The 71,588-nt window shown below is 42.7% G+C and overlaps 4 protein-coding genes across 4 annotated transcripts; 1 reads left to right on the forward strand and 3 right to left on the reverse strand.

The window, feature by feature from the left end:
* Positions 1–451: 451 nt before the first annotated feature.
* LOC120058780 (pepsin A-like) lies at positions 452–5,248 on the reverse strand. The gene is made up of 9 exons (XM_039007520.1): positions 5,190–5,248; positions 4,911–5,052; positions 4,395–4,512; positions 3,916–4,034; positions 3,376–3,572; positions 3,052–3,168; positions 1,292–1,436; positions 914–1,012; positions 452–643 (listed from the first exon to the last, which is right to left on the reverse strand). Exons 1-9 carry the CDS (start codon positions 5,246–5,248, stop codon positions 506–508), a joined length of 1,134 nt encoding a protein of 377 aa, XP_038863448.1. The 3' UTR covers positions 452–505.
* Positions 5,249–16,702: 11,454 nt separating this feature from the next.
* LOC120058781 (pepsin A-like) lies at positions 16,703–21,506 on the reverse strand. Its single transcript, XM_039007521.1, has 9 exons — positions 21,448–21,506; positions 21,169–21,310; positions 20,653–20,770; positions 20,174–20,292; positions 19,634–19,830; positions 19,310–19,426; positions 17,551–17,695; positions 17,165–17,263; positions 16,703–16,894 (listed from the first exon to the last, which is right to left on the reverse strand). The coding sequence occupies exons 1-9, from the start codon at positions 21,504–21,506 to the stop codon at positions 16,757–16,759; spliced, it is 1,134 nt and encodes a 377-aa protein (XP_038863449.1). The 3' UTR covers positions 16,703–16,756.
* A 6,367-nt stretch (positions 21,507–27,873) lies between these two features.
* On the reverse strand, positions 27,874–31,649 carry prok1 (prokineticin 1). The gene is made up of 3 exons (XM_039007522.1): positions 31,575–31,649; positions 28,497–28,622; positions 27,874–27,993 (listed from the first exon to the last, which is right to left on the reverse strand). The coding sequence occupies exons 1-3, from the start codon at positions 31,647–31,649 to the stop codon at positions 27,874–27,876; spliced, it is 321 nt and encodes a 106-aa protein (XP_038863450.1).
* A 17,046-nt stretch (positions 31,650–48,695) lies between these two features.
* lamtor5 (late endosomal/lysosomal adaptor, MAPK and MTOR activator 5) lies at positions 48,696–54,242 on the forward strand. The gene is made up of 4 exons (XM_039007814.1): positions 48,696–48,840; positions 48,928–48,989; positions 52,286–52,403; positions 53,189–54,242. The coding sequence occupies exons 1-4, from the start codon at positions 48,806–48,808 to the stop codon at positions 53,247–53,249; spliced, it is 276 nt and encodes a 91-aa protein (XP_038863742.1). The 5' UTR covers positions 48,696–48,805; the 3' UTR covers positions 53,250–54,242.
* The last annotated feature ends 17,346 nt before the right edge of the window (positions 54,243–71,588 follow it).

A 71,588-nucleotide genomic window follows, 5' to 3' on the forward strand; every position in this document is an offset into this window, starting at 1 on the left:
AGGATTTACTTTTGAGTTTGATATCAGACTGTCTTTCAACAAGCTGGTTATATTGACAGGCTGAGATAGATACAGTATCTATCGGGACATCAGGTTATCTGGCATCCAATCACCATGTCCTTATCAGTTTCCTCTGGAGAAAACCCTTACAGCCAGAGCGTTCTCGTACCCCGAGTCCTATAACAGATGGTTATCTATGGTTCTGGGCCTACCTGCCTTCACCATGTCCAGATCTATATTCTATAGTATTCTATTATTTCTCTTACATTAAGAGGTTCCACAAGAGGATAGTTTCACTTCAGGGAGAAAGAGCTACAGACAACCAAACACACATTTTAGCATTGGGAATATAGTGTATTTTATTCTTTGGCAACTGTGCACATTTCACAATCTACAACATTTCCCCAACTATGCCAATTCTAGTGCTACAATCACATATATAACATATTACTATTCATAACTGGAAGACTTCCATTCAATCCAGACTTCTTTCACAGTAGATATCTTACGCGATCTGGGCCAGACCGACATTGTTGTTCTGCCTGTCAAAGATGGCATAGTACTGCCTGATGAAGACATCTCCAAGGATCCAGAGCTGCTGAGTTCCACCGTTACCAAAACCAGTCCTACAGCCGTAGGAGCTCTACAGAGAGAGAGAGAGAGGAGGAAAATCAGGCATGTGAGGCCCTTTGCTTCTAGGATCTAAAAGAAAGGTTACGTCTCAGATGTACCTGTGTTCTGATGAAGGAGCTACGAAACACATCAGCATTAAAGATCAGATGGGTCATATAGGTTGTATGTAACATGTCTTTCAGTAGACTACCTGGGAGGTGATAGGTTGTATGTAACATGTCTTTCAGTAGACTACCTGGGAGGTGATAGGTTGTATGTAACATGTGTTTCAGTAGACTACCTGGGAGGTGTAGGCGGAGGCAGGGATGGTGAAGGCGTTTCCGTTGAGGGTAAAGGTCACCGCGGGCATGTTGGCGATGTTGTTGCAGTTCACGGTGGCCTATGAGAGGAGTAATAACATGTTGTAATTTATTCTGTGGTTAATCAAAGGGGAGGCGGTGATTGAGGGGAAAAACATCAAGAACAGATGTACACCCTTTTCACACTACCACGCCGGTCCCAACCCAAATATTTGTAGCATGGTTGTTCCAACAATACGGTCGTTCCAACAACTAACAAGACCAGGCAGCTTAGTGCAGCTTGGGTTGGCTTGGTTCCGCTCAGTAGTGTGAAAAGCCTTATAGTTGGACACGTGTGTGTGCGTGTGCATGTAACTCACATCTCCATACTGGTCAGTGGTGGCTCCGACCCAGCTGTTCATGTTGTTGATGTCAGTGGTTGGTCCAACGATCTGGGAGGTGCCAGTATCTATGATAGCCTGACATCCACCATTGCAAGCCACTGTGTTGCCATTGATGGTAACGCTGGAAGGACAAATACTAGCTGAGTACCTGTTCTTCCTCTATTTGGTTGTATGTATATATTTCTTGCCATTTTTAGGTGTTTGTTGTGAGAAAATTAACTTCAACATGCTAAGTGCACAGCAACATTTAGTCATAGGCTCCAGACAGGAAGTAGGTATGTTCATTTCATGTACTTGTCCAATATCAAACCTGTTGACTTTTTCCACACTTTTTTTTTTACATTACAGCCTTATTCTAAAATGGATTAAATATAACATCTTCCTCGTCAATCTACACACACAATACCCCATAATGACATCGCAATACCCCATAATGACATCACAATACCCCATAATGACAAAGCGAGAAAAAAAACATGACAGCAGGTTTTTTGACATTTTAGCAAATGTATAAAACATTTAAAACAGATACCATATTTACATAAGTATTCAGATCCTTTGCTATGAGACTCGAAATTGATTTCAGATGCATCCTGTTTCCATTGATCATCCTTGAGATGTTTCTACAACTTTATTGGAGTCCATCTGTGGTAAATTCAATTGATTGGACATGATTTGAAAAGGCACACACCTGTCTATATAAGGTCCCGCATTTGACAATGCATGTCAGAGCAAAAACCAAGCCTGAGGTCAAAGGAATTGTCCGTAGAGCTCCAAGACAGGATTGTGTCAAGGCACAGAACTGGGTAAGGGTACCACAACATTTCTGCAGTTTTGAAGGTCCCCAAGAACCCAGTGGCCTCCATCATTCTTAAATGGAAGAAGTTTGGAACCACTCTTCTTAAAGCTGGCTGCCTGTCAGAATTGAGCAATTGGGGAAGAAGGGTCTTGGTCAAGGAGGTAACCAAGAGCCCGATGGTCACTCTGACAGAGCTCCAGAGTTCATCTGTGGAGATGGGAGAACCTTCCAGAAAGACAACCATCTCTGCAGCACTCCACCAATCAGGCCTTTATGGTAGAGTGGCCAGATGGAAGCCACTCCTCAGTAAAAGGCACATGACAGCCCACTTGGAGTTTGCCAAAAGGCACCTAAAGACTCTCAGACCATGAGAAACAAGATTCTCTGATCTGATGAAACCAAGATTGAACTCTTTGGCCTGAATGCCAAGCGTCACGTCTGGAGGAAACCTGGCACCATCCCTACGGTGAAGCATGTGGTGGCAGCATCATGCTGTGGGAATGTTTTTCAGCAGCAGGGACTGGGAGACTAATCGGGATCGAGTGAAAGATGAACGACACAAAGTACAGAGAAACTCCCCAAATACAGTTGTGCCAAGCTTGTTGCGTCATACCCAAGAAGACTTGAGGCTGTAATCGCTGCAAAAGGTGCTCCAACAAAGTACTGAGTTAAAGGGTCTGAAACCTTATGTAAATTTCTAATATATATACACACACACATCAGGTTTCCAAAAACCTGTTTTTGCTTTGTCATTATGGAGCATTGTGTGTAGATGGATAAGGGGGGGAAACTATGCAATCGATTTTAGAATAAGGCTGTAACTTAATGTGTAGAAAAAGTCAAGGGGTCTGAATACTTTCCGAAGGCACTGTATAGACATGAATCTTTGTATGGATATGGACCAGGATATAGGCTCTGTGTGGACTAGTGTACCTACCTGTCCATGTTGATCTGCCAGTAGGTCTCGGAGGACAGGGGGATCCAGGTGATCTGTCCGGTGTAGTAGTTAGACTCAATGTCTCCGAAAGACACCACACTACCCTCTGCTGAGTTTCTATTGGAGGAGGAGAAAGGTCAACAAGGTTGCTTAATCATCAACACATGTTGAAATGGATGTCACCTTTCCTTCAAAGACATTTAAAGCAGTTGTATAATTGTATTTAATATTAATTCGCTGGTACGTTCTTGCTGTATTAATATCACAGCTCAGAGAGAAAAGGCCACCTCCCATCCAGGTGTATTTGTACAGTTACTATGTTACCCGCTCAGGTAGACAGAGAAGAGGCTCTGGGACACCAGGCCCTGGGTCATCATGTTGTCAAAGACGGGTGTGGCCCCAGAGGCCGCCAGGTTGGGGAAAGCCAGGCCCAGGATACCGTCGGCAACCATGTGGGCCATGAAGGGAGCCTCGGTCTGACTGGCACCAAAGATCTGCTTAGTTACAGAGATACCGCCCACCTGGAAAAACAGAGCAGCAAGCGTCAGTCACTGGGCACCATAGAAATTGAATTACTAGAATACGATTTCCCCATTCAAGTCAATTGTTTGGTGACGTGTGGACCGGCGGCCATATTGAGTGTACCCAAAATAGTAGTTATATTTCTTTGCTGATTGTACTGGAGTCAGTTACTAATATACTTTTTAGCATGTGATGATATAAAACAGGACCGCTTTGGGATGGCGGGTGCTGAGTGGAAGATTATTTGAGGGGTTGCATTGTATGTAATGTACAGTATGTTGTAATTGAAAGTGTCAATTAAACATGTATCACAATAATGTGTAGCTAGCTACATTTACATACCGAAACAGTGTCGTATGCCAGCTGTCCAGTCATGCTGCCAGTTCCGTACTGAATGGAAACAGGCTTGTTGGCCCACGTGAAGGTGCTGGACTGTGCAGGATTGTATTTGGCATGATTCTCTATTTAAAAACATGAACATGTTCATTACAGACCAAGTACATACTGTGCCATTGCAAAACTGAACATTCATTTATTCATTGGTATTGATCTATTCGCTACCATCCACGCTCTTAAGGGGACAATAGAAAAAATGCATTAATCCTATTCTATTGTTTAATTGTGTTGAGCCAACCCTCTTATGCTGTAAACCCTCAGCCCCTAACCTCAACCGACAACCAAGTCTCCCATTCTCTGGCTAAGTACTCAATATAAAACTGTATTTTGCAACTTTTGTCACAAGAGACTACTCGTAAACTACTTTGAAATATAGCTATTCTCCAACGCCAGCAGTGTTCTACAGACCCCTAAGATATACTCACGGCAGGCCTGGCTGGAGCAGTAGACAGAGGGAACCCACAGGTTGGAGGAGCCAGTGTCAAAGATGACGTTGAAGGACTGGGGAGGGGTTCCAATGGTTATCACTCCGTAGTAGGACATCTGCAGGGAGACGGTGACAGGGTCACACAAGTGAACATTTCACAGTCCTATGAAGAAACAGACATTTGTCTAACAACGTAGCTAGTCACATGCCAAGAAGCATGGCTGGCTATATGCTCCTCTGTAAGCTCATAATTAATCTGATCATGCCAGTGTACATTTAACTTAAGCAAGACATGAACACAAACTGTAGAGCCAATGGGGTTCAAACTATGCAGTCACAATATCCAACATGTAATGACATATTTGAAACAATAAACATACAGCCTATAGACTAGCCTGGTCCCAGGTCTGTTTGTGCTGTATAGACAACTCCCGTGGCCATTAGCTATAGAGCAAAAACAGTTGTGGGACCAGTGACCAGGCATTTCACCATACTGCTTCTGTCTGTGCCTTACATCAGCGTCGTTGGTCATAGCCTCATCACCGGTCTGGTAGAACTTGGCCATAGGGTTGTAGGGGAACTTCAGCCTGGTCTCCTCCCATATACCCTTCTCCATCAGGGTCTCTCTGGCAGTCTTCCCCTTGATCAGAGAGATCCTGAAAACACAATAACAGTCACAATCTAAATCCCCTTTATTCGCCGCAATTACCATGTACCAGGAATTGGACCTGGGGTCAGGTGCTGACAACAATAAACAGAATATGCAGACTGAGAAGAGAAGAACAAAACTTACTTCACATTACACTCGGACAGGGCCACTAGGGCACACAGGAGGACAGCCCAGTTCATCATGGTTGCTTCTGGTTCTTCTTGGACAGAGGGAGTGAAGTTAGGAGGAGGAGAACTCAGGCCTTATATACAGTCGTCCTGGACACCAGGACCCAATCCCACAGCCAATCGACCATGTTAATGCCCTCCTTCAGCACACAATGTCAAAGCTATGGGTATGTCCCAAAATGGCATGCTATCCCCTATATAGTGCACTACTTTTGAACAGGGCCCATATGCCTCTGGTCAGAAGTAGTGCCCTATGTAGGGAACAGAGTGCCATTTGGAACACTAGTGATAACACAACTTCAGATAAGAAAAGTGTGAAGTGGTTACAAATATAAAACGCCTATGTAGCAAAAGTAAATATAATTCAGGAACAATGTTAATGAACAGTCATCTAATCTGGGAAAGCAAAATATATCTGGATACTAGTCTGTGTAACAGTGGGGTCAGTTTAGATAAACCTAGAGTATGGGGGGTCAGTTCAGATAAACCTGGAGTATAGGGGGTCAGTTTAGATAAACCTGGAGTATGGGGGGTCAGTTCAGATAAACCTAGAGTATGGGGGGTCAGTTCAGATAAACCTAGGATATGGGGGGTCCGTTCAGATAAACCTAGAGTATGGGGGGTCAGTTCAGATAAACCTAGAGTATGGGGAGTCAGTTCAGATAAACCTGGAGTATGGGGGGTCAGTTCAGATAAACCTAGAGTATGGGGGGTCAGTTCAGATAAACCTAGGATATGGGGGGTCAGTTCAGAAAAACAGGATATGGGGGGTCAGTTCAGATAAACAGGATATGGGGGGTCAGTTCAGATAAACCTGGAGTATGGGGGGTCAGTTCAGATAAACCTAGGATATGGGGGGGTCAGTTCAGATAAACCTAGGATATGGGGGGGTCAGTTCAGATAAACCTAGGATATGGGGGGGTCAGTTCAGATAAACCTAGGATATGGGGGGTCAGTTCAGATAAACCTAGAGTATGGGGGGGTCAGTTCAGATAAACCTAGAGTATGGGGGGTCAGTTCAGATAAACCTGGAGTATGGGGGGTCAGTTCAGATAAACCTAGGATATGGGGGGTCAGTTCAGATAAACCTAGAGTATGGGGGGTCAGTTCAGATAAACCTAGAGTATGGTGGGGTCAGTTCAGATAAACCTAGAGTATGGGGGGTCAGTTCAGATAAACCTAGAGTATAGGGGGTCAGTTCAGATAAACCTAGAGTATGGGGGGTCAGTGCAGATAAACCTAGGGTATGGGGGGTCAGTTCAGATAAACCTAGAGTATAGGGGGTCAGTTCAGATAAACCTAGAGTATGGGGGGTCAGTGCAGATAAACCTAGGGTATGGGGGGTCAGTTCAGATAAACCTAGAGTATAGGGGGTCAGTTCAGATAAACCTAGAGTATGGGGGGTCAGTGCAGATAAACCTAGGGTATGGGGGGTCAGTTCAGATAAACCTAGAGTATGGGGGGTCAGTTCAGATAAACCTAGGATATGGGGGGGTCAGTTCAGATAAACCTAGAGTATAGGGGGTCAGTTCAGATAAACCTAGAGTATGGGGGGTCAGTGCAGATAAACCTAGGGTATGGGGGGTCAGTTCAGATAAACCTAGAGTATGGGGGGTCAGTTCAGATAAACCTAGGATATTGGGGGTCAGTTCAGATAAACCTAGAGTATGGGGGGTCAGTGCAGATAAACCTAGGGTATGGGGGGTCAGTTCAGATAAACCTAGAGTATGGGGGGTCAGTTCAGATAAACCTGGGATATTGGGGTTCAGTTCAGATAAACCTAGGATATGGGGGGGTCAGTTCAGATAAACCTGGGATATTGGGGTTCAGTTCAGATAAACCTAGGATATGGGGGGGTCAGTTCAGATAAACCTAGGATATTGGGGTTCAGTTCAGATAAACCTAGGATATGGGGGGTCAGTTCAGATAAACCTGGGATATTGGGGTTCAGTTCAGATAAACCTAGGATATGGGGGGGTCAGTTCAGATAAACCTAGAGTATGGGGGGTCAGTTCAGATAAACCTGGGATATTGGGGTTCAGTTCAGATAAACCTAGGATATGGGGGGTCAGTTCAGATAAACCTGGGATATGGGGGTTCAGTTCAGATAAACCTAGGATATGGGGGGGTCAGTTCAGATAAACCTAGAGTATGGGGGGTCAGTTCAGATAAACCTAGAGTATGGGGGGGTCAGTTCAGATAAACCTAGAGTATGGGGGGGTCAGTTCAGATAAACCTAGAGAATGGGGGGTCAGTTCAGATAAACCTGGAGTATGGGGGTTCAGTTCAGATAAACCTAGAGTATGGGGGGTCAGTTCAGATAAACCTGGAGTATGGGGGGTCAGTTCAGATAAACCTAGAGTATGGGGGGGTCAGTTCAGATAAACCTGGGATATTGGGGGTCAGTTCAGATAAACCTAGAGTATGGGGGGTCAGTTCAGATAAACCTAGAGTATGGGGGGGTCAGTTCAGATAAACCTAGAGTATGGGGGGTCAGTTCAGATAAACCTAGGGTATGGGGGGTCAGTTCAGATAAACCTGGGATATGGGGGGTCAGTTCAGAAAAACAGGATATGGGGGGTCAGTTCAGATAAACCTAGAGTATGGGGGGTCAGTTCAGATAAACCTAGGATATGGGGGGTCCGTTCAGATAAACCTAGAGTATGGGGGGTCAGTTCAGATAAACCTAGGGTATGGGGGGTCAGTTCAGATAAACCTAGAGTATGGGGTGGTCAGTTCAGATAAACCTAGGATATGGGGGGGTCAGTTCAGATAAACCTAGAGTATGGGGGGTCAGTTCAGATAAACCTAGAGTATGGGGGGTCAGTTCAGATAAACCTAGAGTATGGGGGGTCAGTTCAGATAAACCTGGAGTATGGGGGGTCAGTTCAGATAAACCTAGAGTATGGGGGGTCAGTTCAGATAAACCTAGGATATGGGGGGTCAGTTCAGATAAACCTAGAGTATGGGGGGTCAGTTCAGATAAACCTAGGAAATGGGGGGTCAGTTCAGATAAACCTAGAGTATGGGGGGTCAGTTCAGATAAACCTAGAGTATGGGGGGGTCAGTTCAGATAAACCTAGAGTATGGGGGGTCAGTTCAGATAAACCTGGAGTATGGGGGGTCAGTTCAGAAAAACAGGATATGGGGGGTCAGTTCAGATAAACAGGATATGGGGGGTCAGTTCAGATAAACCTGGAGTATGGGGGGTCAGTTCAGATAAACCTAGGATATGGGGGGGTCAGTTCAGATAAACCTAGGATATGGGGGGGTCAGTTCAGATAAACCTAGAGTATGGGGGGTCAGTTCAGATAAACCTAGAGTATGGGGGGTCAGTTCAGATAAACCTAGAGTATGGGGGGTCAGTTCAGATAAACCTAGAGTATGGGGGGTCAGTTCAGATAAACCTAGGATATGGGGGTCAGTTCAGATAAACAGGATATGGGGGGTCAGTTCAGATAAACCTAGAGTATGGGGGATCAGTTCAGATAAACCTAGAGTATGGGGGGTCAGTTCAGATAAACCTAGAGTATGGGGGGTCAGTTCAGATAAACCTAGAGTATGGGGGGTCAGTTCAGATAAACCTGGAGTATGGGGGGGTCAGTTCAGATAAACCTAGAGTATGGGGGGTCAGTTCAGATAAACCTAGAGTATGGGGGGTCAGTTCAGATAAACCTAGGATATGGGGGGTCAGTTCAGATAAACCTAGAGTATGGGGGGTCAGTTCAGATAAACCTAGAGTATGGGGGGTCAGTTCAGATAAACCTAGAGTATGGGGGGTCAGTTCAGATAAACCTAGAGTATGGGGGGTCAGTGCAGATAAACCTAGAGTATGGGGGGTCAGTTCAGATAAACCTAGAGTATGGGGGGTCAGTTCAGATAAACCTAGAGTATGGGGGGTCAGTTCAGATAAACCTAGAGTATGGGGGGTCAGTTCAGATAAACCTGGGATATTGGGGGTCAGTTCAGATAAACCTAGGGTATGGGGGGTCAGTTCAGATAAACCTAGAGTATGGGGGGTCAGTTCAGATAAACCTGGGGTATGGGGGGTCAGTTCAGATAAACCTAGAGTATGGGGGGTCAGTTCAGATAAACCTAGGGTATGGGGGGTCAGTTCAGATAAACCTGGGATATTGGGGGTCAGTTCAGATAAACCTAGGGTATGGGGGGTCAGTGCAGATAAACCTAGGGTATGGGGGGTCAGTTCAGATAAACCTAGAGTATGGGGGGTCAGTTCAGATAAACCTGGGATATTGGGGGTCAGTTCAGATAAACCTAGGATATGGGGGGTCAGTTCAGATAAACCTAGAGTATGGGGGGTCAGTTCAGATAAACCTAGAGTATGGGGGATCAGTTCAGATAAACCTAGAGTATAGGGAGTCAGTTCAGATAAACAGGATATGGGGGGTCAGTTCAGATAAACAGGATATGGGGGGTCAGTTCAGATAAACCTACGGTATGGGGGGTTAGCTCAGATAAACCTGGAGTATAGTGGGGTCAGTTCAGTTAAACCTAGGGTATGGGGGGTCAGTTTAGATAAACAGAATATGGCAAAGTGAATTGCACACATACACAATCCATGTCTGATTTGTCTCAAGGCTTGCAAATCATTCTTTAACACGTCTCCTCGCCTTCATCTACACTGATTGAAGTGGATATAAGAAGTGACATCAATAAGGGATCATATCTTTCACCTGGATTCACCTGGTCAGTCTATGTCATGGAAAGAGCAGGTGTTCCTAATGTTTTGTGATGTGGTGTATAATGTCGACCATTACTCAACCTCATCGTATATTGTCTCATTTACTTGTGGAACGGCATATTCAGTGCAACGTGAAATAGACGCATAATACACATGATCAAATAACAACAAGGCCGACTTCAAATGCCGACATGCGTAGGCGGCACGTGAGTTTAAAGTTTAGGGAAGCTCTTTTTTTTCACCATAAAATGTAACCTTTATATTAAAGGATTGCGTGCATCTATTATAGCAAAAACTTATGTAAAATAGGCTACCATTCTTTACGTGATGAATAGATTGCATAGTCATAATTTAGGCTAATAACATAACTCAATCACTGTTTTGTGAAACGTGAGCCGACAAGGAACAGGAGAAAAATCTGTCGTTAACCCTAATTTGCTCTTGGGAGCGCCGTACCTCTATGACTGACCCTCTAAAAGAACATATTTCACTGCACATATCTGGGACTAAGTAATGCTGAATGTACCTTTTCATAATCTTATCAAAATGTCCCATGTTTCCATTTGGAAAGTAGATTAGCTTAACATTGCCAAAGTTATTTGATAACAGCGTTTAACAACAACACAGCAATATATGAAGAAAAAGGTTCATGTCCCAGACGATACACAGAATATTGACAGAACAACACCAGTTTATTTACATCATTAATGAACAATTGGTCTGTAATCAGGCGTTGGTGATCAGTACATTCAACAGAATGTCTGAAGGTATAGTAGAGGTAGTCTCTGACAAAACATTTTAACGATCAACTTTTAACCAGTTTAAAGATGAAAATGCCGATTTATTTTTCTAATTTAAAACAATAACCTAAAGATGACGTGCAGGACACAATTCGAACTCTCGAAAGGATATATACTGTGGATATGTTGTGGATCTTAATGTTTTTCCTCATAATCCTGGACTATTGGACCACCATTTTATTACGTTTGTAATCGCAACAAATAATCTGCTCAGACCCCAACCAAGGAGCATCAAAAGTCGTGCTATAAATTCTCAGTCAACCCAAAGATTCCTAGATGCCTTTCCAGACTCCCTCTGCCTACCCAAGGACGTCAGAGAACAAAAATCGGTTAACCACCTAACTGAGGAACTCAATTTAACCTTGCGCAATACCCTAGATGCAGTCGCACCCCTAAAAACTAAAAACATTTGTCATAAGAAACTAGCTCCCTGGTATACAGAAAATACCCGAGCACTGAAGCAAGCTTCCAAAAAATTGGAACGGAAATGGCGCCACACCAAACTGGAAGTCTTCCGGCTAGCTTGGAAAGACAGTACCTTGCAGTATCGAAGAGCCCTCACTGCTGCTCGATCATCCTATTTTTCCAACTTAATTGAGGAAAATAAGAACAATCCGAAATTTATTTTTGATACTGTCATAAACCTAACTAAAAAGCAGCATTCCCCAAGAGAGGATGGCTTTCACCTCAGCAGTAATAAATTCATGAACTTCTTTGAGGAAAAGATCATGATCATTAGAAAGCAAATTACAGACTCCTCTTTAAATCTGCCTATTCCTCCAAAGCTCAGTTGTCCTGAGTCTGCACAACTCTGCCAGGACCTAGGATCAAGAGAGACACTCAAGTGTTTTAGTACTATATCTCTTGACACAATTATGAAAATAATCATGGCCTCTAAACCTTCAAGCTGCATACTGGACCCTATTCCAACTAAACTACTGAAAGAGCTGCTTCCTGTGCTTGGCCCTCCTATGTTGAACATAATAAACGTCTCTCTATCCACCGGATGTGTACCAAACTCACTAAAAGTGGCAATAATAAAGCCTCTCTTGAAAAAGCCAAACCTTGACCCAGAAAATATAAAAGACTATCGGCCTATATCAAATCTTCCATTCCTCTCAAACATTTTAGAAAAAGCTGTTGCGCAGCAACTCACTGCCTTCCTGAAGACAAACAATGTATACGAAATGCTTCAGTCTGGTTTTAGACCCCATCATAGCACTGAGACTGCACTTGTGAAGGTGGTAAATTACCTTTTAATGGCGTCAGACTGAGGCTCTGCATCTGTCCTCGTGCTCCTAGACCTTAGTGCTGCTTTTGATACCATCGATCACCACATTCTTTTGGAGAGATTGGAAACCCAAATTGGTCTACATGGACAAGTTCTGGCCTGGTTTAGATCTTATCTGTCGGAAAGATATCAGTTTGTCTCTGTGAATGGTTTGTCCTCTGACAAATCAACTGTACATTTCGGTGTTCCTCAAGGTTCCGTTTTAGGATCACTATTGTATTCACTATATATTTTACCTCTTGGGGATGTCATTCGAAAACATAATGTTAATTTTCACTGCTATGCGGATGACACACTGCTTTACATTTCAATGAAACATGGTGAAGCGCCAAAATTGCCCTCGCTAGAAGCCTGTGTTTCAGACATAAGGAAGTGGATGGCTGCAAACTTTCTACTTTTAAACTCGGATAAAACAGAGATGCTTGTTCTAGGTCCCAAGAAACAAAGAGATCTTCTGTTGGATCTGACAATTAATCTTGATGGTTGTACAGTCGTCTCAAATAAAACTGTGAAGGACCTCGGCATTACTCTGGACCCTGATCTCTCTTTTGACGAACATATCAAGACTGTTTCAAGGACAGCTTTTTTCCATCTACGTAACATTGCAAAAATCAGAAACTTTCTGTCCAAAAATGATGCAGAAAAATGTATCCATGCTTTTGTTACTTCTAGGTTAGACTACCGCAATGCTCTACTTTCCAGCTACCCGGATAAAGCACTAAATAAACTTCAGTTAGTGCTAAATACGGCTGCTAGAATCCTGACTAGAACCAAAAAAATTAATCATATTACTCCAGTGCTAGCCTCCCTACACTGGCTTCCTGTAAAGGCAAGGGCTGATTTCAATGTTTTACTGCTAACCTACAAAGCATTACATGGGCTTGCTCCTACCTATCTTTCCGATTTGGTCCTGCCGTACATACCTACACGTACGCTACCTACACGTAAGACACAGGCCTCCTAATTATCCCTAAAATTTCCAAGCAAACAGCTGGAGGCAGGGCTTTCTCCTATAGAGCTCCATTTTTCTGGAATGGTCTGCCTACCCATGTGAGAGACGCAAACTCGGTCTCAACCTTTAAGTCTTTACTGAAGACTCATCTCTTTAGTAGGTCATATGATTGAGTGTAGTCTGGCCCAGGAGTGTAAAAAAGTAAACATTACAATGACTGTTGCCTTGAGTGCAATTGAATCAGTATTTATAGAATATATAAAAATCACTACAGATCACTTATCTAATCACCTGTCTTTTTACAGTTTAACTATTTTTTTTTTCTCAAAGCAAAAACAAATCTAATATCTTAAAACATGAGGGCAACATTACTGCCTATTTTGGAAAGGTTTGAGTCAAACTTGCTAAGTCCATTTTTTTAAACCATTAAAGATTTTGCATTTATTTTATATATTACTAGCTTACTGTTTAAAGATTACTAATTTTTATTTTTATTTAAAACCTCCGAAAGCGATTGATTCAAATGTATACTTTATTGCTTTATTTTTTGAATCATTGTCATCCAACAATGATCGAACTAATATAAAAAATATATACAATTTATTTTTATTTTTTACAAACCATAATTCTAGGAGTGCTGTCTCTGCATGGCTGATTCCTCTACACTGGGATTCTCTGCCTCTATCCCTATTACAGGGGCTGAGTCACTGGCTTACTGGTGCTCTTCCATGCCATCCCTAGGAGGGGTGCGTCACTTGAGTGGGTTGAGTCACTGACGTGATCTTCCTGTCTGGGTTGGCGTCCCCCCCTTGGGTTGTGCCGTGGCGGAGATCTTTGTGGGCTATACTCGGCCTTGTCTCAGGATGGTAAGTTGGTGGTTGAAGATATCCCTCTAGTGGTGTGGGGGCTGTGCTTTGGCAAAGTGGGTGGGGTTATATCCTGCCTGTTTGGCCCTGGCCGGGGGTATCATCGGATGGGGCCACAGTGTCTCCTGACCCCTCCTCTCTCATCCTCCAGTATTTATGCTGCAGTAGTTTATGTGTCGGGGGCCTAGGGTCAGTTTGTTATATCTGGAGTACTTCTCCTGTCTTATCCGGTGTCCTGTGTGAATTTAAGTATGCTCTCTCTAATTCTCTCTTTCTTTCTCTCTGTCTTTCTTTCTCTCTCTCGGAGGACCTGAGCCCTGGGACCATGTCTCAGGACTACCTGGCATGATGACTACTTGCTGTCCCCAGTCCGCCTGGCCGTGCTGCTGCTCCAGTTTCAACTGTTCTGCCTGCGGCTATGGAACCCTGACCTGTTCACCGGACGTGCTACCTGTCCCAGACCTGCTGTTTTCAACTCTCTAGAGACAGCAGGAGCGGTAGAGATACTCTTAATGATCGGCTATGAAAAGCCAACTGACATTTACTCCTGATTTGCTGACTTGTTGCACCCTCGACAACTACTGTGATTATTATTATTTGACCATGCTGGTCATTTATGAACATTTGAACATCTTGGCCATGTTCTGTTATAATCTCCACCCGACACAGCCAGAAGAGGACTGGCCACCCCTCATAGCATGGTTCCTCTCTAGGTTTCTTCCTAGGTTTTGGCCTTTCTAGGGAGTTTTTCCTAGCCACCGTGCTTCTACACCTGCATTGCTTGCTGTTTGAGGTTTTAGGCTGGGTTTCTGGACAGCACTTTGAGATATCAGCTGATGTAAGAAGGGCTATATAAATACATTTGATTTGATTTGATTTGATGCACAGTACCTGTGCAAATGGCAGGGGGGGGGTCGCAATCTTTTAAAACTTAAAGACAAGCTATTAAGTGTCTATAATCAGCACAAGTGCTTTCATTGCGTATTATTAATATTATTGAAATTACATAGTTATGTTTACAGTGATATATTGGGGGGGACAAATCATATTTTTCCCAGGATGGGGGGTTGTGTCCCCCCCGTCCCCCTTGGGATTTCCGCCTATGGTTGGGTCTAATTGTGTTGCTCTCCTGGGGCTCTGTGGAGTCTGTTTGTGAACAGAACCCCAGGACCAGCAATCTTAGCGGGCTCTTCTCCAGGTTTATTTCTCTGTAGGTGATGGCTTTGTTATGGAAGGTTTGAGAATTGGTTGTAGAATTTAACGTCTCTTTTCTGGAATTTGATAATTAGCGGGTATCGTCCTAATTCTGATCTGCATGCATTATTTGGTGAACACAGAGGATATTTTATATTTTTATTTTTGCAGAATTCTACATGCTGTCTCAATTTGGTGTTTACTCTCTATGTCTCTCTCTACCTTCCAACTGTCACTTCTAATGACCCCTACTCTCTCTGTATCTGTCTCTCTCTACCTTCTAATGACCCCTACTCTCTCTATATCTGTCTCTCTCTACCTTCTAATGACCCCTACTCTCTCTGTATCTGTCTCTCTACCTTCTAATGACCCCTACTATCTCTGTATCTGTCACGACATCCACCGAAGTCGTTGCCTCTCCTTGTTCGGGCGGTGTTTTGTTACGTTTTGGATTGAGTAAATCAGTGATTGTTACTCTTACCTGTGTCCTGCGCCTGACTCCTTCTAAGAGGTGCGTGATTGTGTCAGAGTCTATCTAAAAGATAGCGAAGGAGTCAGGCGCAGGACACAGGTAAGAGTAAGGTATGACAAAACATTTATTTTTACTGCTCTAATTACGTTGGTAACCAGTTTATAATAGCAATAAGGCACCTTGGGGGTTTGTGATTATATGGCCAATATACCACGGCTAAGGGCTGTATCCAGGCACTCCGCATTGTGTCTTGCTTAGAACAGCCCTTAGCCGTGGTATATTGGCCATATACCACACCTCGCCGGGCCTTATTGCTTAAATAGCCTACATATTCTTGCTTTGAACTTCTAACAGGAGTGGGAGCGAGTGGGACGGGTGAGATCATTGTCACGCAGGCACAAGAGCAGCTGCTCACCGATTTGACCTCTCCAACGCAGTTCCACCTCCGACACCGCCAAAACATCAGCTGTGCGGGTGTCGGCTATCGCCAGTTAACACTTGATTTGATTGAATCTAAGTTTTATGCCATCATGTTGATATCATGGATGGTCAGTCGTTGCATCCACAGCTCTGTCTATTCATTTGAGAGTGGTTTCATTTCTCCAGGCCCATCCCTCAGCTTTTTACCAAAACAGGTGGGGTGACCACTTTGTTTCAGATACAGATTCTAGCTTTAAGGTGATTGATTTATATCTATTTTGACTCATAAACCATACAAATAAAGGATCAATCCGCTGCACCAGGATTTACTTTTGAGTTTGATATCAGACTGTCTTTCAACAAGCTGGTTCTATTGACAGGCTGAGATAGATACAGTATCTATCGGGACATCAGGTTATCTGGCATCCAATCACCATGTCCTTATCAGTTTCCTCTGGAGAAAACCCTTACAGCCAGAGCGTTCTCGTACCCCGAGTCCTATAACAGATGGTTATCTATGGTTCTGGGCCTACCTGCCTTCACCATGTCCAGATCTATATTCTATAGTATTCTATTATTTCTCTTACATTAAGAGGTTCCACAAGAGGATAGTTTCACTTCAGGGAGAAAGAGCTACAGACAACCAAACACACATTTTAGCATTGGGAATATAGTGTATTTTATTCTTTGGCAACTGTGCACATTTCACAATCTACAACATTTCCCCAACTATGCCAATTCTAGTGCTACAATCACATATATAACATATTACTATTCATAACTGGAAGACTTCCATTCAATCCAGACTTCTTTCACAGTAGATATCTTACGCGATCTGGGCCAGACCGACATTGTTGTTCTGCCTGTCAAAGATGGCATAGTACTGCCTGATGAAGACATCTCCAAGGATCCAGAGCTGCTGAGTTCCACCGTTACCAAAACCAGTCCTACAGCCGTAGGAGCTCTACAGAGAGAGAGAGAAAGGAGGAAAATCAGGCATGTGAGGCCCTTTGCTTCTAGGATCTAAAAGAAAGGTTACGTCTCAGATGTACCTGTGTTCTGATGAAGGAGCTACGAAACACATCAGCATTAAAGATCAGATGGGTCATATAGGTTGTATGTAACATGTCTTTCAGTAGACTACCTGGGAGGTGATAGGTTGTATGTAACATGTCTTTCAGTAGACTACCTGGGAGGTGATAGGTTGTATGTAACATGTGTTTCAGTAGACTACCTGGGAGGTGTAGGCGGAGGCAGGGATGGTGAAGGCGTTTCCGTTGAGGGTAAAGGTCACCGCGGGCATGTTGGCGATGTTGTTGCAGTTCACGGTGGCCTATGAGAGGAGTAATAACATGTTGTAATTTATTCTGTGGTTAATCAAAGGGGAGGCGGTGATTGAGGGGAAAAACATCAAGAACAGATGTACACCCTTTTCACACTACCACGCCGGTCCCAACCCAAATATTTGTAGCATGGTTGTTCCAACAATACGGTCGTTCCAACAACTAACAAGACCAGGCAGCTTAGTGCAGCTTGGGTTGGCTTGGTTCCGCTCAGTAGTGTGAAAAGCCTTGTAGTTGGACACGTGTGTGTGTGTGTGTGTGCGTGCGTGTAACTCACATCTCCATACTGGTCAGTGGTGGCTCCGACCCAGCTGTTCATGTTGTTGATGTCAGTGGTTGGTCCAACGATCTGGGAGGTGCCAGTATCTATGATAGCCTGACATCCACCATTGCAAGCCACTGTGTTGCCATTGATGGTAACGCTGGAAGGACAAATACTAGCTGAGTACCTGTTCTTCCTCTATTTGGTTGTATGTATATATTTCTTGCCATTTTTAGGTGTTTGTTGTGAGAAAATTAACTTCAACATGCTAAGTGCACAGCAACATTTAGTCATAGGCTCCAGACAGGAAGTAGGTATGTTCATTTCATGTACTTGTCCAATATCAAACCTGTTGACTTTTTCCACACTTTTTTTTTTACATTACAGCCTTATTCTAAAATGGATTAAATATAACATCTTCCTCGTCAATCTACACACACAATACCCCATAATGACATCGCAATACCCCATAATGACATCACAATACCCCATAATGACAAAGCGAGAAAAAAAACATGACAGCAGGTTTTTTGACATTTTAGCAAATGTATAAAACATTTAAAACAGATACCATATTTACATAAGTATTCAGATCCTTTGCTATGAGACTCGAAATTGATTTCAGATGCATCCTGTTTCCATTGATCATCCTTGAGATGTTTCTACAACTTGATTGGAGTCCATCTGTGGTAAATTCAATTGATTGGACATGATTTGAAAAGGCACACACCTGTCTATATAAGGTCCCGCATTTGACAATGCATGTCAGAGCAAAAACCAAGCCTGAGGTCAAAGGAATTGTCCGTAGAGCTCCAAGACAGGATTGTGTCAAGGCACAGAACTGGGTAAGGGTACCACAACATTTCTGCAGTTTTGAAGGTCCCCAAGAACCCAGTGGCCTCCATCATTCTTAAATGGAAGAAGTTTGGAACCACTCTTCTTAAAGCTGGCTGCCTGTCAGAATTGAGCAATTGGGGAAGAAGGGTCTTGGTCAAGGAGGTAACCAAGAGCCCGATGGTCACTCTGACAGAGCTCCAGAGTTCATCTGTGGAGATGGGAGAACCTTCCAGAAAGACAACCATCTCTGCAGCACTCCACCAATCAGGCCTTTATGGTAGAGTGGCCAGATGGAAGCCACTCCTCAGTAAAAGGCACATGACAGCCCACTTGGAGTTTGCCAAAAGGCACCTAAAGACTCTCAGACCATGAGAAACAAGATTCTCTGATCTGATGAAACCAAGATTGAACTCTTTGGCCTGAATGCCAAGCGTCACGTCTGGAGGAAACCTGGCACCATCCCTACGGTGAAGCATGTGGTGGCAGCATCATGCTGTGGGAATGTTTTTCAGCAGCAGGGACTGGGAGACTAATCGGGATCGAGTGAAAGATGAACGACACAAAGTACAGAGAAACTCCCCAAATACAGTTGTGCCAAGCTTGTTGCGTCATACCCAAGAAGACTTGAGGCTGTAATCGCTGCAAAAGGTGCTCCAACAAAGTACTGAGTAAAGGGTCTGAAACCTTATGTACATTTCTAATATATATACACACACACATCAGGTTTCCAAAAACCTGTTTTTGCTTTGTCATTATGGAGCATTGTGTGTAGATGGATAAGGGGGGGAAACTATGCAATCGATTTTAGAATAAGGCTGTAACTTAATGTGTAGAAAAAGTCAAGGGGTCTGAATACTTTCCGAAGGCACTGTATAGACATGAATCTTTGTATGGATATGGACCAGGATATAGGCTCTGTGTGGACTAGTGTACCTACCTGTCCATGTTGATCTGCCAGTAGGTCTCGGAGGACAGGGGGATCCAGGTGATCTGTCCGGTGTAGTAGTTAGACTCAATGTCTCCGAAAGACACCACACTACCCTCTGCTGAGTTTCTATTGGAGGAGGAGAAAGGTCAACAAGGTTGCTTAATCATCAACACATGTTGAAATGGATGTCACCTTTCCTTCAAAGACATTTAAAGCAGTTGTATAATTGTATTTAATATTAATTCGCTGGTACGTTCTTGCTGTATTAATATCACAGCTCAGAGAGAAAAGGCCACCTCCCATCCAGGTGTATTTGTACAGTTACTATGTTACCCGCTCAGGTAGACAGAGAAGAGGCTCTGGGACACCAGGCCCTGGGTCATCATGTTGTCAAAGACGGGTGTGGCCCCAGAGGCCGCCAGGTTGGGGAAAGCCAGGCCCAGGATACCGTCGGCAACCATGTGGGCCATGAAGGGAGCCTCGGTCTGACTGGCACCAAAGATCTGCTTAGTTACAGAGATACCGCCCACCTGGAAAAACAGAGCAGCAAGCGTCAGTCACTGGGCACCATAGAAATTGAATTACTAGAATACGATTTCCCCATTCAAGTCAATTGTTTGGTGACGTGTGGACCGGCGGCCATATTGAGTGTACCCAAAATAGTAGTTATATTTCTTTGCTGATTGTACTGGAGTCAGTTACTAATATACTTTTTAGCATGTGATGATATAAAACAGGACCGCTTTGGGATGGCGGGTGCTGAGTGGAAGATTATTTGAGGGGTTGCATTGTATGTAATGTACAGTATGTTGTAATTGAAAGTGTCAATTAAACATGTATCACAATAATGTGTAGCTAGCTACATTTACATACCGAAACAGTGTCGTATGCCAGCTGTCCAGTCATGCTGCCAGTTCCGTACTGAATGGAAACAGGCTTGTTGGCCCACGTGAAGGTGCTGGACTGTGCAGGATTGTATTTGGCATGATTCTCTATTTAAAAACATGAACATGTTCATTACAGACCAAGTACATACTGTGCCATTGCAAAACTGAACATTCATTTATTCATTGGTATTGATCTATTCGCTACCATCCACGCTCTTAAGGGGACAATAGAAAAAACGCATTAATCATATTCTATTGTTTAATTGTGTTGAGCCAACCCTCTTATGCTGCAAACCCTCAGCCCTTAACCTCAACCGACAACCAAGTCTCCCATTCTCTGGCTAAGTACTCAATATAAAACTGTATTTTGCAACTTTTGTCACAAGAGACTACTCGTAAACTACTTTGAAATATAGCTATTCTCCAACGCCAGCAGTGTTCTACAGACCCCTAAGATATACTCACGGCAGGCCTGGCTGGAGCAGTAGACAGAGGGAACCCACAGGTTGGAGGAGCCAGTGTCAAAGATGACGTTGAAGGACTGGGGAGGGGTTCCAATGGTTATCACTCCGTAGTAGGACATCTGCAGGGAGACGGTGACAGGGTCACACAAGTGAACATTTCACAGTCCTATGAAGAAACAGACATTTGTCTAACAACGTAGCTAGTCACATGCCAAGAAGCATGGCTGGCTATATGCTCCTCTGTAAGCTCATAATTAATCTGATCATGCCAGTGTACATTTAACTTAAGCAAGACATGAACACAAACTGTAGAGCCAATGGGGTTCAAACTATGCAGTCACAATATCCAACATGTAATGACATATTTGAAACAATAAACATACAGCCTATAGACTAGCCTGGTCCCAGGTCTGTTTGTGCTGTATAGACAACTCCCGTGGCCATTAGCTATAGAGCAAAAACAGTTGTGGGACCAGTGACCAGGCATTTCACCATACTGCTTCTGTCTGTGCCTTACATCAGCGTCGTTGGTCATAGCCTCATCACCGGTCTGGTAGAACTTGGCCATAGGGTTGTAGGGGAACTTCAGCCTGGTCTCCTCCCATATACCCTTCTCCATCAGGGTCTCTCTGGCAGTCTTCCCCTTGATCAGAGAGATCCTGAAAACACAATAACAGTCACAATCTAAATCCCCTTTATTCGCCGCAATTACCATGTACCAGGAATTGGACCTGGGGTCAGGTGCTGACAACAATAAACAGAATATGCAGACTGAGAAGAGAAGAACAAAACTTACTTCACATTACACTCGGACAGGGCCACTAGGGCACACAGGAGGACAGCCCAGTTCATCATGGTTGCTTCTGGTTCTTCTTGGACAGAGGGAGTGAAGTTAGGAGGAGGAGAACTCAGGCCTTATATACAGTCGTCCTGGACACCAGGACCCAATCCCACAGCCAATCGACCATGTTAATGCCCTCCTTCAGCACACAATGTCAAAGCTATGGGTATGTCCCAAAATGGCATGCTATCCCCTATATAGTGCACTACTTTTGAACAGGGCCCATATGCCTCTGGTCAGAAGTAGTGCCCTATGTAGGGAACAGAGTGCCATTTGGAACACTAGTGATAACACAACTTCAGATAAGAAAAGTGTGAAGTGGTTACAAATATAAAACGCCTATGTAGCAAAAGTAAATATAATTCAGGAACAATGTTAATGAACAGTCATCTAATCTGGGAAAGCAAAATATATCTGGATACTAGTCTGTGTAACAGTGGGGTCAGTTCAGATAAACCTAGAGTATGGGGGGTCAGTTCAGATAAACCTGGGATATTGGGGTTCAGTTCAGATAAACCTAGGATATGGGGGGTCAGTTCAGATAAACCTAGAGTATGGGGGGGTCAGTTCAGATAAACCTAGAGTATGGGGGGTCAGTTCAGATAAATAAAGGATATGGGGGTCAGTTCAGATAAACCTAGAGTATGGGGGGTCAGTTCAGATAAACCTAGAGTATGGGGGGTCAGTTCAGATAAACCTGGGATATTGGGGTTCAGTTCAGATAAACCTAGGATATGGGGGGTCAGTTCAGATAAACCTGGAGTATGGGGGTTCAGTTCAGATAAACCTAGGATATGGGGGGTCAGTTCAGATAAACCTAGAGTATGGGGGGGTCAGTTCAGATAAACCTAGAGTATGGGGGGTCAGTTCAGATAAACCTGGAGTATGGGGGGTCAGTTCAGATAAACCTAGAGTATGGGGGGGTCAGTTCAGATAAACAGGATATGGAGGGGTCAGTTCAGATAAACCTAGGATATGGGGGGTCAGTTCAGAAAAACAGGATATGGGGGGTCAGTTCAGATAAACCTAGGATATGGGGGGTCAGTTCAGATAAACCTGGAGTATAGAGGTCAGTTCAGATAAACCTAGGATATGGGGGGGTCAGTTCAGATAAACCTAGAGTATGGGGGGTCAGTTCAGATAAACCTAGAGTATGGGGGGTCAGTTCAGATAAACCTGGAGTATGGGGGGTCAGTTCAGATAAACCTGGAGTATAGGGGGTCAGTTCAGATAAACCTAGAGTATGGGGGGTCAGTTCAGATAAACCTAGAGTATGGGGGGGTCAGTTCAGATAAACAGGATATGGGGGGGTCAGTTCAGATAAACCTGGGGTATGGGGGGTCAGTTCAGATAAACCTAGAGTATGGGGGGTCAGTTCAGATAAACCTAGAGTATGGGGGGGTCAGTTCAGATAAACCTAGAGTATGGGGGGTCAGTTCAGATAAACAGGATATGGGGGGGTCAGTTCAGATAAACCTAGGATATGGGGGGTCAGTTCAGATAAACCTGGAGTATGGGGGGTCAGTTCAGATAAACCTAGGATATGGGGGGGTCAGTTCAGATAAACCTAGAGTATGGGGGTCAGTTCAGATAAACCTAGAGTATGGGGGGTCAGTTCAGATAAACAGGATATGGGGGGGTCAGTTCAGATAAACCTAGAGTATGGGGGGGTCAGTTCAGATAAACCTAGAGTATGGGGGGGTCAGTTCAGATAAACCTAGAGTATGGGGGGTCAGTTCAGATAAACCTAGGATATGGGGGGTCAGTTCAGATAAACCTAGGATATAGTGGGGTCAGTTCAGATAAACCTAGGATATGGGGGGTCAGTTCAGATAAACCTAGAGTATGGGGGGTCAGTTCAGATAAATAAAGGATATGGGGGTCAGTTCAGATAAACCTAGGATATGGGGGGTCAGTTCAGATAATCCTAGGATATGGGGGGTCAGTTCAGATAAACCTAGGATATTGGGGGTCAGTTCAGATAAACCTAGAGTATGGGGGGTCAGTGCAGATAAACCTAGGGTATGGGGGGTCAGTTCAGATAAACCTAGAGTATGGGGGGTCAGTTCAGATAAACCTGGGATATTGGGGGTCAGTTCAGATAAACCTAGGATATGGGGGGTCAGTTCAGATAAACCTAGAGTATGGGGGATCAGTTCAGATAAACCTAGAGTATGGGGGGTCAGTTCAGATAAACAGGATATGGGGGGTCAGTTCAGATAAACAGGATATGGGGGGTCAGTTCAGATAAACCTACGGTATGGGGGGTTAGCTCAGATAAACCTGGAGTATAGTGGGGTCAGTTCAGTTAAACCTAGGGTATGGGGGTTCATTTTAGATAAACAGAATATGGCAAAGTGAATTGCACACATACACAATCCATGTCTGATTTGTCTCAAGGCTTGCAAATCATTCTTTAACACGTCTCCTCGCCTTCATCTACACTGATTGAAGTGGATTTAAGAAGTGACATCAATAAGGGATCATATCTTTCACCTGGATTCACCTGGTCAGTCTATGTCATGGAAAGAGCAGGTGTTCCTAATGTTTTGTGATGTGGTGTATAATGTCGACCATTACTCAACCTCATCGTATATTGTCTCATTTACTTGTGGAACGGCATATTCAGTGCAACGTGAAATAGACGCATAATACACATGATCAAATAACAACAAGGCCGACTTCAAATGCCGACATGCGTAGGCGGCACGTGAGTTTAAAGTTTAGGGAAGCTCTTTTTTTTCACCATAAAATGTAACCTTTATAATAAAGGACTTCGTGCATCTATTATAGCAAAAACTTATGTAAAATAGGCTACCATTCTTTACGTGATGAATAGATTGCATAGTCATAATTTAGGCTAATAACATAACTCAATCACTGTTTTGTGAAACGTGAGCCGACAAGGAACAGGAGAAAAATCTGTCGTTAACCCTAATTTGCTCTTGGGAGCGCCGTACCTCTATGACTGACCCTCTAAAAGAACATATTTCACTGCACATATCTGGGACTAAGTAATGCTGAATGTACCTTTTCATAATCTTATCAAAATGTCCCATGTTTCCATTTGGAAAGTAGATTAGCTTAACATTGCCAAAGTTATTTGATAACAGCGTTTAACAACAACACAGCAATATATGAAGAAAAAGGTTCATGTCCCAGACGATACACAGAATATTGACAGAACAACACCAGTTTATTTACATCATTCATGAACAATTGGTCTGTAATCAGGCGTTGGTGATCAGTACATTCAACAGAATGTCTGAAGGTATAGTAGAGGTAGTCTCTGACAAAACATTTTAACGATCAACTTTTAACCAGTTTAAAGATGAAAATGCTCATTTCTTTTTCTAATTTAAAACAATAACATAAAGATGACGTGCAGGACACAATTCGAACTCTTGAAAGGATATATACTGCTTTGGTATGGCATCCTCCACAATATAAATCAAAACGCTAATATGTTTTATTGAACTAGGCAAGTCAGTTAAGAACAAATTCTTATTTACAATGACTGCCTACCCGAGACAAACCCGGACGACGCTGGGCCAATTGTGCTCTGCCCTATGGGACTCCCAATTACGGCCGGATGTGATACAGCCTGGATTCGATCCAGGGACTGTAGTGACGCCTCTTGCACTGAGATGCAGCGCCTTAGACCGCTGCGACACTCAGGAGCCAAATGACGATGATGATGATAAGGAATATGCAAGGAACAGTACAGTGCTTAACTATGATGCTTTCTAATTGACTGATTGGCTGGGAAAACATGGTAAACAAACATCAGAATGCAGCTATGAATATATAACTAGAACTGTTTTCTGAGTCAGAGTCACGACTTGTTTTGACAATCGGATTGTTCCCAATTATGTTTCTATAGCCACAACATATGTTGAATACAACCTTAGTTACGGACTCATTTGACATTGAATCTCACGTGTTTCAGTCATTGGAAAGACAAGTGTTCCAGGGGGGTTTTGAAGAGGCTGATTACGGCCACGTGATACCCGAGTAAAACAAAGAGGTATGGACTTTCACTAAGAGATAAGATTGTACACTGAACAAAAAAACATAAACACAACATGTAAAGTGTTGGTCCCATGAGCTGAAATAAAAGATCCCCAGAAATGTTCCATACCGTACGGACAAAAAGCATATTTCTCTCAAATTTTGTGCACAATTTTATTTTTTACATCCCAGTTAGTATTTCTCCTTTTCCAAGATAATCCATCCGCCTGACAGGTGTGGCATATCAAGAAACGGATTAAACAGGATGATCATTACACAGTAGCACTTTCCGCTGGTGAGAATAAAAGACCACTCTAAAATGTGCCGTTTTGTCACACAACACAATGCCACAAGTTTTGAGGGAGCGTGCAATTGGCATGCTGACTGCAGGTATGTCCACCAGAACTATTGCCAGAGAATTTAATGTTAATTTCTCTACCATAAGCCACCTCCAATGTCGTTTTCGAGAATTTGGCAGTACAGCCAACCGTCCTCACAACCGCTGACCACGTGTAACCACTCCAGCCCAGGACCTCCACATGTGGCTTCGTCTGAGACCAGCCACCCGGACAGCTGATGAAACTGAGGAGTATTCTGTCTGTAATTAAACCCTTTTGTGGGGAAAAACTCATTCTGATTGGCTGGGCCTGGCTCCCCAGTGGGTGTGTCTATGCCCTCCCAGGCCCACCCAGGGCCTAATTCATTTATTTAAATTGTCTGAATTAGTTATATGAACTGTAACTCAGTAAAGTCATTGAAATTGTTGCATGTTGAGTTTATATTTTTGTTCAGTATATATAACTTACATAATTACTTACATAACAACAACAGACACAACACACAGTGTAAGTATATGTTTTTCACAGTGGTATGATACAGTGGTATGATCCAGTGGTATGATCCAGTGGTATGATCCAGTGGTATGATCCAGTGGTATGATCCAGTGGTATGATACAGTGGTATGATACAGTGGTATGATCCAGTGGTATGATCCAGTGGTATGATCCAGTGGTATGATCCAGTGGTATGATCCAGTGGTATGATACAGTGGTATGATCCAGTGGTATGATCCAGTGGTATGATACAGTGGTATGATCCAGTGGTATGATACAGTGAGTTTAATTTGCAAAAATGTTGATAATAAATAAAAACATACATTTGCATATGAATTAAACAGTCAATTATTGTGATTTGCATCAAGCTTTTGACAGGCCTGTGTATTAAAACTACAGTCTGCAATTGGTACATACTTTAAAAAAAATTGTTGCTATGTATCTTTCTTGGCACAGTTTAGCATGTATATATTGTATTGGCATGTCTTTGGTGGCCAGTGGGGCACAGTGAGGTGTATTTACAGATGTTATATCCTCATGAATATATAACAGTATAGTACATAGAACAAAGACAAAGTAAAGGGAAGAGAGTGAAGGTCATGTGTGATTGAGAGACTAAGTAAGGGGAAGAGGGTGAAGGTCATGTGTGATTGAAGAACTAAGAAGGGGAAGAGAGTGAAGGTCATGTGTGATTGAGGAACTAAGTAAAGGAAAGAGGGTGAAGGTCATGTGTGATTGAGGAACTAAGTAAAGGAAAGAGGGTGAAGGTCATGTGTGATTGAAGAACTAAGAAGGGGAAGAGAGTGAAGGTCATGTGTGATTGAGGAACTAAGTAAGGGGAAGAGAGTGAAGGTCATGTGTGATTGAGGAACTAAGTAAGGGGAAGAGAGTGAAGGTCATGTGTGATTGAGGAACTAAGTAAAGGGAAGAGAGTGAAGGTCATGTGTGATTGAGAGACTAAGTAAGGGGAAGAGGGTGAAGGTCATGTGTGATTGAGAGACTAAGTAAAGGGAAGAGGGTGAAGGTCATGTGTGATTGAGAGACTAAGTAAGGGGAAGAGGGTGAAGGTCATGTGTGATTGAGAGACTAAGTAAAGGGAAGAGGGTGAAGGTCATGTGTGATTGAGGAACTAAGTAAGGGGAAGAGAGTGAAGGTCATGTGTGATTGAGGAACTAAGTAAAGGGAAGAGTGTGAAGGTCATGTGTGATTGAGAGACTAAGTAAAGGGAAGAGTGTGAAGGTCATGTGTGATTGAGGAACTAAGTAAGGGGAAGAGAGTGAAGGTCATGTGTGATTGAGAGACTAAGTAAAGGGAAGAGGGTGAAGGTCATGTGTGATTGAGGAACTAAGTAAAGGAAAGAGGGTGAAGGTCATGTGTGATTGAGGAACTAAGTAAGGGGAAGAGAGTGAAGGTCATGTGTGATTGAGAGACTAAGTAAGGGGAAGAGAGTGAAGGTCATGTGTGATTGAATGTGCTGCTGTCATTGTTTCCCCATCGTTCTCCTCTTCTTCTCTCTCCTCTTCTTCCTCCTCTGTCATCAAAAGTCTAGGTTTTTGAAGTCTTTGGTACACCTGTATGTGCTACCTGTGTAGCTGGTACAGACCAAGTGAGGAAGACATGGACAGGTGTGATGCTGTCGTTTTCCTGGATAGGGCACCTGGAAGAAATATACATTATTTACATTTGATTCAACTTTATTGATCTCCCTTAGGATCCATTCAATCACATTGAGCCAACAGCTCATGGCCTAAATCAACAGACTTGGTCAAACGCCACCAGAGATCATGGAACTATTCCAGTTGGAAACGGAGAACCATTCAGTTGTCAATTCCCAGAGATAAACTTTGTAGAGTGAACTAACCCGGCTGGAGGCTGAGCCAATCTCCAGCCGATCAAAGTGATGTATTACTTCCATTGGTTTGATTCATGATGAAAACAAGTCAATAACTTCTGAAGTTATCATCCTAAGCAACAACTGTGTGTGTTTATGTGCACTTCTGTGTGTTTGTGTGTGTGTGCGTGCGCTTGTGTGTGTATACCTGTGTGTGTGAGTGTTTGCGCATGTGTGAGTGCGTGTGCCAGCCAGTACGTGTCGTCAAACATATGCATGCGTGTGTGTGTGTGTGTGTGTGAGCGCGTTCGTGCGTGTGTGTTCCTCACCTTGTGACTGAAGGGGTGGCACTCATCCCCCTCTTCCCCTCGTGGTATACACATCCGCAGTCCCCTAAGCCACAGACTGACAGCACAGCATAGACCAAACCCACACTGAACATCTCGATCACACGCCTGACAGAGATGAGGGGGAGAGAGAAAGAGAGAGAGAGAGAGAAAGTGTGAGAGAGAGAGAGAAAGTGAGAAAGATGGAGAAAGTGAGAGAGAGAGTGAGAAAGTGAGAGAGTGAGAAAGAGAGAGAGAGATGACCGCCACACATTTTTTTATTGTAGCAAACTTTCAAATGCCTCTGCAAACTCAGTTTGGGTGCAGGTTTTCTGTGCCGGTCTGGTGTTGTAGTAAACCTTCTGACTCTGGACCACACACCCCCACTGGAAACAGGAAACACACCCCCACTGGAAACAGGAAACACACCCCCACTGGAAACAGGAAACACACCCCCACTGGAAACAGGAAACACACCCCCACTGGAAACAGGAAACACCCCCCCACTGGAAACAGGAAACGCATACCCACTGGAAACAGGAAACACACCCCCACTGGAAACAGGAAACACCCCCCCACTGGAAACAGGAAACACACCCCCACTGGAAACAGGAAACACACACACTGGAAACAGGAAACACCCCCCCACTGGAAACAGGAAACACCCCCCCACTGGAAACAGGAAACACCCCCCCACTGGAAACAGGAAACGCATACCCACTGGAAACAGGAAACGCATACCCACTGGAAACAGGAAACGCATACCCACTGGAACCAGGAAACGCATACCCACTGGAACCAGGAAACGCATACCCACTGGAAACAGGAAACGCACCCCCACTGGAAACAGGAAACGCACCCCCACTGGAACCAGGAAACGCATACCCACTGGAACCAGGAAACACATACCCACTGGAAACAGGAAACACATACCCACTGGAAACAGGAAACACAATCTCAATTTGGTTTTTACTCTCTCTGTCTCTCTCTACCTTCCAACTGTCACTTATAATGACCCCTACTCTCTCTGTATCTGTCTCTCTCTACCTTCTAATGACCCATACTCTCTCTATATCTGTCTCTCTCTACCTTCTAATGACCCCTACTATCTCTGTATCTGTCTCTCTGTACCTTCTAATGACCCCTACTCTCTCTATATCTGTCTCTCTCTACCTTCTAATGACCCCTACTCTCTCTATACATGTCTCTCTCTCTACCTTCTAATGACCCCTACTCTCTCTGTATCTGTCTCTCTCTCTACCTTCTAATGACCCCTACTCTCTCTATATCTGTCTCTCCCTACCTTCTAATGACCCCTACTCTCTCTGTATCTGTCTCTCTCAGTGGTGTAAAGTACCTAAGTAAAAATACTTTTTTTATTTTATTTTATTTTTTAAATTTTATCCCATTTTCTCCCCAATTTTTGTGGTATCCAATCGCTAGTAATTACTATCTTGTCTCATCGCTACAACTCCCGTACGGGCTCGGGAGAGACGAAGGTCGAAAGCCATGCGTCCTCCGAAGCACAACCCAACCAAGCCGCACTGCTTCTTAACACAGCGCGCCTCCAACCCGGAAGCCAGCCGCACCAATGTGTCGGAGGAAACACCGTGTACCTGGCCCCCTTGGTTAGCGCGCACTGCGCCCGGCCCGCCACAGGAGTCGCTGGAGCGCGATGAGACAAGGATATCCCTACCGGCCAAACCCTCCCTAACCCGGACGACGCTATGCCAATTGTGCGTCGCCCCACGGACCTCCCGGTCGCGGCCGGCTGCGACAGAGCCTGGGCGCGAACCCAGAGACTCTGGTGGCGCAGTTAGCACTGCGATGCAGTGCCCCCACTGCGCCACCCGGGAGGCCCGTAAAAATACTTTTAAGTACTACTTAAGTAGTTTTTTTTTGGTATCTGTAATTTACTATTTATATTTTTGACTACTTTTACTTTTACTCCACTACACTCCTGAAGAAAATACTGTACTTTTTACTCCTTACATTTTCCCTGACACCCAAAAGTACTCATTACATTTTCCCTGACACCCAAAAGTACATTTTGAATGCTTAGCAGGACAGGAGAATTGTCTAATTCACACACTTATCAAGAGAACATCCCTGGTCATCCATACTGCCTCTGATCTGGCAGACTCACTAAACACAAATTATTTGTTTGTAAATGATGTCTGTGTTGAACTGTGCCCCTGGCTGTCCGTTAATTTAAAAAAACAGGAAAATCGTGTCGCCCGGTTTGCTTAATATAAGACATTTTAAATTATTTATATTTTTACTTTTGATACTTAAGTACATTTAAAACCAAATACTTTTAGACTTTAACTCAAGTAGTATTTTCCTAGGTGACTTTTACTTGAGTCATTTTCTTTTAAAGGTATCTTTACTTTAACTCTGGTATGAAAATTGGGTACTTTTTCCACCACTGGTCTCTCTCTCTACCTTCCACCTGTCACTTCTAATGACCCCTACTCTCTCTATACATGTCTCTCTCTCTACCTTCTAATGACCCCTACTCTCTCTATATCTGTCTCTCTACCTTCTAATGATCCCTACTCTCTCTATATCTGTCTCTCTCTACCTTCTAATGACCCCTACTCTCTCTGTATCTGTCTCTCTCTACCTTTTAATGATCCCTACTCTCTCTGTATCTGTCTCTCTCTACCTTTTAATGATCCCTACTCTCTCTATATCTGTCTCTCTACCTTCTAATGATCCCTACTCTCTCTATATCTGTCTCTCTACCTTCTAATGACCCCTACTCTCTCTGTATCTGTCTCTGTCTAACTTCCAACTGACACTTCTAATGACCCCTACTCTCTCTATATCTGTCTCTCTACCTTCTAATGATCCCTACTCTCTCTGTATCTGTCTCTCTCTACCTTCTAATGATCCCTACTCTCTCTGTATCTGTCTCTCTCTACCTTCTAATGACCCCTACTCTCTATATATCTGTCTCTCTACCTTCTAATGACCCCTACTCTCTCTGTATCTGTCTCTCTACCTTCACGTTTCACAATGACAACTCTATTAGTTAAAATGTCCACACAGAACATGAATGAAAGGTTTGTCACTCACCCCAGTGATGACAGCCCCCCTGGACCAGTTGAAAGAAATCATTAAGATGGAGAGAAGCAGGACCCTGGTCCCCATGGCCGTAGCAGCAACAGTAGCACAGGATAGTGTAGGGTACCACTCTCTCCTCAACACAGCAATACTGTCGTCCCCTTCAGAGCAGTGGCTACTTTCTGTTGTCAGTCTCTCCTCAACACAGCAATACTGTCGTCCCCTTCAGCGCAGTAGCTACTTTCTGTTGTCAGTCTCTCCTCAACACAGCAATACTGTAGTCCCCTTCAGCACAGTAGCTACTTTCTGTTGTCAGTCTCTCCTCAACACAGCAATACTGTAGTCCCCTTCAAAGCAGTAGCTACTTTCTGTTGTCAGTCTCTCCTTCTTGTGCTGTCCGTCTGACTCACTGTGCCTGGTGTCATGTCCAAGCTCTCTCTCTCTCTTTTCATCCTCTCCCTTTCCACTCCCCCCCCCCCCCCAATGTATATATAAAAAAAAATGAAATACCATATTTACATAATTATTCAGACCCTTTGCTATGAGACTCGAAATTGAGCTCCGGTGTATCCCGTTTCATTGATCATCATTGAGATGTTTCTACAACTTGATTGGAGTCCACATATTGATTGAACATGATTTTGAAAGAAACACACCTGTCTATATAAGGTCCCACATTTGACAGTGCATGTCAGAGCAAAAACCAAGCCATGACGTCGAAGGGATTGTCCGTAGAGCTCAGATACAGGATTGTGTCGAGGCACAGATCTGAGGAAGGGCACCAAAATATTTCTGCAGCATCGGAGGTCCCCAAGTGCACAGTGGCCTTCATCATACTTAAATGGAAGAATTTTGGAACCACGAAGACTATTCATAGATTTTCCCGCCCAACCAAACTGAGCAAATCGGGGGAGATCGGCCTTGGTCAGGGAGGTGACCAAGAACCTGATGGTCACTCTGACAGAGCTCCAGAGTTCCTCTGTGGAGTTGGGAAAACCTTCCAGAAGGACAACCATCTCTGCAGCACTCCACCAATCAGGCCTTTATGGTAGAGTGACCAGACGGAATCCACTCCTCAGTAAAAGGCACATGGCAGCCCGCTTGGAGTTTGCCAAAAGGCACCTAAAGCCTCTCAGACCATGAGAAACAATATTCTCTTGTCTGATGAAATCCAGATTGAACTCTTTTCCCTGAATGCCAAGCATCACGTCTGGAAGAAACCTGGCACCATCCCTACGGTGAAGCATGGTGGTGGCAGCATCATGCTGTGGCGATGTTTTTCAGCGGCAGGGACTGAGAGACTAGTCAGGATCAAGGGAAAGATGAACGGAGCAAAGTACAGAGAGATCCTTGATGAAAACCTGCTCCATAGCACTGAAGACCTCAGACTGGGGCGAAGGTTCATCTTCCAACAGGACAACGCCCGTAAGCACACAGTCAAGACAACGCAGGAGTGGTTTTGGGACAAGTCTCTGAATGTCCTTAAGTGGCCCAAAAAGAACCAAGACTTGAACCTGACCGAACATCTCTGGGGAGACCTGAAAATAGCTGTGCAGCAATGCTCTCCATGCAACCTGATAGACCTTGAGAGGATCTGCAGGAAGGAATGGGAGAAACTCCCAAATACAGGTGTGCCAAGCTTGTAGCATCATACCCAAGAAGACTCGAGGCTGTAATAGCTGCCAAAGGTTTTTCAACAAAGTACTGAGTAAAGGGTCTGAAAACTTATGTAAAATTTCAGTTTTTTATTTTTAACAAATTTGCCAAAATGTATAAAAACCTGTTTTTGCTTCGTCATTATGGGGTATTGTGTGTAGATAGATGAGGGGGGGAAACAATTTAAACAAGTTTAGAATAAAACTGTAACGTAACAAAATGTGGAAAAATTAAAGGCGTCTGAATACTTTTCGATTGCACTGTATATATATATATATATATATATATATATATATATATATATATATATATCTTCCTGTTCCAAGTATAGTTCCGTATTCTGAGTAGGTATATATATATATATATATATATATATATATATATATATATATATATATATATAAGCTTTCTAATCTCTCTCAGATACTTCAAAAACTACGTGTTTTGATTTATGGAAAAACAGATTAGTCCAAAAATATATGTATCTGTTATTCGATGTGTTTCTGTGGGCTAATAGCAGTGAGGCCAAATTCAATGTTACATCAAATATACATGTTTTATACCTACAGGGTTCCTAAAATCAAATAGTTAAATGATCCATGGTAAGACCATCTTAAAACAATTCCATAAGTTCGTTTTGGGCTGTACAAACCCAGCCCAGGCCCTTGGACTGTAATGGGATTTATGTAACATCCTGGTCCCAAGGTGTCCATCTGTTTGTCTGGGCGGAGACAGGACCAGCCGTCATAGAAAACCCCAAAGTTATTGCCATAGAAATAGAATGTCATTGCAGCTCACTCTTCCGGTCGGTCCATCGTCTCATTCTAAGATGAGGCTTTCAGGTAAATCACTACATATCGATCACAACTTTCTACTGAAGACAATGAGGCCTGGGAAAACACAGTGATCTGATCTCTTTTGTCATGCACCCACAAAATCATATACAGTTGAAGTCGGAAGTTTACATACACCTTAGCCAAATACATTTAAACATAGTTTTTCACAATTCCTGACATTTAATCCTAGTAAAAATTCCCCTGTCTTAGGATCACCACTTTATTTTAAGAATGTGAAATGTCCGAATAATAGTAGACGTTTACATACACTCAATTAGTATTTGGTAGCGTTGCCTTTAAATTGTTTAACTTGGGTCAAACGTTTCGGGTAGCCTTCCCACAATAAGTTGGGTGAATTTTGGCCCATTCCTCCTGACAGAGCTGGTGGTAACTGAGTCAGGTTTGTAGGCCTCCTTGCTCACACACGCTTTTTCAGTTCTGCCCAAACATTTTCTATAGGATTGAGGTCAGGGCTTTGTGATGGCCACTCCAATACCTTGACTTTGTTGTCCTTAAGCCATTTTGCCACAACTTTGGAGGTATGCTTGGGGTCATTGTCCATTTGGAAGACCCGTTTGCGACCAAGCTTTAACTTCCTGACTGATGTCTTGAGATGTTGCTTCAATATATCCACATAATTTTTCTCCCTCATGATGCCATCTATTTTGTGAAGTGCACCAGTCCCTCCTGCAGCAAAGCACCCCCACAACATGATGCTGCCACACACGTGCTTCACGGTTGGGATCGTGTTGCTCAGCTTGCAAGCATCCCCCTTTTTCCTCCAAACATAACGATGGTCATTATGGCGAAACAGTTCTATTTTTGTTTCATCAGACCAGAGGACATTTCTCCAAAAAGTACAATGTTTGTCCCCGTGTGCAGTTGCAAGCCGTAGTCTGGCATTTTTATGGCGTAACTGCTCATAGAGAGAAACTGAGAAAAATGACTTCAAAGTTATTTATATTGTCCAGCCGAATGAGTTGTAGGCAGATCATTGGAGATGTGGTGGTCTTACTGAGGTCATTTTTAAAAATTCATATTGACCCTGACCAGTGACATGACCTTTGACCCAAAAAAGGCAGTTACTGCCTTCCTGCTTGGTACAGCCACTGGAAAACTTTTCCATGACGATTTGTTTTTGTTTTTGTTGACAAACTTGTGTTAAGATATTTCATTGTATGTGGCTGTCAGTGTCATATAGTTTGATACTTGTATTAGCAAAGAACAATAAATAAATGTCAAAGTTTACCGTAGACACTGCAGCCCAAAGCTCAGTGAAACCAAGGTAAAAAAAAGGCAGTAACTGACGTGAGTAATGCCAGCGAAGGCCTTTTTCCTTGGTTTCACTTGAACTTTTTGCAGTTACTGCAAACATGACCCCCCATTTTCTCCATAATACAACACAATTGAGTCATGATATTTGTCCACATGATAAAGCATGTATTTTAAGTATTACAATTTTTTTAAATAACACATTTTTGACCAAATGTGCAGTTACTGCTCTTTCGCTTGGTAGGGCAGTATAGTGCACTAAATATAATAATACATTTAATTTGAATAGCGCTTTTCATTACAGAGTTATTTCAAAACTCTGGTCAAAAGTAGTACACTAGGGAGCTATTTAGGACACAGCCCAGGATCTCTGTAGACTAGACTGCCCTTTAAATGGGACGCAGCCCAGGATCTCTGTAGACTAGACTGCCCTTTAAATGGGACGCAGCCCAGGATCTCTGTAGACTAGACTGCCCTTTAAATGGGACGCAGCCCAGGATCTCTGTAGACTAGACTGCCCTTTAAATGGGACGCAGCCCAGGATCTCTGTAGACTAGACTGCCCTTTAAATGGGACGCAGCCCAGGATCTCTGTAGACTAGACTGCCCTTTAAATGGGACGCAGCCCAGGATCTCTGTAGACTAGACTGCCCTTTAAATGGGACGCAGCCCAGGATCTCTGTAGACTAGACTGCCCTTTAAATGGGACGCAGCCCAGGATCTCTGTAGACTAGACTGCCCTTTAAATGGGATAGAGAGGTACAGTATAGCATGACAATATTCATGACAAAATGCCATATTGTGTGACACATATCATATACGAGTGTGATGACTCATTGTGAGTTAAAGGTCAATCAAGGGACCGTCTGTAGACAGATATGTGCAGTGCTGATTGATATACAGTAACTAATAGCAGTTAAGACACCCATTCCTTTTCACCAACTCCCTCTGGCCGTAATGTGGACGAGGATGGACTATCTGTGTGTGTGGGCGGAGGGGGTGAAGAGGGGTGTGTATGTGTGATGGTAATGGACAGGGAGGTGTCAATAGGATATGCAGGTTTCTGATTTAGGGACCTAGAGAGGGATGAGAGGAGAGGAAGTATACCCCATGGGTTAGTCAGCACCACATTACCCAGAATGCTGTGTAGCAGGTGATGGATTTCTCTGAAGGACCCCTGGCTACATAATTACATTCCCTTGTTTCTGCCGTGTCAGCAGAAGAGAAGCAGCAGGCTTCTGAGAACCGATAGGACAGAAATCATCCAGAGAGCCCTGTCCTGCCTGGCTTGGGTAAAGTATACTAGACACCTTTATGGGGGAAAATACAGCAATATGATGAGAGAAGACTAAATACTTCCACCTCTCCTATCAGAGTCATTAGTTCATATATTTTGGTCCTGTTCATATGTAGCTCGTTTTTGGTCGTAGGTTCAGGAATGGCTGAAGAATTGCAACATTTACCTGGAGCTAACTCTGCAGATAACACTACTGGGTGATCTGAAAAGTCAATTGATCAATAATATAATAATACTTTTGGCAAAAATATTTTATCTTTAATTTACAATCTGTAGAAACTATGAGAATAGAAAGGTTCAGTACTTTTGTGAAACATCACAGCACAGTTGAAAATGATATGGCAAATAGAAATCCAATATGGATGGTGTTAAGAGATAGATGGGAGGAGTTGAATGGAGCTGGAGAGTGTGACTAATAACAACAAGATAACCAATGTAAAACATACGGTGTCTGTAAAATGTATATAGGTTCAGAACTGTTGTGAAATAGCACAGTTACAAATGTATGGCAAATAGAAATCAAACTGGATGGACATCAGAAATAGATGGGAGAGGTTGAGGGTAGAGGAAGGACAGGACTAAAAACAAACATAATATAACTATTGTAAAATAGATTGTGTCTGTAAAATATATATAAACTCAGCAAAAAAATAAATGTCCTCTCACTGTCATCTGCGTTTATTTTCAGCAAACTTAACATATGTAAATATTTGTATGAACATAACAAGATTCAACAACTGAGACATAAACTGAACAAGTTCAGTGACTAACAGAAATGGTATAATGTGTCCCTGAACAAACGGGGGGTCAAAATCAAAAGTAACAGTCAGTATCTGGTGTGGCCACCAGCTGCATTTAAGTACTGCAGTGCATCTCCTCCATGGACTGCACCAGATTTGCCCGTTCTTGCTGTGAGATGTTACCCCACTCTTCCATCAAGGCACCTGCAAGTTCACAGACATTTCTGGGGGGAATGGCCCTAGAATTCACCCTCCTATCCAACAGGTCCCAGACGTGCTCAATGGGATTGAATCCGGGCTCTTCGCTGGCCATGGCAGAACACTGACATTCCTGTCTTGCAGGAAATCACGCACAGAACGAGCAGTATGGCTGGTGGCATTGTCAGGGTCATGTCAGGATGAGCCTGCAGGAAGGGTACCACATGAGGGAGGAGGATGTCTTCCCTGTAACGCACAGTGTTCAGATTGCCTGCAATGACAATGACAACAAGCTCATTCCGATGATGCTGTGACACACCGCCCCAGACCATGACGGACCCTCCACCTCCTCCATCAATCCCGCTCCAGAGTACAGGCCTCGGTGTAACGCTCATTCCTTCAACGATAAACGCGGATCCGACCATCACCCCTGGTGAGACAAATCCGTGACTCGTCAGTGAAGAGCACTTTTTGCCAGTCCTGGCTGGTCCAGCGACGGTGGGTTTGTTCCCATAGGCAACGTTGTTGCCGGTGATGTCTGGTGAGGACCTGCCTTACAACAGGCCTACAAGCCCTCAGTCCAGCCTCTCTCAGCCTATTGCAGACAGTCTGAACACTGATGGAGGGATTATGCCTTCCTGGTGTAACCTCGGGCAGTTGTTGTTGCCATCCTGTACCTGTCCCGCAGGTGTGACGTTTGGATGTACCGATCCTGTGCAGGTGTTGTTACACGTGGTCTGCCACTGCGAGGACGATCAGCTGTCCGTCCTGTCTCCCTGTAGCGCTGTCTTAGGCGTCTCACAGTACGGACATAGCAATTTATTGCCCTGGCCACATCTGCAGTCCTCATGCCTCCTTGCATCATGCCTAAGGTACGTTCACCCAGATGAGCAGGGACCCTGGGCATCTTTCTTTTGGTGTTTTTCAGAGTCAGTAGAAAGGCCTCTTTAGTGTCCTAAGTTTTCATAACTGTGACCTTAATTGCCTACCATCTGTTAGTGTCTTAACGACCATTCCACAGGTGCATGTTCATTAATCAAGCATGAGGAACCGTGTTTAAACCCTTTACAATGAAGATCTGGGAATTTTATTTATCAATTTTTATGAATTATTTTTGAAAGACAGGGTCCTGAAAAAGAAACATTAATTTTTTTGCTGAGTATAGAATGTATCAGCTGGAAGTAGAAGCCTAAGTGTTGCTGTTTATTGGTTTACTCCAATTAGGGGAGGGGTGGTAGGGGTAGGGGAATATGATAAAGGAAAATATATTTTAAAAAGAGATGTGTATATATATGTATGTGTATTAGTATGTATGTATGTATGTATGTATGTATATAAATATATATATTTTCCCAAAAAAACATATTGGAAATGATGCAGACAATTACATTGATGGAAGCTACAATCTATCTGCAGTATTAAATCTGATCTACCCCCTAAAAAAAACAAAAAGAGAGACAGATAGATTTTTTTGGTACATACTTTATACATACTTTAACCTTTCTGGTAAGAAATAGTTATAATTGCAGAGGTTTACTCACTTTTAAGGACAAAAGCTCAAGTAGATTTTTGGTAGATTTCTTTCATATTATGAAGAAAACAAAAAGTGGGGCAATAGGGCTTGAAATGACTGAACTGCTTTCTAAATATAGTTACAATTAAATTATAAACGACTTACGATAAGATTTCACATTTCTTATAACTGTAAAATAAATATGATCATACTTAATGACAGTACAATATTGGCCCCATTTCATATTACTGACAAAAGAGACTTTTCTCCTAAATGCCCACTGAGCGGCACTGAGACACCACTCAAATGTTTGCCCTAACCCTAACCCTAAACCTAACCCTAAACCCTAAACCTAACCCTAAACCCTAAACCCTAACCCTAACCCTAACCTAAACCTAACCCTAAACCTAAACCTAACCCTAACCATAAACCTAACCCTAACCATAAACCTAACCCTAAACCTAACCCTAAACCCTAAACCTAACCCTAACCCCTAACCCCTAACCCTAACCCTAACCCTAACCATAACCCTAACCCTAACCCTAACCCTAACCATAAACCTAACCATAACCCTAAACATAACCCTAACCCTAACCCTAAACCTAACCCTAAACCTAAACCTAATCCTAAACCTAACCCTAACCCTAAACCTAACCCTTTACGCACAAAGTGATTTAGTCCTTCTGTGATGAGGAGAAAGTGGTCTTGTTTAAATTCTATGAAATTATTTTGTCTTTTTTCATGTTGAGAACTCTAAATCTGACCTGAGAATATCACAAGATTGCTGAATTCGCTAAACTGTCCCCTTTAATATGCCGCAGGCTGGGCTAGTCTGCTCAGAGGGAGAGCAAATTGATTCTTTGTCTGGATAGGCCAGAAAATGTGACACATTGCTCCCTATGCAAATGTGGAGTCTGAAACCTGACACTTCAAGTCAGTTCTACTGAGAGAGTGGAAACAGAAAGCTGACAGATGGGTCTTTCTGACACTATAAGGCCCGGGACCCTACGATGTTCACAGAGAGCTTTGTACACCAAAATGCCACTCGGAACTGGTCCAGAACCACCCATTAGTCCCCCATATAGGGGACTTAACATCTAATTAAAATCACAAACTTTACTTAATTTTAACACACCTAACACACATCAGCCAGTGCCTGAGCATTGAATCAACCAAGTTGTTAGTGACCAGGACCTTTAAAAGGTCCAATATGCAGGAATCGATCAGCCATTTCCTGGTTGCTAAAATTCTAATAGTTTGTCTAATGTCAATTTATGTGGCAAAACAAGCAGTCATTGTGTAGAGAATCCTTGTACCATCTAAACCTGCTGTGAAATATATTTTCCATAACCAAAAATATTGTGTTTTCAGGTGTTTGAAGCTGGTGTACAAAACTGAAAGTGAAAAATGCAAAACTGAAACTTAAGAATGGAAAGCATAGGATTAACATAGAACAGATATACCACTTCTTAGACTTGATTTCATTGAGAAGGACGGATCTATAACTTACATTTCTATGTGAATTTGGTCAGGTCGCCCAAAAAAAGTCACATATTGCAGTTTTAACTAAAAGACATCAGTGGCAACAACCATTTAGACAACTTAGCTGTAACCTTGTCCACCAGACCCGCCCAGTTTCTCTCTTAAACTCTGAGGTCCCCAAGAACACCCCCAAAGAACTTCATCCCTGCTCTGCCCCACTGTATCCCCCCCCCCCCCCCCCCCCAGAAAGACTAGGAGACCATTCTCTGGCCCATCCCCATAAATCAGACCCTCACTCTTCTCCCAGTTCACCTTAGCTGATGCCAGTATATGCCAGTGAAACCTCGGATTGGAGCGGCAACCCTGTTACAGCTCCAATTACTGACATAAAACCTACATAGCCTCGCTGCACTAATCCTCTTGCCTGGCTACCCAGACTTCTTGCTCCGGCCAAAATACCCCAACCCCCCCACTAATGGGAAGACCTCCAAAACAAGGCCGACGAAGAACTTAACTCTATCCCCAAACAAGGCAACCCTGATCAAGATAATGAAACTCTAGTAGACAGTTTAATGCGGCTAAAGAATCCATACCAAACTCTAAATCATTCAGAAAGGGCAAGGCTGTCCCCCGGTGGTCAAGTGAGTGCCATACAGCTGTCAAGGCGAGAAACTGAGCCTTTAAAGAACTGATTGAGCATCAAAGAAAAAGAGCAATAGCAAGAATAATCATACGGTAAAACAGACTTATTGGAGAAAGTACTGTGACATCACACTTATTGGAGAAAGTACTGTGACATCACACTTATTGGAGAAAGTACTGTGGCAATACACTATAGACTGCTGTAGGCTCTACACTATAGACTGCTGTAGGCTCTACACTATAGACTGCTGTAGGCTCTACACTATAGACTGCTGTAGGCTCTAAACTATAGACTAAGGGCTATACACTACATTTTCAGCAATGTTATGAGACTTTATGTCGGAGTATACTTATGTCCTGACGAGGGTTGCAAAGGGTCGGAAACTTTCTGGTAAATTTCCAGAATTTTCCATGGGAAGTTAGGCCTGGGAATTTGAGGAATTTTGCTTATATTCATCAAAAAAGTTAGCTTATAACAGTCAACCTATTTTTCTGGGATACACATAAGGCAATTCTAGGTCTTGTGGCATATTTTGGTTAAACTATCCCCAATTCAATGGAATTGCAACTCTCTGCATGCACAGTGCATTCTTCCATCACATGTGCAGTGCACTCTCATCACATGTACAGCTGATTCTCAAGATCTTGCACACTAATGAGATGCTATTGAGCCCACACTACTACACTGTCTGAGCCAAGGACTACATGCTTTCTGGTAAGTTTTGATTACAATACTGGTTGGGGTGAATATATTTTATATGACATATGATTTTTTGTTAACTAGTAAATAGTAGCCTACAGCAAAGTGTGTTGAAATCATTTCTAACTTGTTAACAATTTCTGCTAGTTCGTTTTTGCTACCATGTGGGGTTTTGCTTGCTTGAGCCTGCTAACTGAGGAGTGTTAATTCACCTGTTTCCATACATGTTTCATTTTAAAACATTTATCTTACAAAGGAGTTGTTTAATCTAACTGCTTAACTATTTATCTGTACATGGAATTGTATATATATTTTTTATTATACAAATGTTTTCTAATCTTTACAGGAGAATGGCACGGGCACTATCTGATGTGTGGAGACATTTCACTGCAGCTAATGTAGAAGGAAAAGCTGTGTACATTTGCAAATACTGTGCCAAATCATATGTGAAGAATGCAACAATGATGCAGAATCATCTGGCCAGGTGCATAAAGTTCCCTTAGCGCTCACAACAAGCAACCTCTGACAAAAGTCCTTCTACTTCTATTCGAGGTAAAAATGATGAATCAGACACCTTATCGATAGCAACAGCTCATGGTCCTCCTGGAATCAGAAGTTCTTTTGACTCAATGGAGGAACGTAATCAGAGAAATGCTGATGAATGTCTTGCTCGAGCTGCGTATGCAACTGGTTCACCTCTGATGCTCACAGACAATGTGTATTGGAAGAGATGTCTGAATGTTCTTCACCCAGCATACACCCCTCCAACCAGACATGCTTTACCTACTCATTTGCTGGATGCAGAGTTCAACAGAGTTCAAGTGAAGGTCAAGCAAAACATAGAGAAAGCAGACTGTATTGCAATCATCTCTGATGGGTGGTTGAATGTTCGTGGGCAAGGAATAATTAACTACATCATCTCCACCCCTCAACCAGTATTCTACAAAAGCACAGACACAAGGGACAACAGACACACCGGTCTCTACATTGCAGATGAGCTGAAGGCAGTCATCAATGACCTTGGACCACAGAAGGTATTTGCACTGGTGACAGACAATGCTGCGAACATGAAGGCTGCTTGGTCTAAAGTGGAGGAGTCCTACCCTCACATCACACCCATTGGCTGTGCTGCTCATGCATTGAATCTGCTCCTCAAGGACATCATGGCACTGAAAACAATGGATACACTCTAGAAGAGAGCCAAGGAAATGGTTAGGTATGTGAAGGGTCATCAAGTTATAGCAGCAATCTACCTCACCAAGCAAAGTGAGAAGAATAAGAGCACCACATTGAAGCTGCCCAACAACACCCGTTGGGGTGATGTTGGCATCATGTTTGACAGTCTCCTGGAGGGGAAGGAGTCTCTCCAAGAAATGGCCATATCACAGTCTGCCAATATGGACAGCCCCATCAAGAGGATCCTCCTGGATGATGTATTTTGGGGGAGAGTGCTAAGCATCCTGAACCTCCTGAAACCTATAGCAGTAGCCATTGCACAGATTGAGGGAGACAATGCCATCCTGTCTGATGTTCAGACTCTACTTGCAGATGTAAGAGAAGAAATCCGTACTGCCCTGCCCACTTCACTGTTGATCCAAGCAGAGGAAACTGCAGTTCTGAAATACATAAAATAGCGTGAAGACTTCTGCCTGAAGCGGCAGGTAGCCTAGTGGTTAGAACATTGGACTAGTAACCGAAAGGTTGCTAGATTGAATCCCCCGAGCTGACAAGGTAAAAATCTGTTGTTCTGCTCCTGAACAAGGCAGTTAACCCAATGACCGTCATTGTAAATAAGAATTTGTTCTTAACTGACTTGCCTAGTTAAAAAAAGGTTAAATAAAAAAAAGCTCATACACACCGCAGTGTACATGTTGGACCCCAAGTATGCTGGCAAGAGCATCCTGTCTGGTGTAGAGATCAACAAGGCCTATGGCGTCATCACTACCATGTCTCTCCACCTTGGCCTGGATGAGGGCAAGGTTCTTGGCAGTCTGGCGAAGTACACTTCCAAGCAAGGGCTTTTGGATGGAGATGCAATATGGCAGTCGTGCCAACATATCTCATCAGCCACCTGGTGGAAGGGACTTTGTGGATCTGAGGCTCTTTCCCCTGTTGCCTCCATCATCCTCTAAATCCCACCAACATCAGCCGCCTCAGAGCGCAACTGGTCCTTGTTTGGGAACACACACACCAAAGCACGCAACAGGCTGACCAATACAAGGGTTGAAAAATTGGTGGCCATCTGGGCAAATTTGAGGCTTTTTGAGCCTGACAACGAGCCATCCTCAACAAGGTTGGAAAGTGAGTGAAGATGAGGCCTCAGAGTCTGATGTTCAAGAGGTGGACATTGAGGAGGTCCAGGGAGAAGACATGGAAGCCTGAGAGGAAGACAACCGAAGCTTTAGTTTCTAGACTATCATTTTACAGATGTATGTTGAAAACATTTTTAGGAGATGCGATGGATCATTGGGGATCATTCAATATTCCCTTTCTTTTGGTGAGCAGTGAAATCATCCCATGTGAAGAGTAAATTCGTAACTAAATTGTTTTTTTGTTTTTTTTTCTATTGGAAGGATTTAATCATTTGCAATTATTTCTACTTACGATAAGGTAAAAGGTTTATGTTTCTGTCTCCATATGATACGGTAAATATATCCAATGCAAAAAAACATCTACATTTAAATTGTATTCATTTGCATATATTTCTGTTAATTCCCATATTTTCCTGTTAATTCCAACGGAAAGTTTCCACCTCTGAATATTCCCCAAAATGTTGCAACCCTAGTCCTGACTGAAGCCCAGTGACTCATCCTCTGGTGTCTTGGCTTTGTGATGGGAGAGTGTGCGCCATGCTGACATTCTGCTGGAGGTCAAAGTCTATTTCCTTTTGTGGCACTTCTTTCAAATCGCCATTCATTCCTGCTGCCAATCATCACTCCGTATTCCTGCGAGACAGTTGATGAAAAGAATCTGGTTCAACTTGGGTTACGGTCCGTTTTCTTAGAACTTGTCTACGTGACATAATGGGTGATCTCTAAGAAACTGATAAAGACCCAACCTGCCAATGGATATGCATGCACGCATGAACAAAGAATTGGTGATGAATGTATTATTATCAAATGAAGCTTCTAGGGGTTCATGTTTAGTAGTAATCTCACAGGACACAGGAGAGGAAGACATTATCATAGCTTATTCAAGTTATACATCAAATGGATGGGGAGAAATGTGTATACTATATACGGTTTATCTCAATAAAATTACACTTTCTAAATAGGAAGAATGATATGATATTTATTTTAAACCTTGCATTAGTACATATTGTAGGCTTCTCATTAATGCATGAAATCAATGTGCGAAGTAGGGCCTACATGAATATTGCCTTCATAAATGACATTCTATTTCCATGATATTATAGAGCCCATTATATGAGGGAGATTCAAACTGAATCCTGAGATGAGAGTTCATAACAACACAAAGACAAAGAGAGAGAGAGAGAGAGAGAGAGAGACATTGTTGCCGTGGCCACAGCAGGAAGTTAGCTTGGCCGTCCTGCTGCTTTTGTCCAGATAACAATCAACATCCCTTTTGAAATATTTGCCAGACACTTCTGTTGAGCTGAATAGAGTAGGTGTTTTTATAGCACCGTGATAAGGACACAGATTGGTGGTGGCTCAGATATGATCCTATCATAGAGGATATACCAAACATCCTGTCCATCACCTGTTGAGAGTCAAGACATCACTGTCAGATGTGAGATGGGCTTAATAAGAAATGTTTGTAAAATTACATATATGGTGATGATTGTGGTAGAAGAAGCAGACTGTAGCATACACCAGGTTAATTGTTTATACAGTAAAACATACACTGAGTAAACAAAACATTTAGAAGTCAATGTTAGGAAGGTGTTCCAAATTATAAAAAATAAAAATAAACTTTATTTAACAAGGAAAGTCAGTTGAGAACAAATTCTTATTTACAATGACGGCCTACCCTGGCCAAACCTGGACGACGCTGGGCCAATTGTGCGCCCCCCTTGGGACTCCCAATCACAGCCGGATGTGATACAGCCTGGAATCTAACCAGGGACTGTAGTGACGCCTCTTGCACTGAGATGCAGTGCCTTAGACCGCTGTGTCACTCAGAAGCAAATGTTTGGTATACTCATTGTCCGTTTCATATATACGTCAAAACACTTCTTTCATGTTAAGAGATTCATTTGTTAAAGTTGAGATGCTGAGAGGAGACTTTATAATGTTGCAAATGCACTAAACAAGTGATGGGATTTCAGTCTTGACCCGCAACAGGTAACCCTCATTGACTCTTGTTTTAAGTCACGTCTTCGTCAGAGGCATTGGCGTGGATCAGAAAACCAGTCAGTATCTGGTGTGACCAACATTTGCCTCATGTAGCACAACACATCTCCTTCACATAGAGTTCATCAGGCTGTTGATTGTGGCCTGTGGAATGTTGTCCCACTCCTCTTCAATGGCTGTGCGAAGTTGCTGGATGTTAGCGGGAATTGGAACACACTGTCGTACACGTCGATCCAGAGCATTCCAAACATGCTCAATGGGTGACATGTCTGAGTATGCAGGCCATGGAAGAACTGAGACATTTTCAGCTTCCAGGAATTGTGTACAGATTCTTGCGACATGGGGCCATACATCATCATGCTGAAACATGAGGTGATGGTAGCGGATGAATGGCACGACAATGGGCCTCAGGATCTCGTCACGGTATCTCTGTGCATTCAAATTGCCATCGATAAAATGCAATTGTGTTTGTTGTCTGTAGCTTATGCCTCCCCATACCATAACCCCACCGCCACCATGGGGCACTCTGCTCACAATGTTGATATCAGCAAATCGCTCGCCAACAAGACGCCACACACGTTGTCTGCGGTTGTGAGGCCGGTTAGACGTCCTGACAACTTCTCTAAAACGACGTTGGAGGCAGCTTATGGTAGAGAAAATAACATTCAATTCTCTGGCAACAGCTCCGGTGGACATTCCCGCAGTCAACATGCCAATTGCATGCTCCCCCAAAACTTGAGAACTCTGTGGCATGTGACTAAACTGCACATTTTAGAGTGGCCTTTTATTGTCCCCTGCACAAGGTGCACTTGTGTAATGATCATGCTGTTTAATCAGCTTCTTAACCCTTTGGATGCTGTCTACCATATCGTGCTTTGCTTTATCACAGGTGACTGTTTTTGTACTCACCAACGCATCCTGTATCAAAAGGTTGGCTGTTCCTCATTAAAGTCCCGTAGATCACTTCACTATTCCCTTTTTGTTTACAAAGCTCTACTACACAAGCTTCCAACTTACTTACCTTTGTTGTTAAAATATAAAAACATGAGGTACCAAACCCGTTGATTAACTCTTGAGGTTCCTCGGGTTTCCAAACTAGTGAAGTCCTCTTTTAGTTTTAAAGCACCTCATTGCTGGAACCAACTACAAAATACATTACAATTGGATGTTCTGGTGCCGCTCGGGCAATTTAAAATATTGATTGGGAACCTTCTTTTTGAGGACTGTAATTGTTTTTCTTGAATATTTATGCTGTGCTGTATTTTACTGGTTTTATATTGTATTTGATTTTTGAAATTGTATATGCAGGACTCCCTTGTGAAAGAGACCCTGGTCTCAATGCTGACTCCCTGCTTAAATAACGGTAAAAATGTAGTGTAAATTAAATCTGTTATCTAGGCTGCAGTCAATCCGTCAGGGTGGTTGATGGCACTGCAATCCCAGAGAGCTCTTCTCGTTTTGCTTACTGTAGCTAAATGCACAGTGGCAGCCAGGCTGTAATTCAGGGTGGGACATACACAGTAAGCTATTTATAGAAAAGGGTAAAATATGAGTTTGGAATCATTTTCACCAGGTGAATCACTCTGGGATGCCGATTTTGTTTATTTATCAATCACTTATGGCCTAGTTCAGGGGTATTCAACCTTAGGTCTGCGGTACTCCAGGGGGTCAGCGATTTTTATTTATTTATTTAAAATGGGAAATGTTTTTATTTTATTTCAATGTTTTTATGAATATCGATAGCAGAATAAATGCATTTTGAATGACATACCTGCAGTAGAAAAATATGAAAGAATATAGTTTAAAGAAGATATTCTCAACCACTTCTAAATTCTTTTTGTGCAAATTACACTCATTGTAGCTAATTACACTCACTGGCCAACCAGTAGTGGGGGGAAAAATGCTGCTGGTCAGCTTTCTTGTCTTGGACATACATTTTTACCAACACATGGCTAACCTTTGTTTAACCAGCTAAACAGCTGCTATTTGCAAAAATGCGTTTGGAGATGCCTTTCCAGCAATAGGCTATGTTCGAGTTTACACTTCCTCTTCCAATTATAATGTGGAGACTACCAAATCTATTACATTTTTAAAATGTTCATTATTATGTCTACTTTTCCTTGACACCGTCATTCACCTGATAACAAGACAAGACATGTGATCAACATTTTTCTTGCTAAAATGAGGTGGGGTCCCTGGGTCACCAGTTTGCCTGGGTGGTGGTCCCTAAGCAAGAAAAGCTTGAAGACCCCTGGCCTAGTTTGTAAAGGATAGCCACTTACCAAAAATATAGTAAATTGTTGACATTGTACATCTATTGCTTTTGGAAGAAAAAAACAACAACTGTTCTTATGTTGCTTTACCACCGATGTCTGTTGAAATGTATTAACATTGTGTGATTTCTCCCCCTCCTTTCCCATTACAGAAAAAAAACAGAAGGAATCGCGGTTGGTGTAATTTAGCCTTCGCGGTTTCCGTAGGAATGCGTATCACGTGAGTTCGAGAAAAGTCAGGAAGCAGACAAGCGCAAACAATTTATTGTACAAATATCAAATGTATTAACTGCACGTTAACTCGATTTAGGCTTTTGTTATCATGGAGTCGACCCTCGAGCAACATCTTGATGATACGTAAGTGATTATTTGATCGAGACTCGTACAAAACCGTTACATTTTGTGTAAACTTTCCTGAAATGTGTATCCATATCGTTTTGATAGCATGAAGAATCCAGCCATTGTCGGAGTTCTCTGCACGGACCAACAGGGACATATTCTAGGCTGTAAGTAAAGTTAGACCAATTTCTTGTTGTTTTCATTATTTATCTTATTATTCAGCAGGCAAACATTTGACTGACAACCGCACGCAGTCGTCATCATCGTGGGTGTTTGAAAAGTGTGAAAATATCCCCTTGAAATGGCAGTAACTACAAATATTAGACAATGCAATAAGTAAAATGGATAGTAGCTATAGCCCACGTTTGTTCTCTGGTAGGGGGTAAATCCATTTGAATTCAATCACTTTTTGACAGCACCCCTCTTTGATTTGAACGAAACCTTACATACATATTGTAACGACCCTGGGTTTATAAGCGCGGAAATCGACTCTGCCGCTTGAGCATGCTTTTGCGGCACAGTCGATAGCGCGCCGGACCTCGGGCTAGAAGGTCGAGGGTTCGAGACCTGCTCCCTGCCTGTTTCATTACAATATTTTACCATTGTAGAATTGCTAATAGTGACATTTTGGACCTGAATAACAAAACACTCAAGATAACTGTGTACAAAGTACACTTATTTTGCATAGCCCAATAATGTACTCCTAAAGATGTGTAGGCGAGCAAACCATTACTCCTTAAAGGTAGACTCAGCGACATGAAATAGATGCAGAAGGTAAACAGCATAGTGTGGCAATTTCCACAACTAGGAGTTGTGGAAATAATGCCACAACTACTTCTCTGCTATTTTGCTGCCCTGGCAACCACGCCGTGAACGAAGTCATGCATCTCATTCATCTCAATAGTTGCTCGTTGCAATGTCATCTCGTGAAGTCTACCTTGGATCTCATGTTATTTTCAGAGATAGACTGGCTCTGGCAGCCAAAACATCCAAATACTCCATCTAAACGTGAATCAATTCTCAATAGTGATACTGTTCTATAAACATAAAGCCCTCTTTCATATCACGTCAAAATAATTTAAAATGCAAAATACACACTTACTGTTTTAACCGGCTTTATCACAGTTGCAGCCGATTGTATTGTTCTATTCCAACACGTTTCTGGTGGCATTCTTCCGTTACACACACACACGTGTCAGGAGCATGCTATAGCGCATTAGCACAGGTGATCGCCTCTCTTCTGTTGGTCTTCCGTAAGCATATGCCGTAACATGGAGATATGGCCGTGTGGGAACACTAGCCCTATAAAGGTGTGTAGTAATTGAACATTTTAGTTAAAAATATACACTGCTCAAAAAAATAAAGGGAACACTTAAACAACACAATGTAACTCCAAGTCAATCACACTTCTGTGAAATCAAACTGTCCACTTAGGAAGCAACACTGATTGACAATAAATTTCACATGCTGTTGTGCAAATGGAATAGACAAAAGGTGGAAATTATAGGCAATTAGTAAGACACCCCCAAAAAAGGAATGGTTCTGCAGGTGGTGACCACAGACCACTTCTCAGTTCCTATGCTTCCTGGCTGATGTTTTGGTCACTTTTGAATGCTGGCGGTGCTTTCACTCTAGTGGTAGCATGAGACGGAGTCTACAACCCACACAAGTGGCTCAGGTAGTGCAGTTCATCCAGGATGGCACATCAATGCGAGCTGTGGCAAAAAGGTTTGCTGTGTCTGTCAGCGTAGTGTCCAGAGCATGGAGGCGCTACCAGGAGACAGGCCAGTACATCAGGAGACGTGGAGGAGGCCGTAGGAGGGCAACAACCCAGCAGCAGGACCGCTACCTCCGCCTTTGTGCAAGGAGGAGCACTGCCAGAGCCCTGCAAAATGACCTCCAGCAGGCCACAAATGTGCATGTGTCTGCTCAAACGGTCAGAAACAGACTCCATGAGGGTGGTATGAGGGCCCGACGTCCACAGGTGGGGGTTGTGCTTACAGCCCAACACCGTGCAGGACGTTTGGCATTTGCCAGAGAACACCAAGATTGGCAAATTCGCCACTGGCGCCCTGTGCTCTTCACAGATGAAAGCAGGTTCACACTGAGCACATGAGCACATGTGACAGACGTGACAGAGTCTGGAGACGCCGTGGAGAATGTTCTGCTGCCTGCAACATCCTCCAGCATGACCGGTTTGGCGATGGGTCAGTCATGGTGTGGGGTGGCATTTCTTTGTGGGGCCGCACAGCCCTCCATGTGCTCGCCAGAGGTAGCCTGACTGCCATTAGGTACCGAGATGAGATCCTCAGACCCCTTGTGAGACCATATGCTGACACATGCACATTTGTGGCTCTGGCAGTGCACCTCCTTGCACAAAGGCGGAGGTAGCGGTCCTGCTGCTGGGTTGTTGCCCTCCTACGGCCTCCTCCACGTCTCCTGATGTACTGGCCTGTCTCCTGGTAGCGCCTCCATGCTCTGGACACTACGCTGACAGACACAGCAAACCTTTTTGCCACAGCTCGCATTGATGTGCCATCCTGGATGAACTGCACTACCTGAGCCACTTGTGTGGGTTGTAGACTCCGTCTCATGCTACCACTAGAGTGAGAGCACCGCCAGCATTCAAAAGTGACCAAAACATCAGCCAGGAAGCATAGGAACTGAGAAGTGGTCTGTGGTCACCACCTGCAGAATCACTCCTTTTTTGGGGGTGTCTTGCTAATTGCCTATAATTTCCACCTTTTGTCTATTCCATTTGCACAACAGCATGTGAAATTTATTGTCAATCAGTGTTGCTTCCTAAGTGGACAGTTTGATTTCACAGAAGTGTGATTGACTTGGAGTTACATTGTGTTGTTTAAGTGTTCCCTTTTATTTTTTTGAGCAGTGTATATATTTCTCGCTGATATGAAAGATATGTTCCTTTTATGTTTTGAAAAACCGCACAGCAAGCGATGCGTGTCCACGTTTAGACCGAGCGTCAGGTTTATTAACAAAAGTCACCTGGGAAGAAGACGCCTTCATCCATAGGCACTAAAGGTAGTTAGCGTCTATCAATGGGGTAACTCCACCATACCATGAGACATGTCTTTATCACTGGAAAAAGATAAACGGTTGATGGATAGAATTTAAATGTTTATAAACAGGGTTGTCAAACTATTTCATATTTATGTTTTATAGTAAACATGTCATTTTTTTAACCTTAAATGTAAATGATCTAAAAACATGTCAAATCCCCCCCCAAAAATGGTCATATTCACATGCCGGTATGTTGAAGCTTAGACCCTATTTTACATCATCTGAGGTTTTGTGTTGTGCCCGCTATTGAATACAGGGCCTAGCTAATGTATCAGGCCCACTTTTGATACTAGTGAACATACCACAGCCTCAGCCTACATTTTGCTCTGTTCTTCCATATGACTGAATCTGAGTCTACTTTGTCTTCTTGTGTTTATTTCAGGTCGTGGCTCTCTGTCTGATGAGCATGGTGGAGTGGTGTCTGTACTGGCCAGACAGGTAGCCTCTCTCACCAAAGACCCTACAGACAGCCCCACAGTGTGTCTGGAGTCAGATTCAGGGTGAGGAACCACATCCAATCAGGAGTCAATATTAGGGGCGAGTTCCTTTTTGCATCGTTTGGTGCCTCGGGTTGGTAGAGATTTCAAAATGAACTCACCTTAGTTATATAACCAGTTTAACTGGTCCAGTTACTATTTACAAATAGAGTTTCTAGCTCCTTCCTCTTTGCCACTTGTATGGATCGTAAACTATTGGATAGATAATGATGCGAAGTCTGCCCAGCCTTTCCATCAGAGGGAAAGGCCTGACATATTATCATGTTGCTGATACCTTTGCAAGTTTTTCCACATCTACATGGCGGGCATAGGTAGGAACTAGGGGTGGATTTGTGTGGACTCAACTGGGAGCTTATCTGCAAAGTGCATGTCTTGTTGTCTAGTTAGGTTTTCTTTGACTGTGCTGCCACCTTGTGGACATCATAGGTATGTGCACAGCTTCATATAGTTCCCTGAACTTCACCTTTACATTGCACTGTGCATATCTGAGCAGTCAAAAGAACTCATTTGAAACTATGTTCAAGACATAGGCATAAAACACTGATCCCCAGTGGGCAACATGCTATATTTATAATGATGGACAGCTTAAATGGGAAAACATCATATGGCAGCATCCTGTGGATTCAAATTACACCATGACATGCTGCCTATGGTATTTAATGGCATGTCGAGCAGAGCCAGAGTTGGTCAGTTTCTGCTGATCTAGGATCAGTTTTGTAGTTTAAGTAATGTCTTGATTGAAATGCAATTGATTGGCCACAGGCCATATTGTTTTTTCCCCCCCACAGGAATATTCTAGTGAGAGCACATGGAACCATCACAGTAGCTGTTCATAAGATGTCGTCATGAAGTCGCCTGATGAAGATGGAGGAGTCTGTTTATGTTTGTGAAGCTGTTTGTTCACTAATGCTAAATAATCCCACACAATACTGCCCTACCAAGCAAAAAAGGGCAGTAACTGCTTGGAACTGAGAAAAATGGCTTTTATTTACCTTGGTTTAGCAGTTACTGCTAACATGACCCCCATTTTCTCCAAAACGCAATACAATGGAGGCAGGATACTTGTCCACATGATTAAGCATGGATTTAGTGTGACCAAATGAGCAGTTATTGCTGTTTTGCTTGGTAGAGCAGAATACATGGTCTGGATCTAGGAGGTCACATGCAGGTGTTAGAAGATTCCATTTCTTCTTCTTCAACTGTCTGTTTGGCCAAGAGTCATATTTTATCTGCCTGTTTGGCCAAGAGTCATATTTATCTGCCTGTTTGGCCAAGAGTCATATTTATCTGCCTGTTTGGCCAAGAGTCATATTTATCTGCCTGTTTGGCCAAGAGTCATATTTATCTGCCTGTTTGGCCAAGAGTCATATTTATCTGCCTGTTTGGCCAAGAGTCATATTTATCTGCCTGTTTGGCCAAGAGTCATATTTATCTGCCTGTTTGGCCAAGAGTCATATTTATCTGCCTGTTTGGCCAAGAGTCATATTTATCTGCCTGTTTGGCCAAGAGTCATATTTATCTGCCTGTTTGGCCAAGAGTCATATTTATCTGCCTGTTTGGCCAAGAGTCATATTTATCTGTCTGTTTGGCCAAGAGTCATATTTATCTGTCTGTTTGGCCAAGAGTCATATTTATCTGTCTGTTTGGCCAAGAGTCATATTTAAAAGACGAGTCCATACTATTTGAGTTATGTTTTGTGTAAGTTAATAGGTCTGATCAGTTTTTGTGCCAATATTTGTTGACCTGGCAATTACTTTTTGGGACATTTTTAATCTGCAATCATGTCTGATTTCAAATTCCTGTAGAGATACTGTATTCATATTAAAAGCAATGTAACATCAATATGCAATTTTTCACTTTTGTTATGGTGTCTGTTCTGTAGTAAAAAGCATACTGCCATGTCAGGGAGACTTAGTTATGTCACACTGTACTGGCTGGACTGAGATCCTAGTTTTTAGTGCAATTGTGAAGTATGCCAAATGAATGTACCACTTGTTGGGATACTTGACCTGAGACAGATGAACATTGAGTCCTCATCACAGTTCACTCTCTGAAGTGCTGTCTGTTTTCAAATGACTGGTGTGACACATTTCCCTCTTGTGGGATGAGTAAGTAAACTTGACCTACAAGCCTACAGGAGTTGAACATTGAGTCTGGCCCACCTCTCACAGTCTCCATTACAGCCTGAAGGTCACCACTAAATCAAAATCAAATCACATTTTATTGGTCACATACACATTTAACAGATGTTATTGCGGGTGTAGTGAAATGCTTGTGTTTCTAGCTCCAACAGTGTAGTAATATATAACAAATCACTACAATACAAACAAATCTGAAAGTAAAAGAATGGAATAAAGAAATATATAAATATTAGATTGAGCGATGTTGGAGTGGCATTGACTAAAATACAGTAGAATAGAATACAGTATGTATATATATGAGATGAGTAAAGCAGTATGTAAACATTATTAAAGGGACTAGTGATTCCATGTCTACTTACATAGGGCAGCAGGGTTGCGTAACGGGGTGGACGCCGGCTAGTGACGGCTGTTTAACAGTCTGATGGCCTTGGGATAGAAGCTGTTTTTCAACGGCATCCTCTTCCCAATTAACTATAGTTAAGTAATTAGTGCATTAAATAGGGAATAGCATGCATTCTGTGTGTTCATCACCAGTACAGTGCTCACTCAAGTATCTCAAGTGTGTAACATTTATCACAGCCCCAGTTTGATCTATGTGTATTCCGAAAATATTTATTTTAGTGATGAGTTAATTCACAGATATGGAATTTAGCCATCAGTGCTCCGTCAAAACAAGGAGTTGTATGAGCCTCTGAGTGTGATTTATGTATTGTTCAGCTGCTCTCTCTCTCTTTCTCCCTCATCTCTCTCGTTTAATGGTTAGACGTGTTTTTACTTTTGTGAACATTCACAGTTCACATGTCCCAACAGGTGCCCATGCTTCCAGTTCAATTCATTTATTTCTAGGGCGTTTCAGGTGGATCAACTTTAACTGAAATATGGATTAATCTTCTGACCTTCTCCATGTCAAGTCTTTTATTTTCTCCTTTAGATGGTTCAGTATTTCTGTTAGCAAAAGCGCGTCCTGCAGAAGTAATTCTATGCAAATAATAGGCCTAGATGTGGTAGGTGGTATTCGTGTCAAAACCTAGAAAAGTTATATGGTTTTATACAATTATATCATCTCTCATTATTACACAATTGGAGTTCAGGTCACACAGATAAAATCTTGCGCTAATGTTCCTCTGCAGTGGATGGGGTGTCCCGTTAGCTGCAGAGAGAACACTGCAGTCAGCGATTCCGCCTGGGCTGGCTGGCTGTGTCAACCTGCAGAAAGACTCACCCCAATCTCCGACTCTGTAATGGTTCTCAGCTAATAGCCTAGCTCTACATTAACCCACTGGCCAAGTTTTTAGCATGATGTTTTGACAGCAGAGCAGACGTTGTTTTTCTACGTTGGGAGGTTTTCGGAGAGAGCTCCACGTTTCAATCACGTGTCAGTCCCTGTGGAGGACGGCTTTGGTTCACGCGACCTCGTTCACTTCATCGCCAATGTGCTGTTGACTGTTGAGGTGGTGGAGTTTGAGTCGCAACTCCGAGGACGGAATTCACACGTTGAACTAAAGTTATTATGCCGCCTTCACCCCCAGTGCCATCAAGTGAACGGGTCCTGTTCTGTAGAATTATATGCAAAGGAAACTTCTCCAAATAGGCCTCCTTTCAAGTGCACTATCAAAAGGATGGATCGCGCACCTCAAGTGTAGGAATCTCCATCTCCTCGAGCGCAGAACACCACCTTTGTTGTTTACTGAAGTTCCTATGTAAAATCAAGAGGGAAATTGGTCAGAATCTTATTGAAAATTAAGGTATGTATATAAGTATACTAAATAGACTGTATTTCAGTCATAATTAATCAATAGTTATTGTTCTAGACAAGTGTTTTTGCAGTTATGTGTTTATTATATATAGGGTTTTAGTGATATGCTTTAATATATATATTTTTTACTCACAAATACACAACAATTTAGTGTTTTCCCACCGGGCACAAATTGATTGCATCAACGTTGTTTACACGTCTTTTCAACGACTCAAAATGCAATGGGGTTACGTTTAATCAACGTGAACAACTTTTAGCAAAAAGTAATCGATGTCAAGGAATTTTGGGAATGTTTCTCTTTTTTTACCTGACTTTTAACCTACAGTGAGCTCCAAAAGTATTGGGAGAGTGACATTTTTTTTTCTTCTGGCTCTGTATTCCAGCACTTGGATTTAAAATGATACAATGACTATGGGTTTAAAGTGCATACTGTCAACTTTAATTTCAGGTTATTTTTATCCATATTGGGTGAACCGTTTAGAAATTATAGCACTTTTTGTACATAGTCCCTCCTTTTAGAAGACCAAAAGTATTGAGACAAATTCACTTATGCTGTATGTGTATGAAAGTAGTCAAAAGTTTAGTATTTGGTCCCATATTCCTAGCACGCAATGATTACATCAAGCTTGTGAAGCTCAAATATCATACAACCAAAACATGCTAACCTCTCACCCTTACAATAGGGGAGGTTAGCATGTTTTTGGGGGTATGATATTTGTGTGTTTGTAACGTTCTCAATCATCATTATTCATGGTTCATTCAGGACTATCCGTAATCATGGTAGGATCCACATTAATGTCGAAGTGTTAAGAAGCATATTATATTATTATTTACAATAAAAGTGACTCTAAAATTACATTATTTACCATTCATTTACATTGGGCACAAAATAATCTGAAACACAACCAAAACAAACAGCAAATGCATCCAACAAGTTTGTAGAGTCACAAACTTGATGTAATCATTGCGTGCTAAGAATATGGGACCAAATACTAAACTTTTGACTACTTTAATACACATAAGTTAATTTCTCCCAATACTTTTGGTCCCCTAAAATGGAGGGACTATGTACAAAAAGTGCTGTAATTTCTAAATGGTTCACCCAATATGGATGAAAATACCCTCAAATTAAAGCTGTCAGTCTGCACTTTAACCTCAGTCATTGTATAATTTTAAATGCAAAGTGCTGGATTACAGAACCAAAACATTTTTAAAAAATGTCTCACTGTCCCAATAGTTTTGGAACTCACTGTAAATCCAATGAAATAGTTCACATTTTGAAAAGCATTCCAGGTGAAGCTGGTTGAAAGAATGCCAAGAGTGTGCAAAGCTGTCATCAAGGCAAAGGGTGGCTACTTTGAAGAATCTCAAAATTAAAATATATTTAGATTTGTTTAACACTTTTTTGGTTACTCCATGATTCCATATGTGTTATTTCATAGTTTTGATGTCTTCACTATTATTCTACAATGTAGAAAATAGTACAAATAAAGAAAAACCCTGGAATGTGTAGGTGTGTCCAAACTTTTGACTGGTACCGTAGGTTGTAATCTCATCGATCAACGTCTCAACCAAATACTTCCCAATTATCCACGTTGAAATGACGTAGGGTGCCCAGTGGGATATTTGTTCCTCTAACTAAATCCAAACAGCTAGTGGGTAGTGATGATCTGTTTGTTCCAAACAGAGTTGTATGATGTCCGGTGAGTGAGGGGCAATAATGCAGCAGGAAAACTCTGATCTGAAGAGAGCAACTGGTCCAGCAGAGTTTTATACAGTACAAGACCTCTCTATGAGTTCAAATGTACAATACTGTGGTGTTGTACAGTCCAGATCTGGGTTCAAATCATTTTTGAAATCATTTCAAAATGTAAGCTGTGCTTGATTGCCTGCCCGTGGGCATACAGACCTGTCCACTACCTCCTCTGACCATATGGCTATGAGCTTCCAGATCCTCTCAAGAGGCTTCACGTGTTAAGAAACATATTATATTCTTATTTACAATAAAAGTGACTCTAAAATTACATTATTTACCATTAATTTACATTGGGCACAAAATAATCTGAAACACAATCAAAAGATGCTCTCAAGAAGCTTAACACCATCCAGAGGCTTCAAGAAGTACTCAAGCTGACTTGGATCTATCTGATCTAGCTACTGATGTAGCCTATATATTTTTTTACATGACTTCTGGTTGTTTACTTAGCTTAACAAGCGCTTTGAGATTCTGTCTTTAATGAAAAGCTCTATAAAAGTTTAATTTATTATTATTATTATTATTATTGTTGATTGAGCTCTCCCTGTCGCAATGGAACTAATAGAAACGTCCCAAAAGTGCAAACCCTGTGCACTTGGCACTCCAGACGAGCTAATGCAAACGCTCAAAGTTTGTGGAAGATTTAAAATAGTACTTGAACCCTTTTGAATACTTTGGTGTATGAGTTCACAGTACTGTGGTGTATGGTCGTTCCGTTCTCTTTTTCAGGGATAATAAACTAAGCCAAAAGCTTTTCAACTAACCACCAAGCAGCTTTTTTAGCGACGTAATCTCACCATTCCTCATGACTAATGTATTTTTGCGTTTCTTATTAACACCAAAAGAGAATGTGAGAATGTCGGATTGGCTTTTAGTATGGTATTGTATTACTGGAGTCTACTGGGGAGGCAGAGCTATGGATCCGTGGTCACAAAGCTTATTTGTACAGTAATGCCTATCAAAGTAGACTGATACAGTATCTCATTGTATTCAACACTTAATAATGTCTTAAGGTCTTCATTTCAGTTATTTGCTCTCACACAATGAAAAAACCTTGAGTTGAGAACAATTACTCTGAGATGAGAGCGTCTTTTGTTCTGTTAATTGAACTTTCGTATCGCCTGATGACCAAAAACCCTCTTCCAACCCAGGTCTACTCCGGCACAAACTAATCTACATGCTTAATTCATTGTAATGGATTGTTGACAAAACACTACAGAAGAAGTTGGATGTTGGTAACTGTAGGTAACTGAACCCACTGGGCATAGTCAACATCAATTCAACATCTATGTGAGTTCAAGTGAAATCAATACAATATTGAATCATTTCTTTGGATTTAGGTAAACAGTTGGATGAGAAAGAAATACCCAAATTCTCTAAATTATTTTACGTCGATGACTTTTTGGTAAATCCAATTAGTTTCCCATTTTGATTCAATGTCATTAGAAGGAAAAACGGACTTTTTGCTGAAATGACGTGGAAACAACATTGATTCATCCAGTTTGTGCCCATTGAGAAAGCTTCTAACCACAGGAGGTTGATGGCACCTTAATTGGGGAGGACTGGCTCGTGGTAAAGGCTGGAGCCGAATATTTTTGCTATTTTTACTATTACAATTATAGGCGCACTTGTTGGCCTTGGTGTGAAAGGGCTCGGTTTTGATGAATAAACAAGTTGTGGGTGTGTCGAGGCTTGGACCCTCACTGGCCAATCAGTGCTCCATGGCGAAATATGTGGATGCTTCAAGCAGTTTTTTTAATGTATTGCCTTGGAATCAACTCCAACTCCAATGTTAGTCCGTTATAGTTTGTTAAATGGCTTACAGAAACGAAATAACAAAATGTACACCTATATTTGCAAAAAAACTTGAATCCATTAGCAGTCCAAATTGTTCTAAGCAATTGCATGGCTTCAATAGCATTCACACTCACGTAGGGGCTAGGTCTACTGTACATTACATAATGGCTGAGCAGGGACATGCCAAACATTGTCAATAAGCAAGATTAAATTAATTATTGACAAGGCCTAAAAAGAGAACAAATATTTCTAATCAAATTCTTATCAAAACAACTTGTTTTAAATAGGCTATGTCACACTTACAGGCACCATTATTTCTCCCCGTGGGCATATACTATTAAAACAACGCAGACTATGGCGGCTTTTCACAGTAGCTGGACCAATGTCCAATATAAAGAGAAAGGGAGAATGTCCACTCACCATTATATTGCTCCCAAATAGGCCTGTGTTTTATGAATATATTTGGAACCATTTTACAGATCAGATCGTATTCACACATCTCTACAAGTTGCATTGAAAGCGTGAACAAGCAATCATAAAACAATAAAAAAACAGTAAATAAATGTAATGATGTCATAAAACCTCCGGGATAAAAAAGACAGGCGTTGCTGTTGAACCAGCCTCCGTTATAGTAGACGTAAGGAAGGGCTTGGGTTTTGAACATATGAATCGGGAAAACAAGCAATTTATTACAGGTTACAGATAGCTTATAAATACGAGGTTCACCGTTATCTCTCGTTTCATGATGGGCATGGACTTATTGGTCTAAAGGAGACAAATAAGAAGAAAAGACTTGCTTGGGCCAAGAAACACAGAGCAATGGACATTAGAACGGTGGAAATCTGTCCTTTGGTCTGATGAGTCCAAATTTGAGATTTTTGGTTCCAACCGCTGTGTCCTTGTGAGACGCAGAGTAGGTGAACGGATGATCTCCGCATGTGTGGTTCCCACCATGAAGCATGGAGGAGGAGGTGTGATGGTGTGGGGTGCTTTGCTGGTGACACTGTCAGTGATTTATTTAGAATTCAAGGCACACTTAACCAGCATGGCTTCCATGTGCAATGGAATCAGTACATCAAAAATCTGTTTGGCGCTACTGTCAACCCCTCTCAAACTTGATATTTTAATAAAGCTTTGGTGATTAAGATTTATTTCCAAGCAGTCTCAGGAGCCAAACCCTTTATCGACAGTCTTGACTACTTTGCGATTGCATTGGGCAGACAAAAACAAAACTTATTTGAGAGGAGGGGAGGCAATGCTTGGTTTTTAAGCAAATACGAACTATTACAGGCACCAAAATCACATTAGTCTACTCTTGTTCCATGTCATATGGTCAGTGTGAGTTACGGCTGGATAGGCTGCGTTTCCGCTGTCAAAATGCATACCATAACCAACTGTGTTACTGCTAAAACCAGATTTTGATTGGTCTAAAATATCCCTATCAGCGCTGCCTGAAATTAGCACTTTGGATAGTAGACTGTATGCAGTTGCTGTTGTTAGTAGCCGACAGTTGATCCGACTGAAGAATCGTCTCGTTTCCATACAGTACAGCATGTCAGGTCGCTAATGTTTAGGTGTAGGCTGCTACAACATTTATGTAAAGAGTTTTTGCTTGTATCTGTCGCAGTAGATAGCCTATTGGGATGAGGTCAGTGACCTGGCAGTCTGGAAGTCTGGCAGTCTGAAATGAGTTAAACGGATTTAAGTTTGTCTGCATTAAAGTCCCCGGTCACTAGGAGCGCTGCTTCTGGATGACCATTTTCTTGTTTGCTTTATGGCTCTATACAGCTCGTTGAGTGCGTATTGGTACCAGCGTCGGTTTCTGGTGGTAAATAGATGGCCCCAAAAAATATAGATGAAAACTCTCTTGGTAGATAGTGTGGTCTACAGCTTATCATGAGGTACTCTACCTCAGGCGAGCAATACCTTGAGACTCTCTTAATATTAGACATATTAATACCTGGAGACAAGTGATACTGTTGTCATTCCAGATCTGGACAGTTTTAACTGTGGGTTTCTCCCTCTCCAGGAGGCGACAGTAAGTTGGCCTGAGGTAGACCACATTGTGGGACATCAGACCACAATGTGGTCTACCTCAGGCCAACTTACTGTCGCCTCCTGGAGAGGGAGAAACCCACAGTTAAAACTGTCCAGATCTGGAATGACAACAGTATCACTTGTCTCCAGGGGTGTTTTGACTGTACAATGTGGGAGGTATTTGAGGACAGCAGCTCTGATCTGGATGAACTCACAGAGGTTATTTCAGACTATGTAAACTTCTGTGTTGAGTCAGTTGTGCCTACTAAGACCTGTCAAATCTTCCCTAAGAACAAGCCTTGGGTATCAAAACATCTAAAATCACTACTTGATAGGAAGAAGGCAGTTTATGCTGGGGGTGATAGACAGGCTTTAAGAGATGTACAACGTGAGATAAAAAGACAGATACTGGTGGACAAGGAGGCATACAAGCAAAGGGTGGAGAGGACCCTCTCCTCAGGAAACGCAAGGGTGGCCTGGCAAGGGATTAAATCCATGGCTAGCGCCCCCCATATAGGCAGGGGAAAAACCAGTGCTGACCTTGGGGGATATGAGGGCCAGAACATGGCTAATGAACTGAATGTTTTCTTCTCAAGATTTGAATCAGACAACTTCGTGTCGGAGGTAAAACAAATGGAAGCATCATTACAAATGTTTGAGAGAGTTGTTGTTCAACAGTCTGATGTTCTAAAGTTGTTCAGGGGATGTAACACATACAAAAGCCCAGGCCCAGACAAAATAAGTGGGCATGTGTTAAAGCACTGTGCTGAACAACTGGCTGGTGTTTTTACAGACATTTTCCAATCCTCACTCAACCAGCAACACGTTCCAGTATTGTGGAAAAAATCAATAATTATACCAATTCCTAAAGTATCGAATCCCTCTGTGCTGAATGACTATCGCCCTGTCGCTTTGACATCCTTAGTTATGAAATGCCTTGAGAAAATTGTGAAAAGTCATATTCTCAGTGTCACCCAGAAGCTCCTCGACCCATTTCAATTTGCCTATCAGACCAGCAGAGGAGTTGATGATGCCATTCTTACCCTCCTTAACATGGTCTATAGACATCTAGAAGGTGCCAAATCCCATGTCAGGGTTCTGTTTGTTGACTTTTCTTCTGCCTTCAACACAATCCAGCCCTACATTCTGGCACAGAGACTCATTCGGGACTTTTCCTTAGATGGGGGGCTGGTTTTGTGGCTGTTGGACTTCCTGAGCCAACGCTCACAGCGAGTCAAAATAGGTCCCCATGTGTCGGATATACGCAATACCAACACAGGCTCTCCTCAGGGATGTGTTTTGTCCCCACTTCTGTACATCTTGTACACTAATAGTTGTACTAGTTCCCATACTGACAGACACCTCGTTAAGTTCGCTGATGACACTGCCTTGATCAGCCTGTTGCATGATGATGAGGAACATCATGGCCCGGTCCTAGATGACTTTGTAGAGTGGTGTGAGGAATCACACTTGGTCCTCAATACTAACAAGAACCAAGAGATGTGCATAGACTTCAGGAAGCGTACAACACCTACCTCTGCAACATCTATCAGAGGCCAGAATATAGAAATTGTAGAGGAATATAAATATCTGGGTGTCTTTTTGGACAGTAAGCTTCAGTGGAGTAAATGTACAGACCAGATCTACAAAAAGAGCCAACAGAGACTGTACTTTCTAAAAAAGTTGGGTTCTTTTAATATAGACTGTACTATATTGACTCTGTTTTACAAATCCTTTATTGAGAGTATTTTAACTTTTTGTATTGTTTGTTGGTTTGGCAATGCCACTGTCAGTCAGAGAAACATGCTGAGAAGGATTATTACCACAGCAAGTAAGGTACTTGGAGTCAAACAGACAGGCCTGGATGAGATCTTTAAGGTCAGGGCCCTCCGTAAGGCTCACAAAATCATTTTAGACCCAAGTCACCCCCTGTACCTGGACTTTGAATTACTCCCCTCTGGGCGCAGGTATAGGGCACCCCTCAGCAGGAAAAATAGAACGAGACAATCATTTGTGCCAGGTGTGATATCCCTCTTAAATAGCTCGGGCAAATGTTCCCATTGACCCCGTAAGGCCAGCAGGCTAGTCTTTGTTTTAAATGTTTTATTTCTTATTTCTTATTTCTTACTATTATTTTTTATTTTTTTATTGGTGCGTGACTGTTATTGAAAGTTGTATTGTCAATCTTGTTTTGTATTTAACGCCACTTTAAATGTGTACATGACACTGCAACAAAATTTCCCCATGGGGACAATAAAGTAAGTAAGTAAGTAAGTAAGTAAGACATTGCGCACCAGCTGTTATTGACAAATAGACCCTCACCCCTCATCTTACCGGACATAGCTGTTCTGTCCTGCCGATATACGGAAAACCCAGCTAGCATATCTACACGGAAGATGGATATGCTAGCTATCCAGATATGCTAGCTATCCACACGGAAGATGGATATGCTAGCTATCCAGATATGCTAGCTATCCACACAGAAGATGGATATGCTAGCTATCCAGATATGCTAGCTATCCACACGGAAGATGGATATGCTAGCTATCCAGATATGCTAGCTATCCAGATATGCTAGCTATCCAGATATGCTAGCTATCCAGATGGAAGATGGAAAACACATACATTTGCACACCCTCCCCCTCAGGCACACACACAAACACACTAGTGGTGAGCAAGTTTGTTCAACAGCACCTGCCCGAAGGTGCTAATAACCAATCCGAAACTGGCCGATGTGATAAAGTGAACATCTGAGGCCCGCACCTGACCTTAATCCACTGATATAGAAAATGCACAGTAAGCTACAGTTGGAGACGGCGTAACAATTTTTTGACAAGGGGTGCTGGATTTTTTTGTTGATGCCTGATTTAGATATGTTTTTACTTATAAATTAAAAAAAATGTGTATGCTATTTGTTCGTCAACTTGTCTATAATTCTACTGAACAAAAATATAAATGCAACATGTAAAGTGTTGGTCCCATGTTTCATGAGCTGATAAAAAATATCCCAGAAATGTTCCATACGTACAGAATGCTTATTTCTCACAAATGTTGTGTACAAATTTGCATCTCTAACAAGGCCTGTTACATCCCTATTAGTGAGCATTTCTCCTTTGCCAAGATAATCCACCCAGCTGACAGGTGTGGCATATCAAGAAGCTGATTAATAAACAGCATGATCATTACACAGGTGCACCTTGTGCTGGGGACAATAAAATGCCACTCTAAAATGTATAGTTTTGTCACACAACTCAATGCCACAGATGTTTCAAGATTTGAGGGAACGTGCAATTAGCATGCTGACTGCAGGAATGTCCACCAGAGCTGTTGCCAGAGAATTTAATGTACATTTTTCTACCATAAGCCACCTCCAACTTTGTTTTAAAGAATTTTGCAGTGTGTCCAACCAGCCTCACAACTGCAGACCACGTGTAACCACGCCAGCCCAGGACCTCGACATCCAGTTTCTTCACCTGCGAGATTATCTGAGACCAGACACCTGGACAGATGATGAAACTGTGGGTTTGCACAGCTGAAGAATTTCTGCCCAAATGTCAGAAACCGTAAATGTCAGAAACCGTGTCCTCACCAGGGTCTTAACCCGACTGCAATTCGGCGTCGTAACCGACTTCAGTGGGCAAATGCTCACCGGTTTCAACTGTACCGGGCAGATGACAGACAGCGTGTGTGGCGTTGTGTTGGTGAGCGGTTTGCTGTTTGTGAACAGAGTGCCCCATGGTGGCGGTGAATGGTATGGGCAGGCATAAGCTACGGACAGCAAATACAATGGCATTTTATCAATGGCAATTTGAATATACAAAGATACTGAGATGAGATTCTGAGGCCTATTGTCGTACCATTCATTCGCCGCCATCATCTCATGTTTCAGCATGATAATGCATGGCCCCATGTCGCAAGGATCTGTACACAATTCCTGGAAGCTGAAAATGTCCCAGTTCTTCCATGGCCTGCATACTCAGACATGTCACCCATTGAGCACGTTTGGGATGCTCTGGATCGACATGTACGACAGTGTGTTCCAATTCCCGCTAATATCCAGCAACTTCGCACAGCCATTGAAGAGGAGTGGGACAACATTCCAAAGGCAACAATCAACATCCTGATCAACTCTATGTGAAGGAGATGTGTTGCGCTGAATGAGACAAATGGTGGTCACACCAGATACTGACTGGTTTTCTGATCCATGCCCGTACCTTTGTTTTAAGGTATATGTGACCAATTGATGCATATCTGTATTCCCAGTCATGTGAAATCCATAGATTAGGGCCTATTGAATGTATTTCAATTGACAATTTCCTTATATGAACTGTAACTCAGTAAAATCTTTTAAATTGTTGCATGTTGCGTTTATATTTTTGTTCAATGTAGATACATGTAGCTTCTCTTTTGTCTAATGTTACCCTAGAAGACTAAATAAATCCTTGCTCATCAGAATAATGTCATAAATCGATAGAATGAAATGCTTCAATCTAGTTGACATCTATAAAGTTCTCTGTCATCTCTGCTTCTTTCGCGGCGCAAAGATGTTTAGGGACCGGGGAGAAAATGCAATCACACAACAACAAAAAAATTGAACGATTTTCTGTGCAAAGTGTCCAAATGACATCAGTTTGACCAGTTGTAAGGAAATAGAAAGCTGTGAAAACGACCCAACATTTTTCTGATAAGATTTCAGTTTGGCTTGGATATGTGATTGAAGTAATATCAGCTTTAATGATGCTGATAAAGACAGCACTTCTACAGACGGTCCCTTAACTGCACATTTGCATTCTCTGAAGATGCTGAAAGCAATAAATCATATTCCTGTTCCAAAGTCCAAATTTTGTCTACATTAGGAGTATCATTTTACTGCAAGAAATGCTCGATTCTGCAGGAGTTAATATTAAAGCTATGTGAGAGGGTAGACCAACAGTCAGTCCACATTGCCCTTTTTGTCTCCACAGATCGACATGAACTTTTTCTGCCCATTCCCTAAAACGATTGGCGGGTAGGCTATTTGGCGTACAGTTATAGGCCTTAAAGTGTATGCACTAATGCCAGATAGCCTAAAATAATTACATCAAAACTTTCATGTAGCCTGTAGATATAAATTTCACAAGAATGATACATTTATGGATTTTTTTAAAGGTATTGTTTTCACCTTTATGCAACCCGCCTGCCACCCACCCGCCCTTCATCCACACAATATGTCATGACCCTAAACCCGCTCGCCCCGTGGATAAAACACACACATAAACACACCTGCACAATACCTCATCCTCTTGCACAATGGGCTCTGTACCTGGCTGGTTTAACCCTACAGATTGCAGCACCAGGGCTGTGGTGGTTCAATGCATGTCAAGCATGCCAGAGGTAACATTTAGCTTACCTTGTAGGAAGGAATTGATCTAGTTTGAACCAGCTTTGCAAAATGTGGAGTTACATTAGGATGCACCGATGCAGTGCAATGAGTTGACAGTACTTGTGGGACAGCTCAAACCAACTTCCACCTTTTTTCTCAAATGTTTATTTTTTTCTTTTATTATCTGAGGACTATATATAGTTCATCCTGAGTGATCTTTTAGGCCTATGATAACTCTGGGAAGACATTAAGAACGTTTACCCATCCTGTCATGATGACAACTCACTTCTCTTCATGCTCATGTTTTGATGTGTTGTTATTTTAGTATGAAACAATGTCTTCAGTCAGGGAACATTTTCTGTCGAGACAAGTCACACTGTTGCCATGATTTTCAATTTTACCTAACCTTTATCTAACTTGCCTAGTTAACTTCTTATGGCTGGAGGCAGTATTGAGTAGTTTGGATGAATAAGGTGCCCAGAGTAAACTGCCTGCTACTCAGTCCCAGAAGCTAAGATATGCATATTATTAGTAGATTTGGATAGAAAACACTCTGAAGTTTCTAAAATATGCCAGGCAAAAACCTGAGAAAAAATCCAACCAGGAAGTGGGAAATCTGAGGTTTGTAGGTTTGCCTATCCAATACACAGTGTCTTTGGGGTCAAATTGCACTTCCCAATGCGTCCACTAGATGTCAACAGTCTTTAGAACCTTGTTTGATGCTTCTACTGTGAAGAATGAGGGAAGGAGAGCTCTTTGAGTCAGGTGTCTGGCATGAGTTGATCACGCATGCTCCCGTGAGAGTTAGCTGCGTTCCATCGCATTTCCGAAGACAAAGGAATTCTCCGGTTGAAACATTATTGAAGATTTATGTTAAAAACATCCTAAAGATTGATTATATACATCGTTTGACATGGTTCTACGAACTGTAATGGAACTTTTGGACTTTTCGTCTGACCTGCGCGTCATCAATTTGGATTTTGGAACTAAACGCGCGAACAAAAAGGAGGTATTTGGACATAAATTATGGACGTTATCAAACAAAACAGACATTTATTGTGGAACTGGGATTCCTGGGAGTGCATTCTGATGAAGATCATCAAAGGTAAGTGAATATTTATAATACTGTTTCTGACTTCTGTTGACTCCACGACATGGCGGATATCTGTATGGCTTGTTTGGGCTCTGAGCGCTGTACTCAGATTATAGCATGGTGTGCTTTTTCCGTAAAGTTTTTTTGAAATCTGACACAGCGGTTGCATTAAGGAGAAGTTTATCTGAAGTTCCATGTGTAATACTTGTATCTTTTATCAATGTTTATTATGAGTATTTCTGTAAATTGATGTGGCTCTCTGCAAAGTCACCGGATGCTTTGGAGGCAAAACATTACTGAACATAATGCGCCAATGTAAACTACGTTTTTTAGATATAAATATGAACTTTATCGAACAAAACATACTTGTATTGTGTAACATGAAGTCCTATGAGTGTCATCTGATGAAGATCATCAAAGGTTAGTGATTCATTTTATCTCTATTTCTGCTTTTTGTGACTCTTCTCTTTGGCTGGAAAAAATGGCTGTGTTTTTCTGTGACTAGGTACTGACCTAACATAATTGTTTGGTGTGCTTTCGTCGTAAAGCCTTTTTGAAATCAGACACTGTGGCTGGATTAACAACAAGTTTATCTTTAAAATGGTGTAAAATACTTGTATGTTTGAGGAATTCTAATTATGAGATTTCTGTTGTTTGAATTTGGCGCCCTGCACTTTCACTGGCTGTTGTCAAGTCGATCCCGTTAACGGGATCTCAGCCGTAAGAAGTTTAAATTAAGGTTAAATAAAAAAAGAAATAAATTGTCGAACCAGAAAAGTCCCTTGAGGTTAAAAACCTCTTATGCAAAGGGAGATGTTCATGTTATTTCTAACTTGTCTGTGCCTGTTTGTTGTTACAGGTTAACCTTGAGACAGCTGTAGATTTATCTCCCTATCCACACACCAGAGGAAGACGCTACAATACACAGTAGACACTTTTCAATTCTCTGCTGCTGCTTCACAGCCCACCTTTCACCATGCTATCTAAAGAGCACAACAGGTATAGCACCGTACACCCACACCTGTCTTTCACCTGTCTTTCCCCCTGTCCTTCTACCTATCCTTTTCCCCCCTGTCCTTCTCCCTATCCTTCCACATATCCTTTACCCTGTCCTTCTACCTGTCCTTTTACCTATCCTGCCCCTGTCCTTACCCCTGTTCCCCCTCCTGTGCTTCTGCCTGTCCTTCTCCCGGGACTTCTACCTATCCTTTTCCCCTGTCTTTCTCCCTGTCCTTCTACCTATCCTTCCACTTGTCCTTTCCCCCTATCCTCCCACCTGTCCTTTTACCTATCCTTTCACCTGTCCTTTCCCCCTGTGCTTCACCCTGTCCTTCTAACTATCCTTCCACTTGTCCTTTCCCCCTGTCCTCCCACTTGTCCTTCTACCTGTACTCCTCCTGTCCTGCCCCATGCCCTTCTATCTGTCCTATTACCTGTCCTCCCCCCTGTGCTTCTCATGTCCTTCACCCTCCTGTCCTTCACCCTTGTGTCTTTAGCTACTTTTTGAAGAAATTACTGATGGCTAACTAATGTAAATCTGTCAAGTCTGTTGATGTGTTTATGGTAATGTTCTCTGTAGCGTTTTCTCATCATCCCAGTACTTAGTGTCTCTGTGTCCACTCATAGTGAACATGATTCATATTCCTTCATGTCACGTTCCTGACCTGTTGTCTGTTATTTTTGTATGTGTTTAGTTGGTCAGGGCGTGAGTTGGGGTGGGCATTCTATGTTTTGTGTTTCTATGTTTAGGTCATTGGTAATTAGCCTTATATGGTTCTCAATCAGAGACAGGTGTTTGACGTTTCCTCTGATTGGGAACCATATAAAGGTAGGGTGTTCACACTGTTTGTTTGTGGGTGGTTGTCTTCCGTGTCTGTATGTTTGTTCGTACCACACGGGACTGTAGCGTTTGTTCGTTCGTTTGTTATAGTCTGTACCTGTTCCTGCGTTCTTCGTGTTATATGTAAGTTCTCTTGTTTTAGGTCAGTCTACGTTCGTTTTGTTATTTTGTAGTCATTCCAAGTGTTTGTTTTCGTGTTCGTTTTCGGCAGTTAATAAATTTCATTATGTTTTCAAAACCCGCTGCATTTTGGTCTGATCACTACTCCTCCTCTTCGGAAGAAGAGGAGGAGGAAAACCGTTACAGAACCACCCACCTACGAAGGATCAAGCAGCGGGTTAACGGACAGCAGCAGGTGTACAAGGAGGAATGGACATGGGAGGAAATCCTAGACGGAGAAGGACCCTGGGCAGAACCAGAGGAGTGTCGCCGCCCCAAAGCGGAGCTGGAGGCAGCGAAAGCGGAGAGGCGGCGATATGAGGAGGCAGCACGGAAACAAGGCTGGAAGCCCGCAAGTCAAACCCAAAAATTTCTTGGGGGGGGCTCTCGGGGAATATAGTTGGGTCAGTCAGGGGACTTGAGCCAACTCCTCCTGCTTTACATAAGGAGCCGGTGAGGGCGGATTTGGAGGTGAGTGACGCAGAGACAGTAAAGGAATTAATGGAGAAATTGGAGGAGAGAGTTATGAGGGATGTACTGGTTTGGTGCTTTAGGCACGGCATCCGTCCGACTGAACGTGTTGGTGAGTTGATGTCACCGGGTACCGCTCTCCATACTCGTCCTGAGGTGCGTGCTAGCCGTCTGGTTAAGACAGTGCCTACACCACGCACCAAGCCTCCTGTGCGTCTCCAGAGTCCTGTGCGTCCTGTTACTGCTCCCCGCACTAGCCCTGTGGTGCGTGTCTCCAGCCCAGTACCACCAGTGCTGATACCACGCACCAAGCCTCCTGTGCTTATCCAGAGCCCTGTTCCTCCTCCACGCACTCTCCCTGTGGTGCGTGTCTCCAGCCCAGTGCCTCCAGTTCCGGCAACACGCATCAAGCCTCCTGTGCGTCTCCAGAGCCCTGTACGCACTGTTCCTTCTCCCCGTACTCGCCCTGATGTGCGTGCCCTCAGCCCAGTACCACCAGTGCCGGTACCACGCACCAGGCCTATAGTACGCCTTGAGAGTCCAGTGTGCCCTGTTGTTGTTCCCCGCACTAGCCTGATGGTGCGTGTCTTTAGCCCGGTACCTCCAGTTCCGGCACCACGCACTAGGCCTACAGTGCGCCTCAGCCGGCCAGAATCTGTCGTCTGCCCAACGGCGCGTGAACTGCCCGTCTGCCCTACGGCACCTGAACTGCCCGTCTGCCCAACGGCACCTGAACTGCCCGTCTGCCCAACGGCACCTGAACTGCCCGTCTGCCC

The sequence above is a fragment of the Salvelinus namaycush genome, chromosome 14, assembly GCF_016432855.1.
Source record: "Salvelinus namaycush isolate Seneca chromosome 14, SaNama_1.0, whole genome shotgun sequence".
In the NCBI taxonomy this organism is placed as follows: domain Eukaryota; kingdom Metazoa; phylum Chordata; class Actinopteri; order Salmoniformes; family Salmonidae; genus Salvelinus; species Salvelinus namaycush.

What these genes read in the sequence shown, in the direction of transcription:
- LOC120058780 (XM_039007520.1), bottom strand. Translation starts at nt 5,248, where the DNA reads ATGATGAACTGGGCTGTCCTCCTGTGTGCCCTAGTGGCCCTGTCCGAG. An exon ending in TGGCATACGACACTGTTTCG is followed by an intron (nt 3,573 to 3,915) that starts GTATGTAAATGT and finishes CTGTTTTTCCAG; the next exon opens with GTGGGCGGTATCTCTGTAAC. An exon ending in TGGCAGATCAACATGGACAG is followed by an intron (nt 1,437 to 3,051) that starts GTAGGTACACTA and finishes TTGTCCTTCCAG; the next exon opens with CGTTACCATCAATGGCAACA.
- LOC120058781 (XM_039007521.1), bottom strand. Translation starts at nt 21,506, where the DNA reads ATGATGAACTGGGCTGTCCTCCTGTGTGCCCTAGTGGCCCTGTCCGAG. An exon ending in CTGTCCGAGTGTAATGTGAA is followed by an intron (nt 21,311 to 21,447) that starts GTAAGTTTTGTT and finishes TTGTGTTTTCAG; the next exon opens with GATCTCTCTGATCAAGGGGA. An exon ending in TGGCAGATCAACATGGACAG is followed by an intron (nt 17,696 to 19,309) that starts GTAGGTACACTA and finishes TTGTCCTTCCAG; the next exon opens with CGTTACCATCAATGGCAACA.
- lamtor5 (XM_039007814.1), top strand. Translation starts at nt 48,806, where the DNA reads ATGGAGTCGACCCTCGAGCAACATCTTGATGATAC. An exon ending in GAGCAACATCTTGATGATAC is followed by an intron (nt 48,841 to 48,927) that starts GTAAGTGATTAT and finishes TCGTTTTGATAG; the next exon opens with CATGAAGAATCCAGCCATTG. An exon ending in TGTCTGGAGTCAGATTCAGG is followed by an intron (nt 52,404 to 53,188) that starts GTGAGGAACCAC and finishes TCCCCCCCACAG; the next exon opens with GAATATTCTAGTGAGAGCAC.
- prok1 (XM_039007522.1), bottom strand. Translation starts at nt 31,649, where the DNA reads ATGGGGACCAGGGTCCTGCTTCTCTCCATCTTAATGATTTCTTTCAAC. An exon ending in GGGGGGCTGTCATCACTGGG is followed by an intron (nt 28,623 to 31,574) that starts GTGAGTGACAAA and finishes CATCTCTGTCAG; the next exon opens with GCGTGTGATCGAGATGTTCA. An exon ending in GCCACCCCTTCAGTCACAAG is followed by an intron (nt 27,994 to 28,496) that starts GTGAGGAACACA and finishes TATTTCTTCCAG; the next exon opens with GTGCCCTATCCAGGAAAACG.